General features: G+C 44.2%; 3 protein-coding genes across 3 annotated transcripts; 1 reads left to right on the top strand and 2 right to left on the bottom strand.

The window, feature by feature from the left end:
* Nucleotides 1–24945: 24945 nt before the first annotated feature.
* Nucleotides 24946–28860, bottom strand: LOC139571518 (G-protein coupled receptor 4). Its single transcript, XM_071394480.1, has 2 exons — nucleotides 28723–28860; nucleotides 24946–27405 (listed from the first exon to the last, which is right to left on the bottom strand). The coding sequence occupies exon 2, from the start codon at nucleotides 27397–27399 to the stop codon at nucleotides 26398–26400; it is 1002 nt and encodes a 333-aa protein (XP_071250581.1). The 5' UTR covers nucleotides 27400–27405; nucleotides 28723–28860; the 3' UTR covers nucleotides 24946–26397.
* Nucleotides 28861–38873: 10013 nt separating this feature from the next.
* On the bottom strand, nucleotides 38874–40493 carry LOC139569875 (keratin-associated protein 10-6-like). The gene has a single exon (XM_071391196.1). It carries the CDS (start codon nucleotides 40491–40493, stop codon nucleotides 38874–38876), a length of 1620 nt encoding a protein of 539 aa, XP_071247297.1.
* A 691-nt stretch (nucleotides 40494–41184) lies between these two features.
* On the top strand, nucleotides 41185–48625 carry LOC139569876 (fap1 adhesin-like). Its single transcript, XM_071391197.1, has 14 exons — nucleotides 41185–41442; nucleotides 41530–41693; nucleotides 41868–42143; nucleotides 42270–42555; nucleotides 42886–43073; nucleotides 43686–43929; nucleotides 44113–44345; nucleotides 44751–44991; nucleotides 45175–45407; nucleotides 45897–46127; nucleotides 46296–46539; nucleotides 46723–46968; nucleotides 47191–47403; nucleotides 48470–48625. The coding sequence occupies exons 1-14, from the start codon at nucleotides 41185–41187 to the stop codon at nucleotides 48623–48625; spliced, it is 3213 nt and encodes a 1070-aa protein (XP_071247298.1).
* The last annotated feature ends 23464 nt before the right edge of the window (nucleotides 48626–72089 follow it).

A 72089-nucleotide genomic window follows, 5' to 3' on the forward strand; every position in this document is an offset into this window, starting at 1 on the left:
GCTCACGTCCTGACCAACACTAAAACAAGCAAAACACACAAGAACTATGGTCAGAACGTGACACTGTGACAAATAAAGGATGAACCATCACATTTTTCTCAAACATTTAAAATGATTATTAATACGCAATTATTTGAGATATAATATATTGGTCCCTGTTGCATTCTTCCAGACTTGTTTCAGCAAAAATGGGATAAACAAATGTCTCATTGATGGCAGAGCTATTCTGAAGGAGAGTTTGACCTGCAGACAGGGGCCAAGGTTGTATTTTTAAACAGAGAATAGACAGAGACAGAGAATAGAAATGCCAAGAGAACATCAGAGACAGTGTTTGTTTTACCCATGGCTGGAATGCTGAGGCTTTAGGTCTTTGCCAGCCTCCCCCCAGTGATTGAATGTGTGTATGTGTGTGTGTGTGTGTGTGTGTGTGTGTGTGTGTGTGTGTGTGTGTGTGTGTGTGTGTGTGTGTGTGTGTGTGTGTGTGTGTGTGTGTAAAAACCTCATGCCAATGTTGTTGTCAATACCCCTTGGTCCATCCTCTGGCCTGTAGTTTTGGGCTCTCCCAAGAGTGAGCTGAAAGAGACAGGAGGTGTTGTGTTCCTCAACCAACACTACTGACACATGGAACTAACATTTGGCAGGTTGGTTCCCACCATATCGCTGTTGCCTGCAGTTACGGCAAATATCTCAATTTTCTTTGTAGGCTGCGTTACTAAACCCCATTACAATGTTGATTAATCCTTTGAACTTGTTTTTGTAAAGAGGTCTTCTGAAGAAATGGGAAAGGTTCAGCAGCACTTTACATTCCAGCCCAGAATAGAGGGTAACAACCACAGAGATCCTATTCAATTATCCTAGTAAAAATGTACTTTTATGGTAATAACATAATAATAAAGTGAAATAAAGTGAAAACTAGTTTTAAAGACTTCCTGTTTTCTCATAATAACCATATAATTGATTGCTTGGTAATAATAATAATTTACATATATATATATATATAACTTTGTCTTTTTGTCTTCACTGCTTGGTCTGGGATCAGATCCCCTATGTCCATATAATCTTATTCATTATGGTCTATGAGGCAAAACTGATCCTAGATCAGCATTCAAACTTTAAGACACTTTATGAATACAGGCCCTGATTAAGATTTTTGGAGACATTTACTGTAGCATCATCTTCCATAGAGATGGAAAGAGGGCACACCTCTCTATCTATCTCTATGGGTCATTTCCCATGATGCCACGCTCCATTACTTAGACATAGCTAAGTCTAGCTGGGAGAAATACAATTCATCCTCGTGGATACATCCACATTATGTATCACTGTCCCTGGCTGTAGCAGCTTTCTCACTGTACAGCACCTACGTACCAGACCTGGGTTCAAATACTATTTGAGATCTTTCAAATCCTTTTGAGCATTTGCTCTAGCCTGGCTGGAGTGCCAGATGGGGCGGGGTTCGCACCCTATTCCCTATACAGTGCACTACTTTTGACTAGAGACTTTTGGGCCCTGGTGAAAAGTTGTGCACTAGATAGGGAATATGGTGGTATTTGTGACGCATCCTACATTTCAATGTGACGTTTGAGCTTTGGTTTAACCAGGAGGACAATTACACCCTACTGCATAACTCACAGCACCACTATCAGTCCACTGTGTCACATCACTATAATGGACGCCATGAATTAAACTGCCTGCTGAGTTGTGTTAGAGTCCGTCGGCGAACGGCAGAGAAACAGTAATTACTGGGTAGTACAATCCTATGTTTACAGTCCCAGATGTATATATATATAGCATGTAGTATAATTGCTGCTTGACAGCCATTACCTAGATGGAGTGTATTTCTGACCCAGCCTATGAGTGAGTAAGGGCAAGCTGTGATTACAGCCTTTCATACAGGGTTTAATAGTAGCTATAACCCATAGTTTATTTCAAAATGGGACAATAACGCTCTCACATGAAACAAATTGACAAACTTTATATTTCATAAGGTACTTATAAGATGATTAAATGTATATAAACTGGAATACAGTGGGCTAGACACAATCATTGCAATGAATGTTCAAACATGTCCGACCTTTCAGCATGTCAGCAAAATTCAGCAAAATTCTATCCGAACCTTTGTCTTACAACAACATTGTCAGGGGACTTACCAAGTAAAAATAAATCATTGTCAGAATGTCAAGATAGAATGAAAAATAAATTAAACTTTCACCGTGTGTGACGACTAGACACTTCAGAAAAGCCCATTCATCTATTCACATTTATGAGCCAAATTCATTTTGTTGGAGTATGAAGTTGACAGTTTGTCTCCTTATGGGATCTAAACTCTATCATTTAGGGATCTAAACTACAGTGTGACAGGGTCAAAGTACCTGAGAGGATCCCATTCAAATAATATCAGAATCTGATATTGGGATCTAAACTACAGTATGACAGGGTGAAAGTATTATGTGACCCTGCTGGTCATCTATGAAAGTTTGAACAACTTAATGGCCATGTACTGTTATAATATCCACCCGGCACAGTCAGAAGAGGACTGGCCACCCCTCAGAGCCTGGTTCCTCTCTAGGTTTCTTCCTAGGTTCATGCATTTCTAGGGAGTTTTTCCTAGACACGTGCTTTCTACATCTGCATTGCTTGCTGTTTGGGGTTATAGGCTGGGTTTCTGTATAAGCACTTTGTGACATGTGCTGATGTAAAATTGACTTTATAAAGACATTTGATTTGATTTGAAAGTACCTGAGAGGATCACATTGACATAATATCAGAACATTATATAGGTATACAGTGTCCTTGTGTGAACTCTGTGGACTAAATGCACAGGTCACTGACAAGTTTGGATCACATCTACAGTGTAATAGTCTTTAGGCATATAGCAGTTACAGGAGGGCAGCTCTATCATGTGACCACAAAGTACCTGTGGGTTTTTTTTGGGGGGGGGGGGGTTCATTAGCTGATAGGTCGTTCAAACCTGTCTTACTTTAGTTCCATTGAGTTTGATGAAGCTTCTCTGGCAGGAATCAGCCAAGACAATGAGTTGGTCAAACTAGTGGTTGTTCACTTTGTTTCTTATCTATTTCACGTGCTTTGGCCATGGAAACATAGGTTTCTCATGCCAATAAAGCCCATTGAGTAGAGTAGAGTAGAGTAGAGTAGAGTAGAGTAGAGTAGAGTAGAGTAGAGTAGAGTAGAGTAAGAGAGAGAGAGAGAGAGAGAGAGAGAGAGAGAGAGAGAGAGAGAGAGAGAGAGAGAGAGAGAGAGAGAGAGAGAGAGAGAGAGAGAGAGAGAGAGAGAGAGAGAGAGAAAGAATAGGGCAACAGACACTGCTCTTATTGAGCCAACTCTCCCCCTCCATTGAGCCAAGTCTGAAATTACAATCATTCATTTAAAATGTTTTACGAAACCAACTAGCCAGCCTGACCTCCGTTCCTAACAAATTGTCAGTGTTGAATATAGACATACTAGGCATATCTACAATGTCCTTTGCACTTGAGTCATATAATGCTTCATAGTGATCTATAATACGGATGTTATAAACTAATTAAATTCCACAAACAGGAAACATCATGAACCGGCCGACTAGCTGACAGACAAGTTAGTATTAAAGTCATTTTCAGCAACTGACACATAACTTGTTTGCCTCTTTCAAAATGGTCTCAGGCGGACTGAAATGAAAAATCCACATGAAAAGCATGTGTTCTGTGTTTTTTCTCTTTTGAGGGAAAATGAAGATAGCGGTGCCATTACGATTGCTCTGTGGGAGCCAGAAACGTACGACTGTGCCCCAAACGGCCTCCTATTCACTACTTTTGGTCAGGGCCCATAGGAAATCCCATAGGGCTCTGGTCAGAAGTAGTGCACTACACAGCGAATAGGGTGCCATTTGGGGCACATTGTATGATTTGGAGGGGATCTGCTGTTTGCTTCGATGAAAATGAGCCTTGATGAGATACACAGAAAGCTGTTCAAAGAAGACCAGGTAATTGCTATGCACCAGTCTCTATGAACCCTGAGTCTACATCCCAAATGGCACCCTATTCCCTAGGAAGTGCATTACTTTGGACTAGGGCCCATAGGTCTCTGGTCAAAAGTAGTGCACTTTGAGGAAATAGGGTTCCATTTGCGAGCCTTCCTGTGTCTATCTCAGAATGGGGAATTAATATGGAAAACAGTTGGAGAAAGTCTATCGCCAAACATGAAAACACACATCTTTGTTTGCTATATCTGAGAGTGCCTGTTGACGTGATTTAGGTAGTTAGTCATGTAACAATGCATGTTTTATTTTAGGGTATGAAATATTGTGCTTCATTGTAAAGCATACAGTATTTCTGATATACAGAATACTAAAAATCACAATATGAAAAGGGATTAATGTAAACCATTTAGAGGGAATGTTTGAGCCTGGAATGCAAATAACCGTTAGCGATGTGATGCAACACACTGAAACATCACCGCTTGGCCTAGATATATACTAATTCAATAAATCGCACTGGCATTTTTTCATATGCTAATGCCTTTAATGAAAAGAAGCAGAAATTAGATTTGTATGTATTAGGTCTTTGTTGTAAAATTGTTAGATATTACTTGTTAGATATTGTTGCAGTGTCGGAACTGGAAGCACAAACATTTCACTACACTCCCAATAACATCTGCTAAACATGTGTATTTGACTAATACAATTTGATTTGATTTGATAAGAAGCAGAAATTCTATGTTATTATGACTAATTTATAGTTTTCAGAAAATGTATTACCGTTTCAACAACACAACACTCCTTTCTGCAGATGCTAGACCATACACAGTGTAAAAGGTAAAGGATTGGTGACTATAGAGGCGGAAGGTAGCTTGGTGGTTAGAGCATCGGACCAGTAACCGGAAGGTTGCTGATCAAATCCCTAAGCTGACAAGGTAAAAAAATATCTGTCGTTCTGCCCCTGAACAAGGCAGTTAACACACTGTTCCCCAGGAGGCTGTCATTGTAAATAAGGGTTTGTTCCTAAATGACTTGCCTGGTTAAATAAAAAAATTAAGTAGTTATTGTACAAGAGAATAGCTTCTTAATAGTCACCAGGTTAAACAAAGTCTATAAATCAATTGGCATTACACAAGGGAAACATTACAGTAGATGTAGAAATGAGGATGTGGTATATACTCTTAGACACATAGCTATGTTTTATTATATCTATCTAATGCAGGTTATGGTCATGGTGTTGGTCAAATTGAAATATGTTCTTTTGTATAGCTAAATAATTTATTATTATTAGAATTATTATAGGCCCTACTGAACATTAAACAGACTATTAAACTGTGAACTAACTGTAAGACAGTTAGATGTAAGACAGTCAGATGGTAAGACAGTCAGATGGCCTATTGGACAGAATTTGTGTGTGTGTGCTTGTGTGCTTGTGTGTGTGTGTGCTTGCATGTTTGCATATCTCATTTCCTTGCAGTGTGCACTGCAGGCTCGAATAACCTGATATACACATTGCATGAAATGTAAGAAGGTAGAACATTTAAATATTTATAATTCCCCCATTGCAGTCAGGACTGCCTCTCTTGGGCACCCAGATTGGAAGGCTTACAGAAATTCAGAATTTGAATGCATCTCAAATGAATAGCTATATTTAGATGGTTCATGTTGAAACAGAAACCTATTGCTTCACGTCCACTGGTGGTGGTTTCAAAATGGAGGCACCAGTATGGGGAGACATAGGTAACACTTTAAGGGCATACAGATATAGGCGTATGCCTTATGATGCATTATAATGCCTTATGATACTCTTATATTGTATTATAGAACTAGCTTTATGGGTGTCTACTTAAAACTTTATGGGTGTCTACTTTCTAAAGGGGTTTATAAGTCGTTTATCAACTGTTATAGATAGTTTAAAAATATATAACAAATAGTTAACACAGTGGTTGAAATTGTGTGATTTGTTATTTTAATGCCAGTCGTTCGACTGGTTCTGTCATTTCTTGATTTGTTGTTTAGATTTTTGGTTATGTGTGTATTAGTATTGTATTTGTGAGACATTCTAGTGCCCTGTTGCAGGTGGTAACTTAAGACATTCTACTGCCTTGTTGGAGCTGGTAACATAAGACATTCTTCTGCCCTGTTGGAGCTGGTAACATAAGACATTCTACTGCCTTGTTGGAGCTGGTAACATAAGACATTCTACTGCCCTGTTGGAGCTAGTAACGTAATACATTCTACTGCCCTGTTGGAGCTGGTAACATAAGACATTCTACTGCCCTGTTGGAGCTGGTAACATAAGACATTCTACTGCCCTGTTGGAGCTGGTAACATAAGACATTCTACTGCCCTGTTGGAGCTAGTAACATAAGACCTTCTACTGCCCTGTTGGAGCTAGTAACATAAGACATTCTACTGCACTGTAGGAGCTAGTAACATAAGCATTTCACTGCACCTGATATAACACCTGCAAATCTGTGTACGCTACCAATACACTTTTTAAACTGTATCTGCAACTGTAACTGTATCTTTAAATACTGTATCTGCATGACCTCTGTCTAATCTTTGTACCCATGTTATCTAGTATGTCTGTAATGTCTGTAGGGGAACTGACACTCTCTTTCTCTGGCTCTCCTTTTCCCCTCTAACAGGACTTTGGTCCCCCAGGACGCCCTGGTGCATCCAAAATGGCACCCCTATTCCCTATATAGTGAACTACTTTTGACCAGGGCCAATAGGGACCAGGGCCAATAGGGCTCTGGTCAGAAGTAGTGCACTATATAGAGGATATGGAATCATTTGGGACGCAGCCCCTGTCTGCCTCTGGGAGATGGTGGCCCTTGATTTGTTATGTCTCCTCATGCAGAGAGGACTGCAGAAGCGAAGCACCTGGAAACTTTTCATGCTGGCCCTCAAAGGTTATAGTGGTTGTCATCTCTTTTCTCACAGCGTCAATTCTATTTTAAAACAGCATGTGAAAGTATATTCCAGATTCAGGGATTCAAGTAGGTGTACTAAAGGAACACAAGAGAGCGTTCCGTTTTTTTACATGGGGGAGTGGGCAATACAGGGTGGCTTGATGAATGCCCCCAGTCCGAGCCATGAAGGGTGGCTTGATGATTGCCCCCAGTCCAAGCCATGAAGGGTGGCTTGATGATTGCCCCCAGTCCAAGCCATGAAGGGTGGCTTGATGATTGCCCCCAGTCCGAGCCATGAAGGGTGGCTTGATGGTTGCCCCCAGTCCGAGCCATGAAGGGTGGCTTGATGGTTGCCCCCAGTCCGAGCCATGAAGGGTGGCTTGATGAATGCCCCCAGTCCGAGCCATGAAGGGTGGCTTGATGAATGCCCCCAGTCCGAGCCATGAAGGGTGGCTTGATGAATGCCCCCAGTCCGAGCCATGAAGGGTGGCTTGATGGTTGCCCCCAGTCCGAGCCATGAAGGGTGGCTTGATGAATGCCCCCAGTCCGAGCCATGAAGGGTGGCTTGATGAATGCCCCCAGTCCGAGCCATGAAGGGTGGCTTGATGATTGCCCCCAGTCCGAGCCATGAAGGGTGGCTTGATGAATGCCCCCAGTCCATGCCATGAAGGGTGGCTTGATGGTTGCCCCCAGTACAAGCCATGAAGGGTGGCTTGTTGATTGCCCCCAGTCCAAGTCATGAAGAGTAGCTTGTTGATTGCCCCCAGTCCAAGCCATGAAGGGTAGCTTGATGATTGCCCCCAGTCCAATGGGCCATGAAGGGCATTTTGATCAACTTCACATTAGTTTTATGTACAGTTTAAGGGCCTTACAAAATATATTACTCTCCCCAGGATACATATAAATCCCCGGGAACAAGAAAATGTTATGAACTTATGTGATTATCCTTCTATGCCCTTGACATTTTCACACTGGAAGCCAAACAGATGTAAAGATCAATCTGGACAGTAGTCACGTGCATTGGTGAGAGAAAATAATACATTCTACACTGTTAGAAAAAAGGGTTCCAAAAGTGTTCTTTGTGGAGGGATAAGGTTCTATCTAGAACCGTTTTCATCTGAAGAACCCTTTTTAAAATAGTATGTAGCCTCTCATTACTTCAAAAATAGAAACTTACTTTTCAGTAAGATTGCAACAGAAAACAAATGAAAATATTAATTCTGGTGTAATTTCATGGGCCAAAGAATCCCCTATGTTGATGGAATATTGACTTTGATATGACTTTATTGAAAGAGGTGAGAATTAATCAGATGTAATTGAATAAGAAGATTAGGTTGGTAATGCCATTCTGTAACGTCAGACTCTGTGAAAAAATGAGCATAACCTCATTTTACAAAAACGTAAAATCTGGAATAAAAACAAGATAAATCCATCAAATGTGATGTATTGATTGATTATAGCAAAAACATTTACATTCAAGTTTAACCACATCGGAATATATCGTTGTCACGGATTAGCAGAATCCCGTGCCATTAAGTCAATGCAGCTGTTTTTATCTCAATATCAAATCATTTCTGGGTAACAATTTAGTACCCTACTGTAATAGTGGTGTCCTAGGACTGTCTGGGAGTGGTCTGAATGAGGGGCATAGGACTGTCCGGAAGTGGTCTGAATGAGGGGCATCGGACTGTCCGGAAGTGGTCTGAATGAGGGGCATAGGACTGTCTGGAAGTGGTCTGAATGAGGGGCATAGGACTGTCTGGAAGTGGTCTGAATGAGGGGCATAGGACTGTCTGGAAGTGGTCTGAATGAGGGGCATAGGACTGTCTGGAAGTGGTCTGAATGAGGGGCATAGGACTGTCTGGAAGTGGTCTGAATGAGGGGCATAGGACTGTCTGGAAGTTGTCTGAATGAGGGGCATAGGACTGTCTGGAAGTGGTCTGAATGAGGGGCATAGGACTGTCTGTGAGTGGTCTGAATGTGGGGCATAGGACTGTCTGTGAGTGGTCTGAATGTGGGACATAGGACTGTCTGGAAGTGGTCTGAATGAGGGTCATAGGACTGTCTGTGAGTGGTCTGAATGTGGGGCATAGGACTGTCTGTGAGTGGTCTGAATGTGGGGCATAGGACTGTCTGGAAGTGGTCTGAATGAGGGGCATAGGACTGTCTGTGAGTGGTCTGAATGTGGGGCATAGGACTGTCTGTGAGTGGTCTGAATGTGGGGCATAGGACTGTCTGGAAGTGGTCTGAATGAGGGGCATAGGACTGTCTGGAAGTGTTCTGAGTGAGGGGCCTAGGACTGTCTGGAAGTGGTCTGAATGAGGGGCATAGGACTGTCTGTGAGTGGTCTGAATGTGGGGCATAGGACTGTCTGGAAGTGGTCTGAATGAGGGGCATAGGACTGTCTGGAAGTGGTCTGAATGAGGGGCATAGGACTGTCTGGAAGTGGTCTGAATGAGGGGCATAGGACTGTCCGGAAGTGGTCTGAATGAGGGGCATAGGACTGTCTGGAAGTGGTCTGAATGAGGGGCATAGGACTGTCTGGAAGTGGTCTGAATAAGGGGCATAGGACTGTCTGGAAGTGGTCTGAATGAGGGGCATAGGACTGTCTGGAAGTGGTCTGAATGAGGGGCATAGGACTGTCTGGAAGTTGTCTGAATGAGGGGCATAGGACTGTCTGGAAGTGGTCTGAATGAGGGGCATAGGACTGTCTGTGAGTGGTCTGAATGTGGGGCATAGGACTGTCTGTGAGTGGTCTGAATGTGGGACATAGGACTGTCTGGAAGTGGTCTGAATGAGGGTCATAGGACTGTCTGTGAGTGGTCTGAATGTGGGGCATAGGACTGTCTGTGAGTGGTCTGAATGTGGGGCATAGGACTGTCTGGAAGTGGTCTGAATGAGGGGCATAGGACTGTCTGTGAGTGGTCTGAATGTGGGGCATAGGACTGTCTGGAAGTGTTCTGAGTGAGGGGCCTAGGACTGTCTGGAAGTGGTCTGAATGAGGGGCATAGGACTGTCTGTGAGTGGTCTGAATGTGGTGCATAGGACTGTCTGGAAGTGGTCTGAATGAGGGGCATAGGACTGTCTGGAAGTGGTCTGAATGAGGGGCATAGGACTGTCTGGAAGTGGTCTGAATAAGGGGCATAGGACTGTCCGGAAGTGGTCTGAATGAGGGGCATAGGACTGTCTGGAAGTGGTCTGAATGAGGGGCATAGGACTGTCTGGAAGTGGTCTGAATGAGGGGCATAGGACTGTCTGGAAGTGGTCTGAATGAGGGGCATAGGACTGTCTGGAAGTGGTCTGAATGAGGGGCATAGGACTGTCTGGAAGTTGTCTGAATGAGGGGCATAGGACTGTCTGGAAGTGGTCTGAATGAGGGGCATAGGACTGTCTGTGAGAGGTCTGAATGTGGGGCATAGGACTGTCTGTGAGTGGTCTGAATGTGGGGCATAGGACTGTCTGGAAGTGGTCTGAATGAGGGGCATAGGACTGTCTGTGAGTTGTCTGAATGTGGGGCATAGGACTGTCTGTGAGTGGTCTGAATGTGGGGCATAGGACTGTCTGGAATTGGTCTGAATGAGGGGCATAGGACTGTCTGTGAGTGGTCTGAATGTGGGGCATAGGACTGTCTGTGAGTGGTCTGAATGTGGGGCATAGGACTGTCTGGAAGTGGTCTGAATGAGGGGCATAGGACTGTCTGGAAGTGGTCTGAATGAAGGGCATAGGACTGTCTGTGAGTGGTCTGAATGAGGGGCATAGGTCTGTCTGGAAGTGGTCTGAATGAGGGGCATAGGACTGTCTGGAAGTCGTCTGAATGAGGGGCATAGGACTGTCTGGAAGTGGTCTGAATGTGGGGCATAGGACTGTCTGGAAGTGGTCTGAATGAGGGGCATAGGACTGTCTGGAAGTGTTCTGAGTGAGGGGCCTAGGACTGTCTGGAAGTGGTCTGAATGAGGGGCATAGGACTGTCTGTGAGTGGTCTGAATGTGGGGCATAGGACTGTCTGTGAGTGGTCTGAATGTGGGACATAGGACTGTCTGGAAGTGGTCTGAATGAGGGTCATAGGACTGTCTGTGAGTGGTCTGAATGTGGGGCATAGGACTGTCTGTGAGTGGTCTGAATGTGGGGCATAGGACTGTCTGGAAGTGGTCTGAATGAGGGGCATAGGACTGTCTGTGAGTGGTCTGAATGTGGGGCATAGGACTGTCTGGAAGTGTTCTGAGTGAGGGGCCTAGGACTGTCTGGAAGTGGTCTGAATGAGGGGCATAGGACTGTCTGTGAGTGGTCTGAATGTGGGGCATAGGACTGTCTGGAAGTGGTCTGAATGAGGGGCATAGGACTGTCTGGAAGTGGTCTGAATGAGGGGCATAGGACTGTCTGGAAGTGGTCTGAATGAGGGGCATAGGACTGTCCGGAAGTGGTCTGAATGAGGGGCATAGGACTGTCTGGAAGTTGTCTGAATGAGGGGCATAGGACTGTCTGGAAGTGGTCTGAATGAGGGGCATAGGACTGTCTGTGAGAGGTCTGAATGTGGGGCATAGGACTGTCTGTGAGTGGTCTGAATGTGGGGCATAGGACTGTCTGGAAGTGGTCTGAATGAGGGGCATAGGACTGTCTGTGAGTTGTCTGAATGTGGGGCATAGGACTGTCTGTGAGTGGTCTGAATGTGGGGCATAGGACTGTCTGGAATTGGTCTGAATGAGGGGCATAGGACTGTCTGTGAGTGGTCTGAATGTGGGGCATAGGACTGTCTGTGAGTGGTCTGAATGTGGGGCATAGGACTGTCTGGAAGTGGTCTGAATGAGGGGCATAGGACTGTCTGGAAGTGGTCTGAATGAAGGGCATAGGACTGTCTGTGAGTGGTCTGAATGAGGGGCATAGGTCTGTCTGGAAGTGGTCTGAATGAGGGGCATAGGACTGTCTGGAAGTCGTCTGAATGAGGGGCATAGGACTGTCTGGAAGTGGTCTGAATGTGGGGCATAGGACTGTCTGGAAGTGGTCTGAATGAGGGGCATAGGACTGTCTGGAAGTGTTCTGAGTGAGGGGCCTAGGACTGTCTGGAAGTGGTCTGAATGAGGGGCATAGGACTGTCTGTGAGTGGTCTGAATGTGGGGCATAGGACTGTCTGGAAGTGGTCTGAATGAGGGGCATAGGACTGTCTGGAAGTGGTCTGAATGAGGGGCATAGGACTGTCTGGAAGTGGTCTGAATGAGGGGCATAGGACTGTCCGGAAGTGGTCTGAATGAGGGGCATAGGACTGTCTGGAAGTGGTCTGAATGAGGGGCATAGGACTGTCTGGAAGTGGTCTGAATAAGGGGCATAGGACTGTCTGGAAGTGGTCTGAATGAGGGGCATAGGACTGTCTGGAAGTGGTCTGAATGAGGGGCATAGGACTGTCTGGAAGTTGTCTGAATGAGGGGCATAGGACTGTCTGGAAGTGGTCTGAATGAGGGGCATAGGACTGTCTGTGAGTGGTCTGAATGTGGGGCATAGGACTGTCTGTGAGTGGTCTGAATGTGGGACATAGGACTGTCTGGAAGTGGTCTGAATGAGGGTCATAGGACTGTCTGTGAGTGGTCTGAATGTGGGGCATAGGACTGTCTGTGAGTGGTCTGAATGTGGGGCATAGGACTGTCTGGAAGTGGTCTGAATGAGGGGCATAGGACTGTCTGTGAGTGGTCTGAATGTGGGGCATAGGACTGTCTGGAAGTGTTCTGAGTGAGGGGCCTAGGACTGTCTGGAAGTGGTCTGAATGAGGGGCATAGGACTGTCTGTGAGTGGTCTGAATGTGGGGCATAGGACTGTCTGGAAGTGGTCTGAATGAGGGGCATAGGACTGTCTGGAAGTGGTCTGAATGAGGGGCATAGGACTGTCTGGAAGTGGTCTGAATGAGGGGCATAGGACTGTCCGGAAGTGGTCTGAATGAGGGGCATAGGACTGTCTGGAAGTGGTCTGAATGAGGGGCATAGGACTGTCTGGAAGTGGTCTGAATAAGGGGCATAGGACTGTCCGGAAGTGGTCTGAATGAGGGGCATAGGACTGTCTGGAAGTGGTCTGAATGAGGGGCATAGGACTGTCTGGAAGTGGTCTGAATGAGGGGCATAGGACTGTCTGGAAGTGGTCTGAATGAGGGGCATAGGACTGTCTGGAAGTGGTCTGAATGAGGGGCATAGGACTGTCTGGAAGTTGTCTGAATGAGGGGCATAGGACTGTCTGGAAGTGGTCTGAATGAGGGGCATAGGACTGTCTGTGAGAGGTCTGAATGTGGGGCATAGGACTGTCTGTGAGTGGTCTGAATGTGGGGCATAGGACTGTCTGGAAGTGGTCTGAATGAGGGGCATAGGACTGTCTGTGAGTTGTCTGAATGTGGGGCATAGGACTGTCTGTGAGTGGTCTGAATGTGGGGCATAGGACTGTCTGGAATTGGTCTGAATGAGGGGCATAGGACTGTCTGTGAGTGGTCTGAATGTGGGGCATAGGACTGTCTGTGAGTGGTCTGAATGTGGGGCATAGGACTGTCTGGAAGTGGTCTGAATGAGGGGCATAGGACTGTCTGGAAGTGGTCTGAATGAAGGGCATAGGACTGTCTGTGAGTGGTCTGAATGAGGGGCATAGGTCTGTCTGGAAGTGGTCTGAATGAGGGGCATAGGACTGTCTGGAAGTCGTCTGAATGAGGGGCATAGGACTGTCTGGAAGTGGTCTGAATGAGGGGCATAGGACTGTCTGGAAGTGGTCTGAATGAAGGGCATAGGACTGTCTGGAAGTGGTCTGAATGAGGGGCATAGGACTGTCTGGAAGTTGTCTGAATGAGGGGCATAGGACTGTCTGGAAGTGGTCTGAATGAAGGGCATAGGACTGTCTGGAAGTGGTCTGAATGAAGGGCATAGGACTGTCTGGAAGTTGTCTGAATGAGGGGCATAGGACTGTCTGGAAGTGGTCTGAATGAAGGGCATAGGACTGTCTGGAAGTGGTCTGAATGAGGGGCATAGGACTGTCTGGAAGTGGTCTGAATGAGGGGCATAGGACTGTCTGGAAGTGGTCTGAATGAAGGGCATAGGACTTTCTGTGAGTGGTCTGAATGAGGGGCATAGGTCTGTCTGGAAGTGGTCTGAATGAGGGGCATAGGACTGTCTGTGAGTGGTCTGAATGTGGGGCATAGGACTGTCTGGAAGTGTTCTGAGTGAGGGGCCTAGGACTGTCTGGAAGTGGTCTGAATGAGGGGCATAGGACTGTCTGTGAGTGGTCTGAATGTGGGGCATAGGACTGTCTGGAAGTGGTCTGAATGAGGGGCATAGGACTGTCTGGAAGTGGTCTGAATGAGGGGCATAGGACTGTCTGGAAGTGGTCTGAATGAGGGGCATAGGACTGTCCGGAAGTGGTCTGAATGAGGGGCATAGGACTGTCTGGAAGTGGTCTGAATGAGGGGCATAGGACTGTCTGGAAGTGGTCTGAATAAGGGGCATAGGACTGTCCGGAAGTGGTCTGAATGAGGGGCATAGGACTGTCTGGAAGTGGTCTGAATGAGGGGCATAGGACTGTCTGGAAGTGGTCTGAATGAGGGGCATAGGACTGTCTGGAAGTGGTCTGAATGAGGGGCATAGGACTGTCTGGAAGTGGTCTGAATGAGGGGCATAGGACTGTCTGGAAGTTGTCTGAATGAGGGGCATAGGACTGTCTGGAAGTGGTCTGAATGAGGGGCATAGGACTGTCTGTGAGAGGTCTGAATGTGGGGCATAGGACTGTCTGTGAGTGGTCTGAATGTGGGGCATAGGACTGTCTGGAAGTGGTCTGAATGAGGGGCATAGGACTGTCTGTGAGTTGTCTGAATGTGGGGCATAGGACTGTCTGTGAGTGGTCTGAATGTGGGGCATAGGACTGTCTGGAATTGGTCTGAATGAGGGGCATAGGACTGTCTGTGAGTGGTCTGAATGTGGGGCATAGGACTGTCTGTGAGTGGTCTGAATGTGGGGCATAGGACTGTCTGGAAGTGGTCTGAATGAGGGGCATAGGACTGTCTGGAAGTGGTCTGAATGAAGGGCATAGGACTGTCTGTGAGTGGTCTGAATGAGGGGCATAGGTCTGTCTGGAAGTGGTCTGAATGAGGGGCATAGGACTGTCTGGAAGTCGTCTGAATGAGGGGCATAGGACTGTCTGGAAGTGGTCTGAATGAGGGGCATAGGACTGTCTGGAAGTGGTCTGAATGAAGGGCATAGGACTGTCTGGAAGTGGTCTGAATGAGGGGCATAGGACTGTCTGGAAGTTGTCTGAATGAGGGGCATAGGACTGTCTGGAAGTGGTCTGAATGAAGGGCATAGGACTGTCTGGAAGTGGTCTGAATGAAGGGCATAGGACTGTCTGGAAGTTGTCTGAATGAGGGGCATAGGACTGTCTGGAAGTGGTCTGAATGAAGGGCATAGGACTGTCTGGAAGTGGTCTGAATGAGGGGCATAGGACTGTCTGGAAGTGGTCTGAATGAGGGGCATAGGACTGTCTGGAAGTGGTCTGAATGAAGGGCATAGGACTGTCTGTGAGTGGTCTGAATGAGGGGCATAGGTCTGTCTGGAAGTGGTCTGAATGAGGGGCATAGGACTGTCTGGAAGTCGTCTGAATGAGGGGCATAGGACTGTCTGGAAGTGGTCTGAATGAGGGGCATAGGACTGTCTGGAAGTGGTCTGAATGAAGGGCATAGGACTGTCTGGAAGTGGTCTGAATGAGGGGCATAGGACTGTCTGGAAGTTGTCTGAATGAGGGGCATAGGACTGTCTGGAAGTGGTCTGAATGAAGGGCATAGGACTGTCTGGAAGTGGTCTGAATGAAGGGCATAGGACTGTCTGGAAGTTGTCTGAATGAGGGGCATAGGACTGTCTGGAAGTGGTCTGAATGAAGGGCATAGGACTGTCTGGAAGTGGTCTGAATGAGGGGCATAGGACTGTCTGGAAGTGGTCTGAATGAGGGGCATAGGACTGTCTGGAAGTGGTCTGAATGAAGGGCATAGGACTGTCTGGAAGTGGTCTGAATGAAGGGCATAGGACTGTCTGGAAGTGGTCTGAATGAGGGGCATAGGACTGTCTGTGAGTGGTCTGAATGTGGGGCATAGGACTGTCTGGAAGTGGTCTGAATGTGGGGCATAGGACTGTCTGGAAGTGGTCTGAATGAAGGGCATAGGACTGTCTGGAAGTGGTCTGAATGAGGGGCATAGGACTGTCTGGAAGTGGTCTGAATGAGGGGCATAGGACTGTCTGGAAGTGGTCTGAATGAAGGGCATAGAACTGTCTGGAAGTGGTCTGAATGAAGGGCATAGGACTGTCTGGAAGTGGTCTGAATGTGGGGCATAGGACTGTCTGGAAGTGTTCTGAGTGAGGGGCCTAGGACTGTCTGGAAGTGGTCTGAATGAGGGGCATAGGACTGTCTGTGAGTGGTCTGAATGTGGGGCATAGGACTGTCTGGAAGTGGTCTGAATGAGGGGCATAGGACTGTCTGTGAGTGGTCTGAATGTGGGACATAGGACTGTCTGGAAGTGGTCTGAATGAGGGTCATAGGACTGTCTGTGAGTGGTCTGAATGTGGGGCATAGGACTGTCTGTGAGTGGTCTGAATGTGGGGCATAGGACTGTCTGGAAGTGGTCTGAATGAAGGGCATAGGACTGTCTGGAAGTGGTCTGAATGAAGGGCATAGGACTGTCTGGAAGTTGTCTGAATGAGGGGCATAGGACTGTCTGGAAGTGGTCTGAATGAAGGGCATAGGACTGTCTGGAAGTGGTCTGAATGAGGGGCATAGGACTGTCTGGAAGTGGTCTGAATGAGGGGCATAGGACTGTCTGGAAGTGGTCTGAATGAAGGGCATAGGACTGTCTGGAAGTGGTCTGAATGAAGGGCATAGGACTGTCTGGAAGTGGTCTGAATGAGGGGCATAGGACTGTCTGTGAGTGGTCTGAATGTGGGGCATAGGACTGTCTGGAAGTGGTCTGAATGTGGGGCATAGGACTGTCTGGAAGTGGTCTGAATGAAGGGCATAGGACTGTCTGGAAGTGGTCTGAATGAGGGGCATAGGACTGTCTGGAAGTGGTCTGAATGAGGGGCATAGGACTGTCTGGAAGTGGTCTGAATGAAGGGCATAGAACTGTCTGGAAGTGGTCTGAATGAAGGGCATAGGACTGTCTGGAAGTGGTCTGAATGTGGGGCATAGGACTGTCTGGAAGTGTTCTGAGTGAGGGGCCTAGGACTGTCTGGAAGTGGTCTGAATGAGGGGCATAGGACTGTCTGTGAGTGGTCTGAATGTGGGGCATAGGACTGTCTGGAAGTGGTCTGAATGAGGGGCATAGGACTGTCTGTGAGTGGTCTGAATGTGGGACATAGGACTGTCTGGAAGTGGTCTGAATGAGGGTCATAGGACTGTCTGTGAGTGGTCTGAATGTGGGGCATAGGACTGTCTGTGAGTGGTCTGAATGTGGGGCATAGGACTGTCTGGAAGTGGTCTGAATGAGGGGCATAGGACTGTCTGTGAGTGGTCTGAATGTGGGGCATAGGACTGTCTGGAAGTGTTCTGAGTGAGGGGCCTAGGACTGTCTGGAAGTGGTCTGAATGAGGGGCATAGGACTGTCTGTGAGTGGTCTGAATGTGGGGCATAGGACTGTCTGGAAGTGGTCTGAATGAGGGGCATAGGACTGTCTGGAAGTGGTCTGAATGAGGGGCATAGGACTGTCTGGAAGTGGTCTGAATGAGGGGCATAGGACTGTCCGGAAGTGGTCTGAATGAGGGGCATAGGACTGTCTGGAAGTGGTCTGAATGAGGGGCATAGGACTGTCTGGAAGTGGTCTGAATAAGGGGCATAGGACTGTCCGGAAGTGGTCTGAATGAGGGGCATAGGACTGTCTGGAAGTGGTCTGAATGAGGGGCATAGGACTGTCTGGAAGTGGTCTGAATGAGGGGCATAGGACTGTCTGGAAGTGGTCTGAATGAGGGGCATAGGACTGTCTGGAAGTGGTCTGAATGAGGGGCATAGGACTGTCTGGAAGTTGTCTGAATGAGGGGCATAGGACTGTCTGGAAGTGGTCTGAATGAGGGGCATAGGACTGTCTGTGAGAGGTCTGAATGTGGGGCATAGGACTGTCTGTGAGTGGTCTGAATGTGGGGCATAGGACTGTCTGGAAGTGGTCTGAATGAGGGGCATAGGACTGTCTGTGAGTTGTCTGAATGTGGGGCATAGGACTGTCTGTGAGTGGTCTGAATGTGGGGCATAGGACTGTCTGGAATTGGTCTGAATGAGGGGCATAGGACTGTCTGTGAGTGGTCTGAATGTGGGGCATAGGACTGTCTGTGAGTGGTCTGAATGTGGGGCATAGGACTGTCTGGAAGTGGTCTGAATGAGGGGCATAGGACTGTCTGGAAGTGGTCTGAATGAAGGGCATAGGACTGTCTGTGAGTGGTCTGAATGAGGGGCATAGGTCTGTCTGGAAGTGGTCTGAATGAGGGGCATAGGACTGTCTGGAAGTCGTCTGAATGAGGGGCATAGGACTGTCTGGAAGTGGTCTGAATGAGGGGCATAGGACTGTCTGGAAGTGGTCTGAATGAAGGGCATAGGACTGTCTGGAAGTGGTCTGAATGAGGGGCATAGGACTGTCTGGAAGTTGTCTGAATGAGGGGCATAGGACTGTCTGGAAGTGGTCTGAATGAAGGGCATAGGACTGTCTGGAAGTGGTCTGAATGAAGGGCATAGGACTGTCTGGAAGTTGTCTGAATGAGGGGCATAGGACTGTCTGGAAGTGGTCTGAATGAAGGGCATAGGACTGTCTGGAAGTGGTCTGAATGAGGGGCATAGGACTGTCTGGAAGTGGTCTGAATGAGGGGCATAGGACTGTCTGGAAGTGGTCTGAATGAAGGGCATAGGACTGTCTGTGAGTGGTCTGAATGAGGGGCATAGGTCTGTCTGGAAGTGGTCTGAATGAGGGGCATAGGACTGTCTGGAAGTCGTCTGAATGAGGGGCATAGGACTGTCTGGAAGTGGTCTGAATGAGGGGCATAGGACTGTCTGGAAGTGGTCTGAATGAAGGGCATAGGACTGTCTGGAAGTGGTCTGAATGAGGGGCATAGGACTGTCTGGAAGTTGTCTGAATGAGGGGCATAGGACTGTCTGGAAGTGGTCTGAATGAAGGGCATAGGACTGTCTGGAAGTGGTCTGAATGAAGGGCATAGGACTGTCTGGAAGTTGTCTGAATGAGGGGCATAGGACTGTCTGGAAGTGGTCTGAATGAAGGGCATAGGACTGTCTGGAAGTGGTCTGAATGAGGGGCATAGGACTGTCTGGAAGTGGTCTGAATGAGGGGCATAGGACTGTCTGGAAGTGGTCTGAATGAAGGGCATAGGACTGTCTGGAAGTGGTCTGAATGAAGGGCATAGGACTGTCTGGAAGTGGTCTGAATGAGGGGCATAGGACTGTCTGTGAGTGGTCTGAATGTGGGGCATAGGACTGTCTGGAAGTGGTCTGAATGTGGGGCATAGGACTGTCTGGAAGTGGTCTGAATGAAGGGCATAGGACTGTCTGGAAGTGGTCTGAATGAGGGGCATAGGACTGTCTGGAAGTGGTCTGAATGAGGGGCATAGGACTGTCTGGAAGTGGTCTGAATGAAGGGCATAGAACTGTCTGGAAGTGGTCTGAATGAAGGGCATAGGACTGTCTGGAAGTGGTCTGAATGTGGGGCATAGGACTGTCTGGAAGTGTTCTGAGTGAGGGGCCTAGGACTGTCTGGAAGTGGTCTGAATGAGGGGCATAGGACTGTCTGTGAGTGGTCTGAATGTGGGGCATAGGACTGTCTGGAAGTGGTCTGAATGAGGGGCATAGGACTGTCTGGAAGTGGTCTGAATGAGGGGCATAGGACTGTCTGGAAGTGGTCTGAATGAGGGGCATAGGACTGTCCGGAAGTGGTCTGAATGAGGGGCATAGGACTGTCTGGAAGTGGTCTGAATGAGGGGCATAGGACTGTCTGGAAGTGGTCTGAATGAGGGGCATAGGACTGTCTGGAAGTGGTCTGAATGAGGGGCATAGGACTGTCTGGAAGTGGTCTGAATGAGGGGCATAGGACTGTCTGGAAGTGGTCTGAATGAGGGGCATAGGACTGTCTGTGAGAGGTCTGAATGTGGGGCATAGGACTGTCTGTGAGTGGTCTGAATGTGGGGCATAGGACTGTCTGGAAGTGGTCTGAATGAGGGGCATAGGACTGTCTGTGAGTTGTCTGAATGTGGGGCATAGGACTGTCTGTGAGTGGTCTGAATGTGGGGCATAGGACTGTCTGGAATTGGTCTGAATGAGGGGCATAGGACTGTCTGTGAGTGGTCTGAATGTGGGGCATAGGACTGTCTGTGAGTGGTCTGAATGTGGGGCATAGGACTGTCTGGAAGTGGTCTGAATGAGGGGCATAGGACTGTCTGGAAGTGGTCTGAATGAAGGGCATAGGACTGTCTGTGAGTGGTCTGAATGAGGGGCATAGGTCTGTCTGGAAGTGGTCTGAATGAGGGGCATAGGACTGTCTGGAAGTGGTCTGAATGAGGGGCATAGGACTGTCTGGAAGTGGTCTGAATGAGGGGCATAGGACTGTCTGGAAGTGGTCTGAATGAAGGGCATAGGACTGTCTGGAAGTGGTCTGAATGAGGGGCATAGGACTGTCTGGAAGTTGTCTGAATGAGGGGCATAGGACTGTCTGGAAGTGGTCTGAATGAAGGGCATAGGACTGTCTGGAAGTGGTCTGAATGAGGGGCATAGGACTGTCTGTGAGTGGTCTGAATGTGGGGCATAGGACTGTCTGGAAGTGGTCTGAATGTGGGGCATAGGACTGTCTGTGAGTGGTCTGAATGTGGGGCATAGGACTGTCTCTGAGTGGTCTGAATGTGGGGCATAGGACTGTCTGTGAGTGGTCTGAATGTGGGGCATAGGTCTGTCTGGAAGTGGTCTGAATGAAGGGCATAGGACTGTCTGGAAGTGGTCTGAATGAGGGGCATAGGACTGTCTGGAAGTGGTCTGAATGAGGGGCATATGACTGTCTGGAAGTGGTCTGAATGAGGGGCATAGGACTGTCTGGAAGTGTCTGAGTGAGGGGCCTATTTGGACTAGCTTATTCTTGTCAATAGGGGGGCGCTGTTTTCACTTTGGAAGAAATCGTGCCCAAATTAAACGTCCTCGTACCCTGTTCTAGATCATACAATATGCATATTATTATTACTATTGGATAGAAAACACTCAGACGTTTCTAAAACTGTTTGAATTATATCTGTGAGTAAAACAGAACTCATTTGGCAGCAAACTTCCATACAGGAAGTGAAAAATCTGAAAACGAGGCTCTGTTTCAGGGCCTGCCTATTCAACTGGCTTTTATTTATCGATATGTATGCACTTCATACGCCTTCCAATAGATGTCAACAGGCAGTGGAAGGTTGAATGGGGTGTCTAGCTTGATCTAAGGCCGAATAAGAGCTTTTGGAGTGACAGGTCCGGTATTTTGTTTGTTTTCGACGACGCGCGGGGGACCTCGACATTGTCTTCTGAAAAGCGTTCGGTATACACGGCGAATATCTCCGGCTCTGATTTTATTTGATACATATGAGAAAAACATCATAAAGTAGGATTTTTCAACCGAGTTTTATCTGTTTTTTCAACGTTTATTGGGACTTTTGGAATTTTCCGTTCTTTGCGCCAAGAGTTGATGGGTATGTTCGCGCCACAATGCTAGCCAAGGTTGCTAATTCGACCGAAGAAACGGACATTCTAAAACCAAACAACGATTTATTCTGGAAATAGGACTCCTTGCACAACATTCTGATGGAAGCTCAGCAAAAGTAAGACAACATTTATGATGTTATTTCGTATTTCTGTGTAATTTGTTGACTCCTATTCTCTGCCGTGTTGGTGAGTGCTGTCTCACAATAACCCAAGCTGTATGTTGTGGTAAAGTTATTTTTAAAAATCTAACACAGCGGTTGCATTAAGAACCAGTGTGTCTTTCATTTGCCATACAACAAGTATTTTTATGTAAAGTTTATGATGAGTTCTTTGGTCAGATTAGGTGAGTGTCCAAAATATCTCCGGACATTCTGGCGAATTGTTGCTACGTATTCACAATGTATAACCACGATTTGTAGCTCTAAATATGCACATTTTCGAACAAAACATAAATGTATTGTATAACATGATGTTATAAGACTGTCATCTGATGAAGTTGTTCAAGGTTAGTGATTAATTTTATCTCTATTTCTGGATTTTGTGAAAGCTACCTATGCGGTGGAATCATGGTGAAAACATGCCGTTGTGTGTTTGGCTATTGTGGTTAGCTAATATAAATACATATTGTGTTTTCGCTGTAAAACATTTAAAAAATCGGAAATGATGGCTTGATTCACAAGATGTTTATCTTTCATTTGCTGTATTGGACTTGTGATTTCATGAAATTATATTATATGATATCCCTGTCGCGTTAGGCTAGGCTATGCTAGTCAGCTTTTTTGATGAGGATGCTCCCGGATCCGGGATGGGTATGAAGTAAAGGTTAATGCGAGGGATATGTACCTGAAAACTAGCTGTTATTGGCAGAGAGGTTTGATAATGTCTTTGTTATTGGTCTATTAACTCATACCGCCTGGTGATGTTCATTTCTCCACAGCCTCCAACGTCGTTTTCGAGAATTTGGCAGTACGTCCAAATGGCCTCACAACCTCAGAACAAGTGACAGGCGTCATGTGGGCGAGCGATTTGCTGATGTCAACTTTGTGAACAGTGTGGCCCGTGGTGGTAGTGGGGTTATGGTATGGGCACGCATATGCTACCAACAACAAACACAATTGTATTTTATCGATGGCAATTTGAATGCACAGAGATACTGTGACGAGATCCTGAGCCCCATTGTCATGCCATTCATCCGCCGCCATCACCTCATGTTTCAGCATAATTATGCACGGTCCCATGTCTTTAGGATCTGTACACAACTCCTGAAAGCTAAAAATGTCTCAGTTCTTCCATGACCTGCATACTCACCAGACATGTCACTTATTGAGCATATTTGGGATGCTCTGGATCTACGTTTATGACAGCGTGTCCCATTTCCCGCCAATATCCAGCAACTTCACACAGCCATTGAAGAGGAGTGGGACAACATTACACAAGCCACAATCAACAGCCTGATCAACTCTATGTGAAGGAGATGTGTTGCGCTGTATGAGGCAAATTGTGTTTTTTGTTCATTGTTCATTGGAGGATATCTACCCACCACCTTTAAAACAGATTACCATCATCACACCTATGGGGTGGCAGGTAGCCTAGTGGTTAGAGTGTTGGACTAGTAACCGGAAGGTTGCAAGATCGAATCCCCAAGGTAAAAATATGTTGTTCTGCCCCTGAACAAGGCAGTTAACCCACTGTTCCTAGGCCGTCATTGAAAATATGAATTTGTTCTTAACTGACTTGCCTAGTTAAATAAAGGTTTAAAATGTTAAAAAAAAACATGTGAGGGACAGTTATCTACCCACCACCTTTAAAACAGATTACCATTAACTTGTGAGGGCCAGTTATCTACCCACCACCTTTAAAACAGATTACCATCAACTTGTGAGGGCCAGTTATCTACCCACCACCTTTAAGACAGATTACCATCAACTTGTGAGGGCCAGTTATCTACCCACCACCTTTAAGACAGATTACCATCAACTTGTGAGGGCCAGTTATCTACCCACCACCTTTAAGACAGATTACCATCAACTTGTGAGGGCCAGTTATCTACCCACCACCTTTAAGACAGATTACCATTAACTTGTGAGGGCCAGTTATCTACCCACCACCTTTAAGACAGATTACCATCAACTTGTGAGGGCCAGTTATCTACCCACCACCTTTAAGACAGATTACCATCAACTTGTGAGGGCCAGTTATCTACCCACCACCTTTAAGACAGATTACCATCAACTTGTGAGGGCCAGTTATCTACCCACCACCTTTAAGACAGATTACCATCAACTTGTGAGGGCCAGTTATCTACCCACCACCTTTAAGACAGATTACCATTAACTTGTGAGGGCCAGTTATCTACCCACCACCTTTAAGACAGATTACCATTAACTTGTGAGGGCCAGTTATCTACCCACCACCTTTAAAACAGATTACCATCAACTTGTGAGGGCCAGTTATCTACCCACCGCCTTTAAAACAGATTACCATCAACTTGTGAGGGCCAGTTATCTACCCACCACCTTTAAGACAGATTACCATCAACTTGTGAGGGCCAGTTATCTACCCACCACCTTTAAAACAGATTACCATCAACTTGTGAGGGCCAGTTATCTACCCACCACCTTTAAAACAGATTACCATCAATTTGTGAGGGCCAGTTATCTACCCACCACCTTTAAAACAGATTACCATCAACTTGTGAGGGCCAGTTATCTACCCACCACCTTTAAAACAGATTACCATCAATTTGTGAGGGCCAGTTATCTACCCACCACCTTTAAACAGATTACCATCAACTTGTGAGGGCCAGTTATCTACCCACCACCTTTAAAACAGATTACCATCAACTTGTGAGGGCCAGTTATCTACCCACCACCTTTAAACAGATTACCATCAATTTGTGAGGGCCAGTTATCTACCCACCACCTTTAAACAGATTACCATCAACTTGTGAGGGCCAGTTATCTACCCACCACCTTTAAACAGATTACCATCAATTTGTGAGGGCCAGTTTATAATTGTGTGCTATACGATCCCCTGATAATGTAAATCACACACGACCATATTCTCACAGGCATTCACATGCATGGAACTTTATTGAAAATCTGAGCATGGCAAGCATCCCTGTGTGTCACTGATAAGCAGCGGAATGTGATATGGATCAGGGGGGGGGGGCATTACAGTCTATTGGATCAATAACTTCTGATGTGGGAGCCTGACTGCATTGAGCTGGAGCTACCCCTCTTTAAGAGCCAGGGTTATTACAATGCATCCATTGACTAATCAGGTCTGCAGGGACTAATGAACAAATGACAGAGCAGGATAAGAGTGACAGCAGAGTCTGCCGTCTATAATTAAAGCGCTCTTTAATGCATTGTACAACAATTAACTGGTATCAATCTGAATCAGTGCAATAATGCTTGGCTCAATCACAGAGGCAAAGCGTTGATTAAAAAAAAAATATATATCTATATATACATGTCTTCGCTATAATGTGTAATTAGATAAAATACACTTTTATTGATTATGCAGTTCTTTGAATCAAGAGCAATTTTACAGGAGTCTCTCTCCTTTCAAGTTAGTGCCGTGTGGAATGACTGCCTCAACCACAGAGCTAGAACTATGTGATTAGTCTCTGTGGGCAGATAAATTGGACATACAATGCACATATTGTCAAGTGGTACGTGTTACTATGTCAACGGCATCATCTTTAGCACCTTCAGTGTTGTAGCACAGATGGAAACATTAGGAACTCACTGTACATTTCATTAGTTTTGCCCCCCTATAGGCTATAGTAACATATGGGATATAATCTATATCATTTTTATGCAAACATGAAACTCTTTTATTCAACTGAATCTGAAAGGTGTCATGATATGTACAGTTATGTTTTAAATTAAATGTTTTAAATTAAATGGTACATAGGTTTGTGATATAGATTGATTTACATTTAGCATTGCAATGCTGACAGAAATACAATATTACACATTGCCCCACATTACAAAACCACTTCCAATTCTTGTGTACGTGTGGTCCTCAGTTGGGTACAATGCTATTTATAAACAGGTAGAACAGTCTGGTCGAACATCCCTTTCAGTTGCCAGGGGCAACTCTAAATCATCAAAGTACTAAATTATTTTTCTCCCCAGTGTCAAATATACACTATTGTGGACAACCAAGGATTAAAACTATGTTCAGTTCTTCAGCAGTGGATCTTATATGTTTCATGTCTAGTTTGTAAGTTTGTTTAAACAAAGTTGTAAAACAAGTTTGTAAAACAACTTCCAATTGATTTGGAACAAGATGTGTTTAGAGGCAAGTTCCTTTTTGTACAATTTTTTGTTGCTTGAAAGAGGAAATATGAATGTATTATGAGGACACCAGTCCTTCTGCGATACCAGCTGCCTGCCACATGAAATCACAATTTGGCAACTTCCTGGCTGTGGCAATATGAGGCAAACCACGTCTGTCTCAATCAAGAATGTACTTTCTAAAACCCACTGGCACTGTTTAAAGAAACAAACAGTTTTTGTAAAAAAAATAATTATACGAAATATATGTATATCTTAGAGATGTTCCTTTCCCACAGTATAACCTTTGTTCTGCAGCATTTATGAATAATGTTCAGTATTAATGTTTATCACAGGTTGAATCGGGGTCTCTCTGTGGGGTCTTAAAGGATAATAGTGGGCCTGGTGATGGTTCTTCGAAGGCTGGTTAATATATTATAAGAAAAGCAGATAGCATCTAGCTAGGTACTGTACATCATGTACAGGTATGTTACAAATGTCTGGTTTGGGTTTAGATAGAATCAGTGTGATCTGAAAGACTACTATGGGTCTTAGTGGTGGTCCTCCGACGAATCCTCAGGCAGGGCAGGTAATAGCCCGCAGCCTCCCTGAAGTCACTCCTCAGGAACGTATAAAGCACAGGATCCAGCACACTGTTGAGGCTCAGCAAACCCCTGCCCAGCTGGTAGGGCACAAACACAGCCTTCTCCCATTCACAGGCGTCCCTGTGGAAAAGCAATCCAATGTACTTCACGCATCCTGTGATGTGGTAGGGGCCAAGGACCAGGATGAAGATGACCACCAGCAGATTGAGAAGCCCCCTGATGCGGTGCTTCTCTTCCGTTCCTAAGGTACCAATGGCCGACAAAGACCTCAGGGTCTTCCGGTGGAGGAACACGATGAAGGCGAGAGGGATGATGAAGGACAGGGCTAAGGTGATCAATCGGTAGATGACGAACCCCTCCTTGGAAGGGTAGCTCTCGATACACAGGGTGTGATTGTCGTTGGGTTGCATTTTATGCAAGGCGATGGATGGAGGCACGGCTACCAAGACCCATATGCTAAGGGCTATCCATCGTGCAAACTTCAGCTTTCTCAATGCTTGGAATCTCAGAGGCTTGGCGATGGCCAAGTAGCGCTCCAAAGCGATGACGCACATGAAGGCAATGCCGGTGTAAATGCTGACGTAGAAACTGACCCCCAATAACTGGCAGGAAGTGGACCCGAATCGCCAGCTGTGACCCCTGCGATAGTAGTCAATCCATAGAGGTACAGTGAACAGTTGGAGGAGATCCGAAAGGAGCAGGTTGATCACGTACACCGGTAAGACGTTTTCAGACTTGATCAGACGATAGAGCCCGAACAGGGCCATCAGATTGAGGGGAGTGCCAATGATGAAGAAGATACTGTAGATTACAGGAAGGTAGATGGCATCTTGGTTGAGGTCCACTCCACAAGTGTTTGCTTCATTCAGGTTACTATTACCAGAGCTGGGGGTGGGAGGCATGTCCATGATGTCCTTAAGAATCAAGAGGATATGTTAAGTTCATATGATATAGATTGTATAGAAAGATTAACCCCATTACACATTCCCTTAGAGCCTGTAACTTGATGCTTTCACTCTTTAAATTATATTTTTGTAATCAACACCTTCAACTTGACACTAAGAGGGTATAAAGTATCATTAAAACTAGAGTGTATAAGGTATCATTAAAACTAGAGGGTGTAAAGTATCAGTAAAACTTTTTGGTATAAAGAGTCATTACAACTAGTGGGTATAAAGAGTCATTACAACTAGAGGGTATAAAGAGTCATTACAACTAGAGGGTATTAAGTATCATTACAACTAGTGGGTATAAAGTATCATTACAACTAGTGGGTATAAAGTATCATTACAACTAGTGGGTATAAAGAGTCAGTACAACTAGTGGGTATAAAGAGTCATTACAACTAGTGGGTATAAAGAGTCATTACAACTAGTGGGTATAAAGAGTCAGTACAACTAGTGGGTATAAAGAGTCAGTACAACTATTGGGTATACAGAGTCATTACAACTAGTGAGTATAAAGAGTCATTACAACTAGTGGGTATAAAGAGTCATTACAACTAGAGGGTATAAAGAGTCATTACAACTAGAGGGTATAAAGTATCATTACAACTAGTGGGTATAAAGAGTCATTACAACTAGTGGGTATAAAGGATCAGTAAAACGTTTTGGTATAAAGAGTCATTACAACTAGTGGGTATAAAGAGGCATTACAACTAGTGGGTATAAAGAGTCATTACAACTAGAGTGTATAAAGTATCATTACAACTAGAGGGTATAAAGAGTCATTACAACTAGTGGGTATAAAGAGTCATTACAACTAGTGGGTATAAAGAGTCATTACAACTAGTGGGTATAAAGAGTCATTACAACTAGTGGGTATAAAGAGTCATTACAACTAGTGGGTATAAAGAGTCATTACAACTAGTGGGTATAAAGGATCAGTAAAACTAGAGGGTATAAAGAGTCATTACAACTAGTGGGTATAAAGAGTCATTACAACTAGAGGGTATAAAGAGTCATTACAACTAGTGTATATAAAGTATCATTAAAACTAGAGTGTATAAAGTGTCATTACAACTAGTGGGTATAAAGTATCATTCAAACTATTAGGTATCAAGTATCATTAAAACTAGAGGGTGTAAAGTATCATTAAAACGAGAGGGTAAAAAAACATATAGATGACCACTAAATTACCATGAATTTCATAACACTGATGTGAATTCTCTCCCTGACTATGTCGTGTTATGTTATCAAAATATTAATATAACAGAACTAATCAAAACATACCTGCAGTCCTGTCTTAGCTGCACTTTTCCAACAAATTCAGAACGTCCTTTTGGGAAACCTCATTAGAGAGAGTGTGAGTTGAATAGTCAGTACCAAACGATATGCCAACAGTGTGTTTGAACAGGATGTGAAGTAATGCCATGGTGTGCTGGGAAAGCACAGACGCTCATAGAGATATTTATTTTGATGGTGGTGAAACAGAAGTCATGAAGTCATAAAATGAAACATGTTACATTAACCACAGCAGGAAGTTAAGAATGCTGATAATAAGAAGCTAAAATGTGCCCGTCACAGTGGCGTTAATTACTGGTCAACAGAGAAATAACTATATAAAATGTGTAAACCAGATCTGCCTCCGTAAGTCAGATCTGCCTCCGTAAGTCACTGTCACTTAATAACACATCATGTAATAATATCCCATGACGTTCTCAGTATTTCTGCTGTTTTTCTAATACCTTTTGTCTATAATATGATCATTCCGACTGACTCAGATTTGTTTTAATGGATCAACTGACTATTTTCTGTACAGATGTAGGATCTTAATTTGATTACATTTTTTGTGAGGGAAAATCAAGAGTAAAATTTCTAAATGGAAATTACAAACTTCAGAAGTCTTTTTATTAAACCTCAAATACACTACAAGTTCTCCTCCAACAGGCTGATCAGATTTAGATCCTACACCTGTATGTAGACGCCTGTTATCAAACTGTCAATAAAAATGATACCCAATACATAAACCTGCTGTTTTTTACCTTTTTACCTACATTTTGTGGCTGTAGCACCAAGTCCTTACTGAGCTACAGTACCATTCAATGGATCACGGGCCCCGGCAGGTCAGGGTATCATCCACACAGATGATCTATACGAGAGAGTGATGAGTTACTTATCTCAAGTCTTGTCTACAAGAGGTTACAAGAGGTGACATGCTGCTGGAGTATATCTCATCCCCCAAAGAACTATGGTTAGAAACAAGACGTCTCTTCTGTACACTAATTAATAGTTTGTTAATTATACATTATTTCCTCAGTGATTGTTGGGTCCAGTGATGCTTTTATTTGTCTATTATTCCACCTTTCATTACAGAGAGACAGAGAGATAAAACAATCAGCATCCTTGTTCACATCATCATCACCACCATCATCATCATCATCATCATCATCATCATCATCATCATCATCATCATCATCATCACCACCACCACCACCATCATCATCATCACCACCATCATCATCATCACCACCATCACCATCACCACCACCATCACCACCATTCATCATCACCATCATCATCATCATCATTGGGGCGGCAGGGTAGCCTAGTGGTTAGAGCGTTGGACTAGTAATTGAAAGGTTGAAAGTTCGAATCCCCGAGCTGACAAGTTACAAATCTGTGGTTAACCCACTGTTCCTAGGCCGTCATTGAAAATAAGAATGTGTTCTTAACTGACCTGCCTAGTTAAATAAAGGTTAAATAAAATCATCATCACTAACCATCATCATCAATACAATCCTCATCACCATCACTAACCATCACCCTCATCATCACTAACCATCATCACTAACCACCTCGACCACCATCATCATCATCACTAACCACCACCACCATCATCACTAACCATCACTAACCATCATCATCACTAACCACCACCACCACCATCATCACTAACCACCACCTCGACCACCATCATCATCATAACTAACCACAACCAACACTACCATCATCATCACAAACCACCACCATCACTAACAACCACCATCACCACCACCATCACCACTAACCACCACCATCATCACTAACCATCATCATCATCACTAACCATCACCACCACCACCATCATCATCACTAACCATCATCACTAACCACCACTAACCATCATCACTAACCACCACCATCATCACTAACCACCACCATCACCATCATCACTAACCACCATCATCACCACTAACCACCACCATCATCAGTTAAACATGTATTGTAAATGTTTATCAGCACAGCATTATGACAGCATTTTCTAAACTGCAGAGGGGGTTCTTGCTATTATTTTGTAGGTTTCCTATACCATTATCTTCTGTAGAATGCATTTATTTAACCACCACCACCTCCACCACCACCACCATCATCATCACTAACCACCACCACCACCATCACCATCATCATCACTAACCACCACCACCACCATCATCATCACTAACCACCACCCACCACCATCATCACTAACCATCACCATCATCGCTAACCACCACCACCATCATCACTAACCACCACCACCATCATCATCATCATTACTAACTACCACCACCAGCACCATCATCATCATCACTAACCACCACCATCATCATCATCACTAACCACCACCACCACCATCACTAACCACCACCACCATCATCATCATCACTAACCACCACCACCACCATCATCACTAACCGCCACCATCATCATCAACACTAACCACCACCATCATCATCATCACTAACCACCACCATCATCATCATCATTATCAATATAATCCTCATCATCATCATCATCATCATCACCATGTTGAGTTGTGCTAAGGGGTTGAATGGTGTTCAGTAGGTGTAGTTTTGTGAATCACCTATCACATGTTACGATCATCAACTTGTTCAACTGAGAGGAGATCTGGCAACGGTACATGTTATCAAGGTATAAGGATCAAAGAAACACTTCCCACTGGATGGTAAACTCCATATCTTCAATTCCTTCATATCTTGTGTTGAGGGAATTCAATGTGGATTTTTACAGTTTCTACAAGGCATTGATTTAAAATGCTTACAAGGTGTTCAAACACTTCTTGGCAGAAATCATCTAGTTTGGCTCACACAGCTGGCTGTAGATATGGAATGCCTCCCGAATGGCACCTTATTCCTTTAGTGTCCATAGTGCTCTGCTTAAAGTAGTGCACTATTTAGGGAATAGGGTGCCAGCTCTGCTTAAAGTAGTGCACTATTTAGGGAATAGGGTGCCATTTGGGATGCATCCATGCACACAATTCTAAAGCACTCATGACAGTTCCTACCAGGGGCACGAGTCCAACTTTTACAGAAAGTGTTCCTGTGCCCAAATTCAATCTAAGGATCATAGGCAAAGCACTCAGATGTGAGTGGAATTAAAGAAACACAACCTGTTAGTGAAGTGTTTTACAGTAACACAACCTGTTAGTGAAGTGTTTTACAGTAATACAACCTGTTAGTGAAGTGTTTAACAGTAACACAAACTGTTAGTGAAGCATTTTACAGTAACACAACCTGTTAGTGAAGTGTTTTACAGTAACACAACCTGTTAGTGAAGTGTTTTACACTAACACAACCTGTTAGTGAAGTGTTTTACACTAACACAACCTGTTAGTGAAGTGTTTTACACTAACACAACCTGTTAGTGAAGTGATTTACAGTAACAAAACCTGTTAGTGAAGTGTTTTACACTAACACAACCTGTTAGTGAAGTGATGTAACACATGGGACCAAACTAGGGAAATGTAACAATCTATGTCACTTTGTTGGAGATTAATGAGTCTTAGTCTTAAGAGAACATACAGAGGAGCATGAAACTAGACAACTACAACAATAGAGATATACTTCATTAAGGATTTATAAAGGGTTTATAAGTAGTTTATAAATGGTTCATTATTAGTTACTAGTAATACAATTGTAAGCTTGTCATCTAGCTGCTTATTGCATACTAATACTTTAAATAATTGTATAATTAATAATACAAATAATTAATATATTATTTAGTGCAATAATTAGTAGTAGTAATATAATAAACATACTTTGTATATTAATTTGTATAATTATTATTATGTTATTCTCATTCATCAATATGTCTGCTTTAGACACAAGAGTAGAAGATAAAGTACTTTCTAGAAATGCATATCAATGACTTCCTCCATTTATTGCCCCTTCTTTGACTAATAATACATGGTACCATGCTGTTCTTTCTGAGTGCCTTGCGACAATCTCAGAGGCCCTTAATAATTGAAAGAGACTGTAATCTAAGCACGGTTGAAAAGAGAAATACAATTATCTGCATGTGAACCCTTTTAAAACCCAAAGCAGGTGAACTTCAGGTTACCTGGCAGATAAGACCTTAACTGATTAATATAATGTAGTGGCAGTGTGTGGAAGAATCACGGGTATATTCTACAGAGGGCCAATCTGTAGGGAGTTATTTTCATTCTGAAGTTGTGTTTAACTTATGAGTCACTTGCCTACCATGGGGATTTGGTATGTAGTGTGTCAAGGATAAAGAATCCAACGGCACTGGAAATACTGGAGACGTATACTTATACTCTGAGCTATGCAAGAAAGTGCATCTCAACGAATACAGGGGAAGAGTCTAAGAAAAAAAAAAAAAATCAAATTTCCAAGAAAATGTATTGTTAGTCATTTTAAACATGTTTCTATTATGACATCACAAAGGTACCCGTTCCAATTACTGCATATTTAACATGGTTTGGCCATCTTGAAATCTCCTGTACTGCAGGTGGAATCTTTGAGAGTAAAAGTACATGTTTTCCACAGGGTTTAAAGGCAGGCTTGGTATACAATAGAGAACAGACCTCTTGGAAACAGAGAGAGCAATGCTGTCTCTTCTATTTAATTCTGGGAATGCGTTATCTGACATGGCACATCAAATGTGCCAGCAAAAAGACTGCAAAGAAACAAATCAAATCAAAGTTTACAGATCACAAGATGGGATAAAAGAGCCGTATGAAAGATGTCACGATAACAGAGTGAAAGAATTAAAAACGTCATAATCTCATGAAGATTACCTAAGCACATTATCAGGTCTATGCATTCAGGGGGGGGGGAAAACGCATTTCAATTTGTATACTAGTATGAACGCTTACTGAGGAGTAAGTCCAAGTAAAAAATATATTTCATGTAGGCCTATAGCAGTTCAATAGTTCCAGTAGCAAAACAAAACATTTCAAGAAAGTACACCTGTTGCTCTACACAGATACTGTAAACAATAAGCGAAAGCCACACGACATGACAATGGTTGAAAGCAGCAGCAGAACTTGACCAATCCATTTTGACCATCTAGATAAGGGGTGTCAAACTCATTTTGCTCACGGACCGCATTCGGTCTTTAACGGGGTCTGGAAGGCCGAACGGAAAATATGTTATATTTCCTCGCTGTTAAAATGATCAAAATGATGTCCTCTATCCATCGGTTTGGGAATGTTCTATGCTCCCTGACTATCCAGCTTTCAGGGAATCAAAATCCAGTCAATTGTTATTTGTCACATGCTTGGTAAACAACATGTGTAGGGTAACAGTGAAATACTTACTTACAGGCCCTTCCCAACAATACAGAGAGAAAATATTAAAAATAATAGAAAAATAATAACCCAAGGAATAAATCCACAATGAGTAACAATAACTTGTCTATTTACAAGGGGTACCAGTACTGAGTAATGATAACTTGGCTATATACAAGGGGTACCCGTACTGAGTCATGATAACTTGGCTATAAATATGGGGTACCAGTACAGAGCAATGATAACTTGGCTATATACAAGGAGTACCAGTACTGAGTAATGATAACTTGGCTATATACAAGGGGTACCAGTACTGAGTCATGATAACTTGGCTATAAATATGGGGTACCAGTACAGAGCAATGATAACTTGGCTATATACAAGGGGTACCAGTACTGAGTCATGATAACTTGGCTATAAACATGGGGTACCAGTACTGAGTAATGATAACTTGGCTATAAACATGGGGTACCAGTACTGAGTAATGATAACTTGGCTATAAACATGGGGTACCAGTACTGAGTAATTATAACTTGGCTATAAACATGGGGTACCAGTACTGAGTAATGGTAACTTGGCTATAAACATGGGGTACCAGTACTGAGTAATTATAACTTGGCTATAAACATGGGGTACCAGTACTGAGTAATGGTAACTTGGCTATAAACATGGGGTACCAGTACTGAGTAATGGTAACTTGGCTATAAACATGGGGTACCAGTACTGAGTAATGCTAACTTGTCTAAATACATGGGGTACCAGATAACTTGTCTATATACATGGGGTACCAGATAACTTGTCTATATACAAGGGGTACCAGATAACTTGTCTATATACAAGGGGTACCAGATAACTTGTCTATATACAAGGGGTACCAGATAACTTGTCTTAACTGCCTTGTTCAGGGGCAGAACAACACATTTTAACCTTGTCAGCTCAGGGATTTGATCTTACAACCTCTCGGTTATACAAGTCCAATGCTCTAACCACTACTCTAACCTGCTGGTTACTGGCCCAATGCTCTAACCACTAGGCTACCTGCTGGTTACTGACCCAATGCTCTAACCACTAGGCTACCTGCTGGTTACTGGCCCAATGCTCTAACCACTAGGCTACCTGCTGGTTACTGGCCCAATGCTCTAACCACTAGGTTACCTGCTGGTTACTGGCCCAATGCTCTCACCACTAGGCTACCTGCTGGTTACTGGCCCAATGCTCTAACCACTAGGCTACCTGCTGGTTACTGGCCCAATGCTCTAACCACTAGGCTACCTGCTTGTTACTGGCCCAATGCTCTAACCACTAAGCTACCTGCTGGTTACTGGCCCAATGCTCTAACCACTAGGCTACCTGCTGGTTACTGGCCCAATGTTCTAACCACTAGGCTACATGCTGGTTACTGGCCCAATGCTCTAACCACTAGGCTACCTGCTGGTTACTGACCCAATGCTCTAACCACTAGGCTACATGCTGGTTACTGGCCCAATGCTCTAACCACTAGGCTACCTGCTGGTTACTGACCCAATGCTCTAACCACTAGGCTACCTGCTGGTTACTGGCCCAATGCTCTAACCACTAGGCTACCTGCTGGTTACTGGCCCAATGCTCTAACCACTAGGCTACCTGCTGGTTACTGGCCCAATGCTCTAACCACTAGGCTACCTGCTGGTTACTGGCCCAATGTTCTAACCACTAGGCTACCTGCTGGTTACTGGCCCAATGCTCTAACCACTAGGCTACATGCTGGTTACTGGCCCAATGCTCTAACCACTAGGCTACATGCTGGTTACTGGCCCAATGCTCTAACCACTAGGCTACCTGCTGGGTACTGACCCAATGCTCTAACCACTAGGCTACATGCTGGTTACTGGCCCAATGCTCTAACCACTAGGCTACCTGCTGGTTACTGACCCAATGCTCTAACCACTAGGCTACCTGCTGGTTACTGGCCCAATGCTCTAACCACTAGGCTACCTGCTGGTTACTGGCCCAATGCTCTAACCACTAGGCTACCTGCTGGTTACTGGCCCAATGCTCTAACCACTAGGCTACCTGCTGGTTACTGGTCCAACGCTCTAACCACTAGGCTACCTGCCGCCACAAATATGGGTCTAATATTTAAAACCGTTTCTGGTTTGGCTTTAGTCATAGTTTGGCTTCAGTCATTCCAATGTAGACTGGATCTGGCCCGCAGGCCTTGAGTTTGACACGTGATCTAGTGCTTCATGTCTTAAGCATGACATCATGTCCTGTCGTAGATGAAATGTAGCCATCAAGTCTCAGAGGTAAAAGGAAATACACCTCCAACTTTAGCCATCTGGTGTTTCTGTACCACGGTCTGCAAAGAAAAACATGTGTGTGTGTGTTTGTGTGTGTGTTTGACCTACGTGAAGGATTCTGATCCGCAGGAGAACTGCTGAGTAGCATCTGCTGGCAGCGACAACGCCTTGGGTCCTTCACATGACATGACAAATTACACTGGGCAGTTTACATTTAATTATCCCCTTGAATAATCACCTCCAAGAGAGATGATTTGGGAAGGAGGGGAGAGTGAAAACTAACGGGGGGAAGAGACAATATTTAGAAACATATTTTTTCTATATCAGACGGTGAAGGGAGGTGAAGGACCATAAAATGCCCTCTAACCTCTATTGACAGTAGAAAGGATTAACTTACTGATGCCATCTAACCTCTACTAACCTGAAGAAGGGTTAACTTACTGATGCCATCTAACCTCTACTAACCTGAAGAAGGGTTAACTTACTGATGCCAGCTAACCTCTACTAACCCGAAGAAGGGTTAACTTACTGATGCCATCGAACCTCTACTAACCTGAAGGGTTAACTTACTGATGCCATCTAACCTCTACTAACCCGAAGAAGGGTTAACTTACTGATGCCATCTAACCTCTACTAACCCGAAGAAGGGTTAACTTACTGATGCCATCTAACCTGTCACGGTGCTGACTTTTGCCCGTCGCCTGCAGCAAAAGCCTCTATCCCGTCCTCTGGCTAGGCAGAGTACTTTAGGATTGTAGTTACTTCGGTGTAACGAGGGCCTAGTCGTGCGGCCCTACCAACCCTTCTATCTATTCGTACTGGCCCTTCGCGTGAGTTGGGTTTGTCCCTTCCTTAACGTTGTCACTCCCTTGTTTTCCGGTCTGGGGTGAGGCCTTGGATAGATGAGTACTTTATTACTTTATGTTTATAGATTCCTCCTATACTCCCTTAACTCGTCTCTTCCTCTCTTGTATACCAATACCTAATAACTAAACTTCTGTTAGTTATTATGCTCGTCAGCTAGTAGTCACTTGGAAACTAGTATTGTTATATGTTTGACTTTTCCAAAGATATATTATTGTCCACACAATGAATTATTCTTTAATGCTATCACTTTAACCTATAGCCAAGGTCACTTTCCGTTTAGCGAGAGTGTCAAAGGCGTTTTCTCTCCGGATATCTATCCTGGCCTAGTTGTCAAAGTTTCCAGCTTTTATTCAGTCACTCTGTTTTTTGTCTTACACATGATATTACAGTTAAATGGTTATACAGTTCTAATACATCAATAATGCTCAATCAATCATAAATGCGTTATGCTATGCCAGATAATATTGCAAATCTTTAAATGCGTTAACACTTCTAACAATATTTACTAAATAGTAAAATAGTTAAATTACCTTAAATACTCAGCCCCTTGGTCACTTTCCTGTAATTGGTATTCTCACAGCAATAATGCTAGATTCCGAATTCCAATATTTGAATACTATTCACTTCCAACCCTGTGTATAGACTCAATATATTGGAACTGGTAGTTGGCTGTTTCCTTGTATTGCTAATCACTTCTGTACCTGATGTCTCACTGTGTGGTTGCCGCTTTGTCTGTGATCAAGGGGTGTCTAGACCCCTGTGTTTCAGTGACGCAGTCTTGGCTTCACAAAGTTCAACCAGGCAGATAGTGACCCAATAAAGTACTTAGGCAAAATTATACAATTCTCAAATATTGTACTAGTCCAACAAAAGGAGTATAGTGCAATAGTAAATGTACCTATGATGATTCTCCATATGAAGTCTGTCTCATATGTCAGTGAGTAATCATAGTTCTCTCATGATCTCTGTTCTCTTTATATACCTTTTTTTTACAGGGGGGTTTCCAAGGTGCTGGGCCTCTGTCTAAACCTTAGACTATTTCGCTAAATTTTAGACCTCAGTTAGTGCTCCACAGCTATAACTCAAGCTTCCTGTTCCAAATCTAGGTCATGCAACACTGCTGCCCACATTGCTGCTTCTGTGTTGCTGCTGGCTGATTCTACTTGATGATACCAGCTGGTTGTTTCTTCCACTGGAGGTGGTGTGTCCAGAGTCAGCAGTGAGAAGTCTATGATGGGTATCTCTTCTGCTTCCCCCGTTGTCCAGTTTCTGCAGGTGTAGTCCATGGTTCCAAGAGGTCCCATGGATGCCCTGTGTTGTTGTCCTCACTTCTTGATGGAGTGGGCAGATCCTTTTTGGCTTTTGTCACAAACCTCTACTAACCTGAAGAAGGGTTAACTTACTGATGCCATCTAACCTCTACTAACCTGAAGAAGGGTTAACTTACTGATGCCATCTAACCTCTACTAACCTGAAGAAGGGTTAACTTACTGATGCCATCTAACCTCTACTAACCTGAAGAAGGGTTAACTTACTGATGCCATCTAACCTCTACTAACCTGAAGAAGGGTTAACTTACTGATGCCATCTAACCTCTACTAACCTGAAGGGTTAACTTACTGATGCCATCTAACCTCTACTAACCTGAAGAAGGGTTAACTTACTGATGCCATCTAACCTCTTCCAACACATACAGTAGTGTACATTAGCTTTACTAATGAAGATCACTGACGGTGTTGCTGAGATGTCAGTTTGCTGTGATTAGCAGCTCTCCAGATGGGGGGGCTGTATTTGGTTCTCAGAAGGACCCACAGCTGACAGCTCTGTAGTGAAGAACAGGCACTGTGACAGCTCTGTGGTGAGGAACAGGCACTGTGACAGCTGACAGCTCTGTGGTGAGGAACAGGCACTGTGACAGCTCTGTGGTGAGGAACAGGCACTGTGACAGCTGACAGCTCTGTGGAACAGGCACAGGCACTGTGACAGCTCTGTGGTGAGGAACAGGCACTGTGACAGCTGACAGCTCTGTGGTGAGGAACGGGCACTGTGACAGCTGACAGCTCTGTGGTGAGGAACAGGCACTGTGACAGCTGACAGCTCTGTGGTAAGGAACAGGCACTGTAACAGCTGACAGCTCTGTAGTGAGGAACAGGCACTGTGACAGCTCTGTGGTGAGGAACAGGCACTGTAACAGCTGACAGCTCTGTAGTGAGGAACAGGCACTGTGACAGCTCTGTGGTGAGGAACAGGCACTGTGACAGCTCTGTGGTGAGGAACAGGCACTGTGACAGCTCTGTGGTGAGGAACAGGCACTGTGACAGCTCTGTGGTGAGGAACAGGCACTGTGACAGCTCTGTGGTGAGGAACATGCACTGTAACAGCTGGCAGCTCTGTGGTGAGGAACAGGCACTGTGACAGCTCTGTGGTGAGGAACATGCACTGTGACAGCTCTGTGGTGAGGAACAGGCACTGTGACAGCTGACAGCTCTGTGGTGAGGAACAGGCACTGTGACAGCTGACAGCTCTGTGGTGAGGAACAGGCACTGTGACAGCTCTGTGGTGAGGAACATGCACAGTAACAGCTGACAGCTATGTCGTGAGGAACAGGCACTGTGACAGCTCTGTGGTAAGGAACAGGCACTGTGACAGCTCTGTGGTGAGGAACAGGCACTGTGACAGCTCTGTGGTGAGGAACAGGCACTGTGACAGCTGACAGCTCTGTGGTGAGGAACAGGCACTGTGACAGCTCTGTGGTGAGGAACATGCACTGTAACAGCTGACAGCTCTGTGGTGAGGAACAGGCACTGTGACAGCTCTGTGGTGAGGAACAGGCACTGTGACAGCTCTGTGGTGAGGAACATGCACTGTGACAGCTGACAGCTCTGTGGTGAGGAACATGCACTGTGACAGCTGACAGCTCTGTGGTGAGGAACAGGCACTGTAACAGCTGACAGCACTGTGGTGAGGAACAGGCACTGTGACAGCTCTGTGGTGAGGAACATGCACTGTGACAGCTGACAGCTCTGTGGTGAGGAACATGCACTGTGACAGCTGACAGCTCTGTGGTGAGGAACATGCACTGTGACAGCTGACAGCTCTGTGGTGAGGAACATGCACTGTAACAGCTGACAGCTATGTGGTGAGGAACAGGCACTGTGACAGCTCTGTGGTGAGGAACATGCACTGTAACAGCTGACAGCTCTGTGGTAAGGAACATGCACTGTGACAGCTCTGTGGTGAGGAACAGGCACTGTGACAGCTCTGTGGTGAGGAACAGGCACTGTGACAGCTGACAGCTCTGTGGTGAGGAACAGGCACTGTGACAGCTCTGTGGTGAGGAACATGCACTGTGACAGCTGACAGCTCTGTGGTGAGGAACATGCACTGTGACAGCTGACAGCTCTGTGGTGAGGAACAGGCACTGTCACAGCTCTGTGGTGAGGAACAGGCACTGTGACAGCTGACAGCTCTGTGGTGAGGAACAGGCACTGTAACAGCTGACAGCTCTGTGGTGAGGAACAGGCACTGATGGGGGAGTTCTCAAGATGTCCATGTGGAAACGTCTGTGTGATGTGATGTCTAAGAAATGCTGTGCTTGAGAACTACAGTTTAATAAGACAGGCTTTGGCATAACTCTGTTGATGTTGATTAAAATCAATTGATAAAAGAGGATGTATGTTATTTTAATGGATTATTGGTTTATTCTCTCCCCCCAACATGTCTCTTATGTATAAGCTATCCAGTATGACCCAGTGCTAAACTAATCATGTGGTAGTTACTGAGGAGTACAGTGAGGTGATGACTGAGGAGTACAGCGAGGTGGTTACTGAGGAGTATAGTGAGGTGATTACTGAGGAGTACAGTGAGGTGATTACTGAGGAGTACAGTGAGGTGATTACTGAGGAGTACAGTGATGTGATTACTGAGGAGTACAGTGAGGTGATTACTGAGGAGTACAGGCAGGTTACTGAGGAGTACAGCGAGGTGGTTACTGAGGAGTATAGTGAGGTGATTACTGAGGAGTACAGTGAGGTGATGACTGAGGAGTACAGCGAGGTGGTTACTGAGGAGTATAGTGAGGTGATTACTGAGGAGTACAGTGAGGTGATTACTGAGGAGTACAGTGAGGTGATTACTGAGGAGTACAGTGAGGTGATTACTGAGGAGTACAGTGAGGTGATTACTGAGGAGTACAGGCAGGTTACTGAGGAGTACAGTGAGGAGGTTGCTGAGGAGTATAGTGAGGTGATTACTGAGGAGTACAGTGAGGAGGTTACTGAGGAGTACAGTGAGGTGATTACTGAGGAGTACAGTGAGGTGATTACTGAGGAGTACAGTGAGGAGGTTACTGAGGAGTACAGTGAGGTGATTACTGAGGAGTACAGTCAGGTTACTGAGGAGTACAGTGAGGTGGTTACTGAGGAGTACCGTGAGGGGGTTACTGAGGAGTACAGTGGGGAGGTTACTGAGGAGTACAGTGAGGTGATTACTGAGGAGTACAGTGAGGAGGTTACTGATGAGTACAGTGACGAGGTTACTGAGGAGTAGAGTGCGGTGGTTACTGAGGAGTACAGTGAGGAGGTTACTGAGGAGTACAGTGAGGAGGTTACTGAGGAGTACAGTGAGGTGGTTACTGAGGAGTACAGTGATGTGATTACTGAGGAGTACAGTGAGGTGATTACTGAGGAGTACAGTGAGGAGGTTACTGAGGAGTACAGTGACGAGGTTACTGAGGAGTACAGTGAGGAGGTTACTGAGGAGTACAGTGAGGTGATTACTGAGGAGTACAGTCAGGTTACTGGGGAGTACAGTGAGGTGATTACTGAGGAGTACAGTGAGGTGATTACTGAGGAGTACAGTGAGGAGGTTACTGAGGAGTACAATGAGGTGATTACTGAGGAGTACAGTCAGGTTACTGGGGAGTACAGTGAGGTGATTACTGAGGAGTACAGTGAGGTGATTACTGAGGAGTACAGTGAGGAGGTTACTGAGGAGTACAGTGAGGAGATTACTGAGGAGTACAGTGAGGAGGTTACTGAGGAGTACAGTGAGGTGGTTACTGAGGAGTACAGTGAGGTGGTTACTGAGGAGTACAGTGAGGAGGTTACTGAGGAGTACAGTGACGAGGTTACTGAGGAGTACAGTGAGGAGGTTACTGAGGAGTACAGTGAGGTGATTACTGAGGAGTACAGTCAGGTTACTGGGGAGTACAGTGAGGTGATTACTGAGGAGTACAGTGAGGTGATTACTGAGGAGTACAGTGAGGAGGTTACTGAGGAGTACAATGAGGTGATTACTGAGGAGTACAGTCAGGTTACTGGGGAGTACAGTGAGGTGATTACTGAGGAGTACAGTGAGGTGATTACTGAGGAGTACAGTGAGGAGGTTACTGAGGAGTACAGTGAGGTGATTACTGAGGAGTACAGTGAGGAGGTTACTGAGGAGTACAGTGAGGTGGTTACTGAGGAGTACAGTGAGGAGGTTACTGAGGAGTACAGTGAGGTGGTTACTGAGGAGTACAGTGAGGAGGTTACTGAGGAGTACAGTGAGGTGGTTACTGAGGAGTACAGTGAGGAGGTTACTGAGGAGTACAGTGAGGTGATTACTGAGGAGTACAGTGAGGAGGTTACTGAGGAGTACAGTGAGGTGGTTACTGAGGAGTATAGTTAGGTGATTACTGAGGAGTACAGTGAGTTGATTACTGAGGAATACAGTGAGGAGGTTACTGAGGAGTAGAGTGAGGTGGTTACTGAGGAGTACAGTGAGGAGGTTGCTGAGGACTATAGTGAGGTGATTACTGAGGAGTACTGTGAGGTGGTTACTGAGGAGTACAGTGCGTATGTTACTGAGGAGTACAGTGAGGAGGTTACTGATGAGTATAGTGAGGTGAATACAGAGGAGTACAGTGAGGAGGTTACTGAGGAGTAGAGTGAGGTGGTTACTGAGGAGTACAGTGAGGAGGTTACTGAGGAGTACAGTGAGTGGTTTACTGAGGAGTACAGTCAGGTTACTGAGGAGTACAGTGAGGAGGTTACTGAGGAGTACAGTGAGGTGATTACTGAGGAGTACAGTCAGGTTACTGAGGAGTACAGTGACGAGGTTACTGAGGAGTACAGTGAGGAGGTTACTGAGTACAGTGAGGTGGTTACTGAGGAGTACAGTGAGGTGGTTACTGAGGAGTACAGTGAGGAGGTTACTGAGTACAGTGAGGTGATTACTGAGGAGTACAGTGAGGTGGTTACTGAGGAGTACAGTGAGGTGGTTACTGAGGAGTACAGTGAGGTGGTTACTGAGGAGTACAGTGAGGTGATTACTGAGGAGTACAGTGAGGTGATTACTGAGGAGTACATTGACGAGCTTACTGAGGAGTAGACTGCGGTGGTTACTGAGGAGTACAGTGAGGAGGTTACTGAGGAGTACAGTCAGGTTACTGAGGAGTACAGTGAGGTGGTTACTGAGGAGTACAGTGAGGTGGTTACTGAGGAGTACAGTGAGGAGGTTACTGAGGAGTACAGTGAGGAGGTTACTGAGTACAGTGAGGAGGTTACTGAGGAGTACAGTGAGGTTATTACTGAGGAGTACAGTCAGGTTACTGGGGAGTACAGTGAGGTGATTACTGAGGAGTACAGTGAGGTGGTTACTGAGGAGTACAGTCAGGAGGTTACTGAGGAGTACAGTGAGGTGATTACTGAGGAGTACAGTGAGGAGGTTACTGAGGAGTACAGTGAGGAGGTTACTGAGGAGTACAGTGAGGTGGTTACTGAGGAGTATAGTGAGGAGGTTACTGAGGAGTAGAGTGAGTTGGTTACTGAGGAGTACAGTGAGGTGGTTACTGAGGAGTACAGTGAGGAGGTTACTGAGGAGTATAGTAAGGTGATTACTGAGGAGTACAGTGAGGAGGTTACTGAGGAGTAGAGTGAGGTGGTTACTGAGGAGTACAGTGAGGAGGTTACTGAGGAGTAGAGTGAGGTGATTACTGAGGAGTACCGTGAGGGGGTTACTGAGGAGTACAGTGGGGAGGTTACTGAGGAGTATAGTGAGGTGATTACTGAGGAGTACAGTGAGGTGGTTACTGAGGAGTACAGTGAGGAGCTTACTGATGAGTACAGTGACAAGGTTACTGAAGAGTACAGTGAGGTGATTACTGAGGAGTACAGTCAGGTTACTGAGGAGTACAGTGACGAGGTTACTGAGGAGTACAGTGAGGAGGTTACTGAGTACAGTGAGGTGATTACTGGGGAGTACAGTGAGGTGGTTACTGAGGAGTACAGTGAGGAGGTTACTGAGTACAGTGAGGTGATTACTGAGGAGTACAGTGAGGTGGTTACTGAGGAGTACAGTGAGGTGGTTACTGAGGAGTACAGTGAGGTGATTACTGAGGAGTACAGTGAGGTGATTACTGAGGAGTACAGTGAGGTGATTACTGAGGAGTACATTGACGAGCTTACTGAGGAGTAGACTGCGGTGGTTACTGAGGAGTACAGTGAGGAGGTTACTGAGGAGTACAGTCAGGTTACTGAGGAGTACAGTGAGGTGGTTACTGAGGAGTACAGTGAGGTGGTTACTGAGGAGTACAGTGAGGAGGTTACTGAGGAGTACAGTGAGGAGGTTACTGAGTACAGTGAGGAGGTTACTGAGGAGTACAGTGAGGTTATTACTGAGGAGTACAGTCAGGTTACTGGGGAGTACAGTGAGGTGATTACTGAGGAGTACAGTGAGGTGGTTACTGAGGAGTACAGTCAGGAGGTTACTGAGGAGTACAGTGAGGTGATTACTGAGGAGTACAGTGAGGAGGTTACTGAGGAGTACAGTGAGGTGGTTACTGAGGAGTATAGTGAGGAGGTTACTGAGGAGTAGAGTGAGTTGGTTACTGAGGAGTACAGTGAGGTGGTTACTGAGGAGTACAGTGAGGAGGTTACTGAGGAGTATAGTAAGGTGATTACTGAGGAGTACAGTGAGGAGGTTACTGAGGAGTAGAGTGAGGTGGTTACTGAGGAGTACAGTGAGGAGGTTACTGAGGAGTAGAGTGAGGTGATTACTGAGGAGTACCGTGAGGGGGTTACTGAGGAGTACAGTGGGGAGGTTACTGAGGAGTATAGTGAGGTGATTACTGAGGAGTACAGTGAGGTGGTTACTGAGGAGTACAGTGAGGAGCTTACTGATGAGTACAGTGACAAGGTTACTGAAGAGTACAGTGAGGTGATTACTGAGGAGTACAGTCAGGTTACTGAGGAGTACAGTGACGAGGTTACTGAGGAGTACAGTGAGGAGGTTACTGAGTACAGTGAGGTGATTACTGGGGAGTACAGTGAGGTGGTTACTGAGGAGTACAGTGAGGAGGTTACTGAGTACAGTGAGGTGATTACTGAGGAGTACAGTGAGGTGGTTACTGAGGAGTACAGTGAGGTGGTTACTGAGGAGTACAGTGAGGTGATTACTGAGGAGTACAGTGAGGTGATTACTGAGGAGTACAGTGAGGTGATTACTGAGGAGTACAGTGAGGAGGTTACTGAGGAGTACAGTCAGGTTACTGAGGAGTACAGTGAGGTGATTACTGAGGAGTACAGTGAGGTTACTGTGTACAGTGAGGAGGTTACTGAGGAGTACAGTGACGAGGTTACTGAGGAGTACAGTGAGGTGATTACTGAGGAGTACAGTCAGGTTACTGAGGAGTACAGTGACGAGGTTACTGAGGAGTACAGTGAGGAGGTTACTGAGTACAGTGAGGTGATTACTGGGGAGTACAGTGAGGTGGTTACTGAGGAGTACAGTGAGGTGGTTACTGAGGAGTACAGTGAGGAAGTTACTGAGTACAGTGAGGTGATTACTGAGGAGTACAGTGAGGTGGTTACTGAGGAGTACAGTGAGGTGGTTACTGAGGAGTACAGTGAGGTGGTTACTGAGGAGTACAGTGAGGTGATTACTGAGGAGTACAGTGAGGTGATTACTGAGGAGTACATTGACGAGCTTACTGAGGAGTAGAGTGCGGTGGTTACTGAGGAGTACAGTGAGGAGGTTACTGAGGAGTACAGTCAGGTTACTGAGGAGTACAGTGAGGTGGTTACTGAGGAGTACAGTGAGGTGGTTACTGAGGAGTACAGTGAGGAGGTTACTGAGGAGTACAGTGAGGAGGTTACTGAGTACAGTGAGGAGGTTACTGAGGAGTACAGTGAGGTGATTACTGAGGAGTACAGTCAGGTTACTGGGGAGTACAGTGAGGTGATTACTGAGGAGTACAGTGAGGTGGTTACTGAGGAGTACAGTCAGGAGGTTACTGAGGAGTACAGTGAGGTGATTACTGAGGAGTACAGTGAGGTGATTACTGAGGAGTACAGTGAGGAGGTTACTGAGGAGTACAGTGAGGTGGTTACTGAGGAGTATAGTGAGGAGGTTACTGAGGAGTAGAGTGAGTTGGTTACTGAGGAGTACAGTGAGGTGGTTACTGAGGAGTACAGTGAGGAGGTTACTGAGGAGTATAGTGAGGTGATTACTGAGGAGTACAGTGAGGAGGTTACTGAGGAGTAGAGTGAGGTGGTTACTGAGGAGTACAGTGAGGAGGTTACTGAGGAGTAGAGTGAGGTGATTACTGAGGAGTACCGTGAGGGGGTTACTGAGGAGTACAGTGGGGAGGTTACTGAGGAGTATAGTGAGGTGATTACTGAGGAGTACAGTGAGGTGGTTACTGAGGAGTACAGTGAGGAGGTTACTGATGAGTACAGTGACAAGGTTACTGAAGAGTACAGTGAGGTGATTACTGAGGAGTACAGTCAGGTTACTGAGGAGTACAGTGACGAGGTTACTGAGGAGTACAGTGAGGAGGTTACTGAGTACAGTGAGGTGATTACTGGGGAGTACAGTGAGGTGGTTACTGAGGAGTACAGTGAGGAGGTTACTGAGTACAGTGAGGTGATTACTGAGGAGTACAGTGAGGTGGTTACTGAGGAGTACAGTGAGGTGGTTACTGAGGAGTACAGTGAGGTGATTACTGAGGAGTACAGTGAGGTGATTACTGAGGAGTACAGTGAGGTGATTACTGAGGAGTACAGTCAGGTTACTGAGGAGTACAGTGAGGTGATTACTGAGGAGTACAGTGAGGTTACTGTGTACAGTGAGGAGGTTACTGAGGAGTACAGTGAGGTGATTACTGAGGAGTACAGTGAGGTTACTGAGGAGTACAGTGAGGTGATTACTGAGGAGTACAGTCAGGTTACTGAGGAGTACAGTGAGGTGATTACTGAGGAGTACAGTGAGGAGGTTACTGTTTCATTCCATTTGAAAAATGCAGAATTTCCATGTAATTTCTCATATTTGAAGTCCTTTATAAGTCCTTTACATGTAAAATACCCCACACTATGGCTGAAATCTATAAATACAATATATAAATCCCCAAAACACGTGTGTAAAGCCATCGTGGAGGATTGAACACAGGGCTGCAGTATGCATTATGACTCCATCACTCACAATACAATGACTCACAAGTATGTCATGTTTAGCCTGGGTTCCTCCTAATGTCTGTACATTACTCTGTATATTTCCTCCTCTGCTGGGATCCTGCCTTTATTGACAGCTGTGTTACATGTCCCAGGGTGATCACCTTTGGTGTGGCGCTGATTTTCTAAAATAACAGATGTCTTGTCATGCTGCTGCATGGGACTGCCATACCTTAGAGTGGGAACACTTGGCAGGACTGTGCTCGTATTCCTTTGATGTAAAAAGGCACTTTATGATACAGTTTTGGTGCCAAAACACAGGCTAGATAAATAATGGATGAAACATAAAAGCAGATTGAACCAGGATGATGAATCCTCGTCAACTGGCCGGTTAAGAGGAGAAGGGTCGGATCGGTGTGTCATTCAACTGATGGATAACTTTCAGAGGACAAAATCTACACAGCTATGTTACACACTATTTACACAGTGTGGCGGTTTCGGCGCCAAGATCTCTGTAAGGCCTGGTTTACACATACAAACACACACCACCAGTCCAAGGGAAGGGTTAAAGTGGTTTAGTATTATCAGAGGTCGGCAGCGTTCCATTTCTACAAAACTCTGAACAAACAGACTAAACACTTCGTCACCAGTGGAAGGTCCTCCAATCTTGCTCTTTGGGGGTTCAATCATTGCTGAACTCATCAGTTCCTTTCTTCCGGTAAATCTCCTTCTCCACCGTACTTCCTCTCTCCCCAATAACCTCCTACTCATTCACCTGTCGGGGTCAAAGAAAAGACAGGGCACGGTTAAGTAGAGGCCCTGATTGGTTTCACCTGTCTGCAGTTTGGCTCTGATCACAACGGGAGACAGGTGTGGCTGTTCTGCTGCAGTCTAGAAGTTTCCCCTGCGCTGTCCGTGGTTCTGCCTCTGGGGACTACTTCACATTGCTGTCCGTGGTCCTGGCATCCAGAAAACAAAGCAACCTCGCAGGCACCATACCGTCCATCCACCACACAACCCCTGAAACCGCTACAATAGTTAAGTGACACACTATTTACACAGCTAAGTGACACTATTTACACAGCTAAATGACACTATTTACACACCTAAGTGACACTATTTACACAGCTAAGTGACACTATTGACACAGTTGAGGGACACTATTGACACAGTTGAGTGATACTATTTACACAGTTAAGTGACACTATTTACACAGTTGAGTGATACTATTTACACAGTTAAGTGACACTATTTACACAGCTAAGTGACACTATTTACACAGCTAAGTGACACTATTTACACAGCTAAATTACACGATTTACACAGCTAAGTGAAACTATTTACACAGCTAAGTGACACTATTTACACAGTTGAGTGATACTATTTACACAGTTAAGTGACACTATTTACACAGTTAAGTAACACTATTTACACAGGTAAGTGATAACAACATGGATAAATGCTGTAAATATATTCAAACTATTCTTTACAACAACAACAACATGTCACATTTGCAGTTTCACATGTTGACCTTAAATTTAAATGTCACATCTGAAACCATATTTTCACATGTATTGAATTTAGAGTTCACATGTTAAAGCCAGATTCAGTAAGTGCAAAATAAATCAAATGAATGTTCGATTTTGGTTTATATCTCTCAAATAAGAGATATTGAGTCTTAATTTGACTTATTTAGTGCTTTGACGCCACAACACTGGAAATACTGGAGCTTTTTTCCGTTTGCCACCTTCAGGTTTGTTTACATTTTGCAGCTAATTTCTCAGCCAGACGACGTGAAGTGTATGATCGAGAGTAGCCAAAATGTAATCTCGCTCATGCGCTGAGTGATGTTTACAACTTACCTGTCACTCAGCCATAGTGCAGAGTGACAGTTAACCTCGCAGTCAGTCCAGTCGGACTGTAACCAAAGATACTGATAAGAGTACTTTTTGGAATAAAATATTCAATTATTTTATGTAATTAGCCATCCATTATATTGTATACTTTGTTCTGTTCTGGAAAATAGCTAGTTTCTGCCAACCTGGTCTCAGATTCACAAAACCTTCTTAATAAGACATTTCTTCTTCCATTGTTTCCTTAACTATAGACTTAAGAAGAAAGTTAAAAAGGTTATTGGACATTTCCTTGCGCTATTTCTTATGTTTCAAAAGTTAAGAAAAAATGTGATTATTGAAAATAAAGTTATTGGAAATGTTCTTTAAATTCCAAGATAGTTCATTCTTAGTGATCCCTTCGCGCGCCAATTAACGAGATTGACTTGACAACACCCAGTGAAATAGCAGCGCGCCAAATTCAAAAACAGAAATACTCATAATAATAATTCATAAATCATACAAGTGTCATACATTGGTTTAAATATGAATTTCTTGTTAATCCAGCCACAGTGTCAGATTTCAAAAAGGCTTTGCGGCGAAAGCAAACCATGCTATTATCTGAGGACAGCACCGCTTACCAACACATGAAAATCAGATTTCAACCCGCCAGGCGCGACACATTTGTCAGAAATAACGATATAATTAATTCCTTACCTTTGAAGATCTTCTTCTGTTGGCACTCCAATATGTCCATTAAACATCACAAATGGTCCTTTTGTTCGATAAATTTATATCTCCAAAATGTCTATTTATTTGGCACGTTTGATTCAGAAAATACACCGGTTCCAACTCGCGCAACATGACAACAAAGTATCTAATATAGTTACCTGTAAACTTGATCCAAACATTTCAAACAACTTTCCTAGTCCAACTTTAGGTATTTTTAAACGTAAATAATCGATAACATTTAAGACGGAATAAACTTCATATGAAAGTTTCAGTATTGATTATTAAAACCCAAGAACATGTTGTAGAACAGTAATCTTAGTAAGAAATACGCTAACATGATTGCCATTGGTAGCTAGATAGCTAGCTAAAATAGTTGCCTAGCAACAAACATCTTAAGAAGATTTGTAAGAAGATATTTGAGAATTTCATAAGAAAATCATAAAATCTTAAGATATTGTTGAGGAATTGCACTTATGAACTATCTTATGAACTTCTTAAAAAGCTTCTTAATTTTTTGTGTAAGAAGTGTTTTGTGAATCTGGGCCCTGTTCTGCATGTTCTGTAGTGTTCTGCCTGTTGGCTAGACTAGGCAGCTACTGTAGCTAGCTAACTGCCTATATTAGTTAGCTCACTAGCTCGCTAGCAAACTAACAGTTAGCTACCGTTAGGCTCATCGTAAATCAAAAATGCTTGTTTTCTGTGTTAGCTAATTAGTCACGTTTGTCTCCCTTCCTCAACATAAACATCTAAAAAGCTAGCATTACTATATCAGAGATGTCAAGGTAATATAGCTAATATCTAATGACCTTGTGAATGTATCAATAGTTGTAGCTAAGTTAGCTGTCAGTCATAGCTAGGTCTATGAAATATTTACAGCAAATAATATCGACATCTACTAATTGCTATTCTTACATTGAGCATATTTTCTGTCAATTGCTGGCAGCACCTTTTCACCAGGTCAAATTTCTAGTACAGGTAAACGTACTTGGTGGACTTGGTGATTCTGATTCATCAATGATTGCTTTTAGGAGAATCTGCTGCCTGAATATGGCACATATAGGTCTAAAAAGAGAAGGAGAGCCAGGGACAGAGGTCCAAGGGCCTGTGGAGGATTGCTGAGGGCCAGTGGAGGATTGCTGAGGGCCAGTGGAGGATTGCTGAGGGCCAGTGTAGAAACAGGGTCCATGTAGAGGGTAAGAGGATCACACAGGGCCAGGGGAGGGAACAGGGGAGGAGGTAGAAGCAGCAGAGGCAGAATCTGGGAAATATCCCTGCTGACAGGGAGAGAGTTGATCATCAGCAAGATAGACGTGCACAGCTTTGTAAGCCACACAACACCATGTCTGATTAGTCTAAACCAAATTTTGACCAGATTGTCAACTCTGGTACTCATGTCAACCAGGAAGAATAGCTGGTTTTTTTTACTCATTAACTTTAGGCGTATCTTGAACAGCTGTCGGAGAGAGAGAGAGACACACATGGTGATTTGACGATGATGCTGGAGAGGACACCAGGAGCCCTTTTTGATGTGGTCCATCTCATCCAGGCCAACCAGGGAGGTGCAGGGGGAGGCCCTTTTTGGTGCACCTGTGGCAGGTGTCATGAAATGCCAACTGACTGAGGAGAAGTGTTGTGGTGGGGGGCTAACCACCTGCATCAGTACAGCGCTACACATGTACACTTCCTGCCTGGAGCCTGGAAACCGTGAGCAACATCAGGGTCTACAGGAATGATCTGTTAGCCCTGGATGAGAGCGAGGAACAGGGAGAAGACCATGCGGAGTACAGGCGTGCTGCCTACCGGCAGTTTATCTGTCGGCAGCATGGCATGCTTCGGCAGGGTCACAGAATTGTTATTCCAAGCTGCTGCGTGTGGCACATCAGAGACGCTTTCCCTGACACTAATGGCCTGTATAAAGGATTCACTCCTGGCAGACTAAAAGAATTCTGTCCATGTATTTGTTTGTTTATTTGTGTATGTGTTCGCCAACTCTAATCCACAGTTTATTATTAAAAACTGATGTTACAGACAAAGGTTGAATATAGTGCAAAATGTTTTATTTGTTCAACAAATATATATATTTTTTATATGAAACAGAATCATAGAACACAGAATTTGACGGTGTATAAATTACATTTATTTAGACATAAGACAACATTCATGAGTGACAATGTACTCATAAGGTTTATTTATAGGTAGATTAGTAGAGTGGACTGTACAATACATTATCAATAACATGAGGTTATTTACAATTGCTATTTATTGGCAAATTAGGTTTATTTAATTGAGTAGAGGGGACTGTACAATAACACAATGTACAATAACATAATGGTGGTTATTTGTTATTGTTATTTACAATAAACTATAGGAACGAATTGTTAGCTATTGGTATTCAGTGTGCATGTGTGCTTGTGTGTGCATGTGTGTGCGTGCGTGCGCGTGCGTGCATGTGTGTGTGTGTGTGTGTGTGTGTGTGTGTGTGTGTGTGTGCGCGTGTGTGCGTGTGCGCGTGTGTGCGTGTGCGCGTGCGTGCGTGCGTGTGTGTGTGTGCGTGCGTGCGTGCGCGTGTGTGTGTGTGCGTGTGTGCGTGTGTGTGTGTGCGTGTGTGTGCGCACGCGCGCATGTGGGCATGGGGTTTCTGTCAAAAATCAGGAAGAGACCCAGATGCAGACATTTTCTAAGTAACAAAAGTTTATTACAAAAACAGGGGGGCAGGCAAATGACAAGTCAAGGGCAGGCAGAGGTCAGTAGTCCAGAGCAGAGTCCGAAAGGTACAGAACGGCAGGCGGGCTCAGGGTCAGGCCAGGCAGAGGTCAGTAATCCAGGGTGGTTGACAAGGTACAGAACGGCAGGCAGGCTGAGGGCAGGCAGAATGGTCAAAACCGAAAACTAGAAAACAGGAACTAGAGAAAGACAGAAGCACGGGGAAAACGCCGGTAGGCTTGACGAAACAAAACAAACTGGCAACTGACAAACAGAGAACACAGGTATGTATACACTGGGGATAATGGGGAAGATGGGCGACACCTGAAGGGGGGTGGAAACAAGCACAAAGACAGGTGAACCAGAACAGGGTAGGGAGAGGGAGGAAAATATACACCTAGAAACATTCTGTTTGACCCTACTTTTAAAAACCAATCTTATCACTCATACCTAACTAAATTTAATCTTATCACTCATACCTAACCCTCGGCTGACATAAGCCTGAACCAGCACCTGGATGGGTGGTGGTGGAACCTCAGGGAGAAGGCCAAGATTCCTAGGGTCACTGGCTACACGAGGAATGATCCTTGGCATTCCCACGTTGGATGCCAACCTCTGTCTGACCACACCTGCTTGCAGCTCAGGGATGTAACTGTAGGGTTTTGGGGTCTTCTTCGCAAGCACTGTCCATCACTTTATACTGGTAGTTAACAACTTTTTAACCATTTACAACTACTTTCTTGTTAAATAGTTTGCTTAATTTGGTTATTTTGCCGGCTAGTCATTGAACGAACACATCATCAGCTAATGTTAGTTACAATGAAGAAAGTGGTTGTATCTGTCAGTCAAGTATACCTGTTCAGCAGAAACAATGACATTTCCCCAGCTCGTGGAGTTGACTCCGGAGCTCCCGCCCCCTTTCAAAACTGTCACCAATATTTATTCTTCTTTGAGGTTTATTGGCAGACTACACTCATAAGGTGTATTGTTGTCACCTACTGTACAGGGTAGTACAAAATAAGTAACAACGTGCTTCATCTGACTCTTCAACTACTAACTTACATATTTATTCCTTTAACAAACACTTCACGTCACGTGACCAAACACTGCAGCTGCTTCTGTACATACGGTCTTAACTCATATCTCACATACCCAAGTTTTACATAAGTCAGGAGAACCACTTCATCAAAGGACAGTAAAACCGATGGACTTTGCTCCTTCTTTCCATCTATCATTCAATTCAAGTGACATGCACCTACCACTCCTGTCACCCCAAAAAACATCCTTGCTCGTGAATTACCCTCCAGCCATAAACTGCTGTACATTTACAACTTTAGCCCTTTCTACTCCACTCTTCTCCACCGTTGTCGACTCATTCTCACCAACTATACTCGCGCCAAGATCATCGCACAACACTTCCGCTTTCGTCATTGCTCCTCCAGTCATCCCCCGGACTCCCTCACTCTTTGCTGTGAATGAGGCAAGAGTTTGGGTTCTCGAAGTAGAACCCCTATTGTCCTCATTCCAGCACAGCTGTTGCTTCACCAACTTTCTCTCCATTTCCTCCATTTTGTCCACACTAGTCGCCGCCATTTACGACTCCCCGCTGTTTGTTCCTCCTTCCAGGGCACGATGACTTATTCTTCTTTTCGTGTCCGTGGCCTTGACTCCCTGTCCAATGTCGGTCATCTCTGCCCCCTTCCGGACATGATCCGAAACGATACCTTCACCAATATTTACTCTTCACCTCCTAATATCTTGTTGTTTTCGGTTAAGTTTTTTTTCCTCGTCGGTTGATAGTAACACTTAAAATCTTGCGTTTGCAAGATTTTGCAAGAACACGAGAACAATGATTCTTGTTGTGTATGTCTGATGCAAACACATTCCATTGATTTGTTTTGTCGCCCTAACATAAAAAATCATTAATATAAACAAACTGACATAGCAGAATTCGAACTTACACTTACTGAGTCTGGCTTTAACACCACCTTTACACATGTGAGGAGAAAAAACTATATCACCTCACATGTGAATTGCAGTTTGTGAAAGCAAAACATAAGCCCCAAAGTATTAATAGCAAAACAAATATTGCAAGGAGACAAACCCCAAAAATTGGCAGATTTTTTATTTATTTTTCTCCTGCTATTGTCCCTCTCTTTGGTTATGTTACCCTGGTCCTTTGGTTATGTTACCCTGGTCCTTTGGTTATGTTACCCTGGTCCTTTGGTTATGTTACCCTGGTCCTTTGGTTATGTTACCCTGGTCCTTTGGTTATGTTACCCTGGTCCTTTGGTTATGTTACCCTGGTCCTTTGGTTATGTTACCCTGGTCCTTTGGTTATGTTACCCTGGTCCTTTGGTTATGTTACCCTGGTCCTTTGGTTATGTTACCCTGGTCCTTTGGTTATGTACCCTGGTCCTTTGGTTATGTTACCCCGGTCCTTTGGTTATGTTACCCTGGTCCTTTGGTCATGTTACCCCGGTCCTTTGGTTATGTTACCCTGGTCCTTTGGTTATGTTACCCTGGTCCTTTGGTTATGTTACCCCGGTCCTTTGGTTATGTTACCCTGGTCCTTTGGTTATGTTACCCCGGTCCTTTGGTTATGTTACCCCGGTCCTTTGGTTATGTTACCCTGGTCCTTTGGTTATGTTACCCTGGTCCTTTGGTTATGTTACCCCGGTCCTTTGGTTATGTTACCCTGGTCCTTTGGTTATGTTACCCCGGTCCTTTGGTTATGTTACCCCGGTCCTTTGGTTATGTTACCCCGGTCCTTTGGTTATGTTACCCTGGTCCTTTGGTTATGTTACCCTGGTCCTTTGGTTATGTTACCCCGGTCCTTTGGTTATGTTACCCCGGTCCTTTGGTTATGTTACCCCGGTCCTTTGGTTATGTTACCCTGGTCCTTTGGTTATGTTACCCTGGTCTTTTGGTTATGTTACCCTGGTCCTTTGGTTATGTTACCCTGGTCCTTTGGTTATGTTACCCCGGTCCTTTGGTTATGTTACCCCGGTCCTTTGGTTATGTTACCCTGGTCCTTTGGTTATGTTACCCCGGTCCTTTGGTTATGTTACCCTGGTCCTTTGGTTATGTTACCCCGGTCCTTTGGTTATGTTACCGCGTTCCTTTGGTTATGTTACCCCGGTCCTTTGGTTATGTTACCCTGGTCCTTTGGTTATGTTACCCTGGTCCTTTGGTTATGTTACCCTGGTCCTTTGGTTATGTTACCCTGGTCTTTTGGTTATGTTACCCTGGTCCTTTGGTTATGTTACCCTGGTCCTTTGGTTATGTTACCCTGGTCCTTTGGTTATGTTACCCTGGTCCTTTGGTTATGTTACCCTGGTCCTTTGGTTATGTTACCCTGGTCCTTTGGTTATGTTACCCTGGTCCTTTGGTTATGTCACCCTGGTCCTTTGGTTATGTTACCCTGGTCCTTTGGTTATGTTACCCTGGTCCTTTGGTCATGTTACCCTGGTCCTTTGGTTATGTTACCCTGGTCCTTTGGTTATGTTACCCTGGTCCTTTGGTTATGTTACCCTGGTCCTTTGGTTATGTTACCCCGGTCCTTTGGTTATGTTACCCTGGTCCTTTGGTTATGTTACCCCGGTCCTTTGGTTATGTTACCCCGGTCCTTTGGTTATGTTACCCCGGTCCTTTGGTTATGTTACCCTGGTCCTTTGGTTATGTTACCCCGGTACTTTGGTTATGTTACGCCGGTCCTTTGGTTATGTTACCCTGGTCCTTTGGTTATGTTACCCTGGTCCTTTGGTTATGTTACCCTGGTCCTTTGGTTATGTTACCCCGGTCCTTTGGTTATGTTACCCTGGTCCTTTGGTTATGTTACCCTGGTCCTTTGGTTATGTTACCCTGGTCCTTTGGTTATGTTACCCCGGTCCTTTGGTTATGTTACCCCGGTCCTTTGATTATGTTACCCTGGTCCTTTGGTTATGTTACCCTGGTCCTTTGGTTATGTTACCCCGGCCCTTTGGTTATGTTACCCCGGTCCTTTGGTTATGTTACCCCGGTCCTTTGGTTATGTTACCCTGGTCCTTTGGTTATGTTACCCCGGTCCTTTGGTTATGTTACCCTGGTCCTTTGGTTATGTTACCCTGGTCCTTTGGTTATGTCACCCTGGTCCTTTGGTTATGTTACCCTGGTCCTTTGGTTATGTTACCCTGGTCCTTTGGTTATGTTACCCTGGTCCTTTGGTTATGTTACCCTGGTCCTTTGGTTATGTTACCCTGGTCCTTTGGTTATGTTACCCTGGTCCTTTGGTTATGTTACCCTGGTCCTTTGGTTATGTTACCCTGGTCCTTTGGTTATGTTACCCTGGTCCTTTGGTTATGTTACCCCGGTCCTTTGGTTATGTTACCCTGGTCCTTTGGTTATGTTACCCTGGTCCTTTGGTTATGTTACCCTGGTCCTTTGGTTATGTTACCCTGGTCCTTTGGTTATGTTACCCTGGTCCTTTGGTTATGTTACCCTGGTCCTTTGGTTATGTTACCCTGGTCCTTTGGTTATGTTACCCTGGTCCTTTGGTTATGTTGCCCTGGTCCTTTGGTTATGTTGCCCTGGTCCTTTGGTTATGTTACCCTGGTCCTTTGGTTATGTTACCCCGGTCCTTTGGTTATGTTACCCTGGTCCTTTGGTTATGTTACCCCGGTCCTTTGGTTATGTTACCCTGGCCTTTGGTTATGTTACCCTGGTCCTTTGGTTATGTTACCCTGGTCCTTTGGTTATGTTACCCCGGTCCTTTGGTTATGTTACCCCGGTCCTTTGGTTATGTTACCCTGGTCCTTTGGTTATGTTACCCTGGTCCTTTGGTTATGTTACCCCGGTCCTTTGGTTATGTTACCCCGGTCCTTTGGTTATGTTACCCTGGTCCTTTGGTTATGTTACCCTGGTCCTTTGTTATGTTACCCTGGTCCTTTGGTTATGTTGCCCTGGTCCTTTGGTTATGTTGCCCTGGTCCTTTGGTTATGTTACCCTGGCCTTTGGTTATGTTAACCTGGTCCTTTGGTTATGTTAACCTGGTCCTTTGGTTATGTTACCCCGGTCCTTTGGTTATGTTACCCTGGCCTTTGGTTATGTTACCCTGGTCCTTTGGTTATGTTACCCCGGTCCTTTGGTTATGTTACCCTGGTCCTTTGGTTATGTTACCCTGGTCCTTTGGTTATGTTACCCTGGTCCTTTGGTTATGTTACCCTGGTCCTTTGGTTATGTTGCCCTGGTCATTTGGTTATGTACCCTGGTCCTTTGGTTATGTTACCCCGGTCTTTTGGTTATGTTACCCTGGCCTTTGCTTTGGCTGCCTTTTTTCCAGTTGCAAGTCTTTCAACATTCCTTCCAGCAACATAGCACCCTGCATCCCACTGCTGGTTTACTTCTGAAGCTAAGCAGGGTTGGTCCTGGTCAGTCCCTGTATGGTAGACCAGATGTAGCTGGAAGAGGTGAAAATAAATGTGTGGGCAACATTTTTTTCACGTGGGAAAAACACGTGAAAAATGTACATGTGAAACTTCACACGTATCTGAAAACCACGTCTGACTCTGGAAAAATTCTGACCACTTCTGACTCAGGACATTTTTCATGTGATTTGTTCAAACGTGTTTTTTTTGTAAGGTGACCATCACACAATATATTCAATCAACTCCTACCACTGCCTACAATACATATGCATGACAACTACTGTACTTCAGAGGAGGTCAAACGAGCAATCAGATAACACGTCCAATCATGCAATCACCTTAACTACATGATACCAGGCACTCTGCCGTCTGTATCAATCAGTATTCAAGGTGGCAATACCAAACATCCGTTTTATTCATTGTATCCGTGCTAATCAACCTCAGTCGGGAGCCGGCCACTGTGTTGATGGCAGGTGGTGACAGTCATTAACTAGCAGTACCAGGTGGGATAGCAGCTATTGTCACTCAAGATGTTGTTTTGGCATTTGTTTCTGACACAACCTTTATTTTATGGAAATGAAATTGACTGGTTCATGGCTGGGTCATGGCTGGTTCATGGCTGGCTCATGGCTGGCTCATGGCTGAGCCAGCAGGATAACATGCATGCATGTTATGCATGCAGGATAACTACACCTCCATACTCACCTCACCTCCCTTCACAATGTCACTGTGATCGTTGAGAAGTTTGGGAATCAATGCATGATGTTATGTCAGATAGTGCGAAGACTCTGCCTGCACTGATGTAGGTTGAGGAACGACTATTAACTATTAACTACTACTACTACTACTAACTACTACTACCACCATCACTACTACTACTACCACCAGTACCACTACCACTACCACTGCGACAGTATCTAGGATGGAGAGAAGTCTGTCCATAATAAAGCACTGCTCTACCTTCTTAACAGCACTATCAACAAGGCAGGTCCTACAGGCCCTAGTTTTGTCGCACCTAGACTACTGTTCAGTCGTGTGGTCAGGTGACACAAAGAGGAACTTAAGAAAATTACAATTGGCTCAGAACAGGGCAGCACGGCTGGCCTTTGGATGTACACAGAGAGCTAACATTAACAATATGCATGTCAATCTCTCCTGGCTCAAAGTGGAGGAGAGATTGACTTCATCACTACTTGTATTTATGAGAGGTATTGACATGTTGAATGCACCGAGCTGTCTGTTTGAACTACTGGCACACAGCTCGGACACCCATGCATATTCCACAAGACATGCCACAAGAGGTCTCTTCACAGTCCCCAAGTCCAGAACAGACTATGGGAGGCAGTACTACATAGAGCCATGACTACATTGAACTCCATTCCACATCAGGTAACTGATACAAGCAGTAGAATCAGATTTTAAAAAACAGATAAGAATACACGTTATGGAACAGCAGGGACTGTGAAGAGACACAAACATAGGCACTGACACATGCATACAGACACACGCTAACATACGCACTATACACACACGTACAGATTGATTTTGTGTTGTACATGTGTGGTAGGGGGCCTGAGGGCACACACTTAATATGTTGTGAAATCTGTTATGAAATCTATTGTAATGTTTAAAAAAATGTATAACTGCCTTAATATTGCAGGACCCCAGGAAGAGTATTTTTTGTATATTTTACTTAACTAGGCAAGTCAGTTAAGAACAAATTCTTATTTACAAGGACGGCCTACCGGGAAACAGTGGGTTAACTGCCTTGTTCATGGGCAGAATGACAGATTTTTACATTGTCAGCTCAGGGATTTGATCCAGCAACTGGTTACTGGCCCAACGTTCTAACCACTAGACTACCTGCCTTGGTTGCAGCTAATGGGGATCCATAAAAAATACAAATACTACCACTACTGCAAATACTGCTACTACTAGTAGTACTACTATTACTACTACTACTGCTGCTACAACTAGTACAACTACTGCTGCTGCTACTACTAGTACTACTATTACTACTACTACTCTGCTGCTGCAACTAGTACAACTACTGCCGCTGCTACTACTAGTACTACTATTACTACTACTACTAGTACTACTACTACTGCTGCTACAACTACTACAACTACTGCTGCTGCTACTACTAGTACTACTACTAGTCATACTACTACTACTACTGCTGCTACTACTAGTACTACTATTACTACTACTGCTGCTGCTACTACTAGTACTACTACTACTGCTGCTGCTACTAGTACAACTACTGCTGCTGCTATTACAGTACTACTATTACTACTACTACTACGTATGCTACAACTAGTACAACTACTGCTGCTGCTACTACTAGTACTACTACTACTACTGCTGCTGCAACTAGTACAACTACTGCCACTGCTACTACTAGTAGTACTAGTACTACTACTACTGCTGCTACAACTAGTACAACTACTGCCGCTGCTACTACTAGTACTACTAGTACTACTACTACTGCTGCTACAACTAGTACAACTACTGCCACTGCTACTACTAGTACTACTATTATTACTACTACTACTGCTGCTACAACTAGTACAACTACTGCCACTGCTACTACTAGTACTACTATTATTACTACTACTACTGCTGCTACAACTAGTACAACTACTGCTGCTGCTACTACTAGTACTACTATTATTACTACTACTACTGCTGCTGCAACTAGTACAACTACTGCCACTGCTACTACTAGTACTACTATTATTACTACTACTACTGCTGCTACAACTAGTACAACTACTGCTGCTGCTACTACTAGTACTACTATTATTTCTACTACTAGTCCTACTACTACTACTACTGCTGCTACTACTAGTACTACTATTACTACTACTGCTGCTGCTACTACTAGTACTACTACTACTGCTGCTGCTACTAGTACAACTACTGCTGCTGCTATTACAGTACTACTATTACTACTACTACTACGTATGCTACAACTAGTACAACTACTGCCACTGCTATTACAGTACTACTATTATTACTACTACTACTGCTGCTACAACTAGTACAACTACTGCTGCTGCTATTACAGTACTACTATTATTACTACTACTACTGCTGCTACAACTAGTACAACTACTGCTGCTGCTACTACTAGTACTACTATTATTTCTACTACTAGTACTACTACTACTGCTGCTACAACTAGTACAACTACTGCCGCTGCTACTACTAGTACTACTATTATTACTACTACTAGTACTACTACTACTGCTGCTACAACTAGTACAACTACTGCCGCTGCTACTACTAGTACTACTATTATTACTACTACCGCTGCTACAACTAGTACAACTACTGCCGCTGCTACTACTAGTACTATTATTACTACTACTACCGCTGCTACAACTAGTACAACTACTGCCGCTGCTACTACTAGTACTACTATTATTACTACTACTACTGCTGCTACAACTAGTACAACTACTGCCGCTGCTACTACTAGTACTACTAGTACTACTACTACTGCTGCTACAACTAGTACAACTACTGCTGCTGCTACTACTAGTACTACTATAATTACTACTACTACTGCTGCTACAACTAGTACAACTACTGCCGCTGCTACTACTAGTACTACTAGTACTACTACTACTGCTGCTACAACTAGTACAACTACTGCCGCTGCTACTACTAGTAGTACTACTATTACTACTACTACTACTACTGCTGCTTCATGATAATGACATTTTTAATATTGTGTAAGAAGGTAATTGGGAAAGTTGCATTTATCAAAAAGCTGACCTTAGCGAAAACGATATAGGCCTACTCTTGGCTTATGTATTCATCACATTCATACTACTGTGATATTATCATGCATAAATAAATGCAAACTTAAGACACATTTATAGTGGTTCATGCTGGTCAAGAATAGATTGAATGAGTGCTTTTCTTCTCCTGATGAGTCAGAGGCCAGACATAATACTTAGAATTTCTACAGTGTTTTAGAGGGCTCTCTATATGTGCTTTATATGTTAATGTATATGGATGTATAGGTTACAGACAAACAGGCGTATATTAGTGTATATGGTTACAGAAGCATGAAGGTACGATGACATTTACTTTGATTTGTTGATGATCATACAGTCAGTGGGTTGTTGTTGTGTGTTGTTGTTGTTGTTGTTGTTGTGTGTTGTTGTTGTTGTTGTTGTGTGTTGTTGTTGTGTGTTGTTGTTGTTGTTGTTGTGTGTTGTTGTTGTTGTGTTGTTACTATTGGATCAAGTCTACATCTTTCATACCCATCTGGTACTTCCTCTGATGTGCACATTCATTCATTTGCAATTCATATTCAAATGTATTTCCAGTTGTGTATTCTTTTAACAACAACTGCTAAGTACAGTACAGTAATGACAACGTAATTATTCTGACATTAACATATTTTATCCTCATGGTGACATCACTATACTGTATCTTATTGGAATTTGCATACCCCATTTCCTTGTATATTTACTCACCACATTTCCTTATATATTTACACACCCCATTTCCTGCTATTTGTACACCCCATTTCCTTATATATTTACACACCCCATTTCCTGCTATTTGTACACCCCATTTCCTTATATATTTACACACCCCATTTCCTTGTGTATTTACACACCCCATTTCCATGTATATTTACACACCCCGTTTCCTGCTATTTGCACACACCATTTCCTTGTATATTTACACCCCCCATTTCCTTGTATATTTACACACCCCGTTTCCTGCTATTTGTACACCCCATTTCCTTGTATATTTACACACCCTGTTTCCTTCTTTATTTACACACTACATTTCCTTCTATATTTACACACCCAGTTTCCTTCTATATAAGTGACCATAAACTGTGCACGGAGAACTGCGGACAGAGGAAACTCCCCACTGGAACAGTGGACTTCAACATGCTGTATATCCAGCCAGAGTGCAGCCAGTACAGATCTCTTGTCATCAGAGCAGCTCGATCTTCAACTAACACTCACACTACTAACACTCACACTTGTCTTTTCTTACTAGCCCTGACTTTGCTGAAAGCTACTTATTGAGGGAAAATGTGCTTACTATGACTGTAATATACGGTTGTCTCTGTTAGCTACCCTAAGATGAATGTATTAACTATAAGTCATTCTGGATAAGAGCGTCTGCTAAATGACTAAAATGTAACTGTAACAGGTGGTGAGTGCAGCCAGTGTTATTTTAGGGTTATATTGTGATCTCATCCAGTGCAGCCAGGATCATTCTAGGGTTGTATTGTGATCTCATCCAGTGCAGCCAGGATCATTCTAGGGTTATATTGTGATCTCATCCAGTGCAGCAAGGATCATTCTAGGGTTATATTGTGATCTCATCCAGTGCAGCCAGGATCATTCTAGGGTTATTGTCACGTTCGTTGTATTGAGGAGACCAAGGCGTGATATGAATACATTCTTCTTTAATTAAACGAAGAACCCTGAACAAACTAACAAAGTAACAAAACGAATGTGAAGCTATAATAACCACGTGCTGACATGCAACTACACATAGACAAGAACCCACAAAACCAAAATGGAAATGGCAACCTAAATAGGATCCCCAATCAGAGACAACGATAAACAGCTGCCTCTGATTGGGAACCAATTCAGGTCACCATAGACCTACAATTACCTAGACTAACAAACACCCCTAGGCATACAAAAAAACCTAGACAAGACAAACAAGCATACCCACCCTCGTCACACCCTGACCTGACCAAAATAATACAGAAAACCTAGATAACTAAGGTCAGTGCGTGACAGTTATATTGTGATCACATCCAGTGCAGTCAGGATCATTCTAGGGTTATATTGTGATCTCATCCAGTGCAGCCAGGATCATTCTAGGGTTATATTGTGATCTCATCCAGTGCAGCCAGGATCATTCTAGGGTTATATTGGGATCTCATCCAGTGCAGCCAGGATCATTCTAGGGTTATATTGTGATCACATCCAGTGCAGCCAGGATCATTCTAGGGTTATATTGTGATCACATCCAGTGCAGCCAGGATCATTCTAGAGTTATATTGTGATCACATCCAGTGCAGCCCTCTCTCTCGCTCCAGGGTTGCGGTGAAACCCAAGGACAGCAGGTGAGTCACAGCAGGTGCCGTGACAGTAGTCCAGGATCTAGGACAGCAGACTGCCTCCAGCTGGCACGAGCTAACCCCCCCACCCGTCTCCTTCCTCCCCCCTGCCAGGCAGAGCAGCACAGGCCAGGCCAGGCAGGCCACAGCCAGCATACCGGAGCTTGGCTAGGTTTCTGGACCAAGGTTAGGTTAGCAACAATGGCCTGAGAGGAGAGCAGAGCACCAGGGGAGACTGAGTCTTAATGTAAACCAACTCATCTATAAATGAGGCCAGGAGGTTGATGGATGGCAGAGGGGCATGAACTGGACTACTGTGTGTATATGAATGGGGTAGCGTCGTTGGTGAAAGAGCTGTCTTTGATTGAATGAACCACATTCTCCTTTACAATAGGTGAGTACATGTATGACCGCTACCATTTTCACATTGGTAGGGGGGATCGGCAGTTACTGTTTTGAAGGCACACATTCTATATTTTGTCAAATCTGAGAATGTATAGTAGCTCATGTGTACATAATGCATCAATACAAATTTACAGTCACAACTGTTACCCCATGGTAATATTTAGAGCATCACTGAAGATTGTTTTTACGGGCGTTTAACAACAGTCACCAAAAGAATATGATTCACACAGAGAGAGAGAGAGATAGAGAGAGAGGAGATGGAGAGAGGGAGGGGAGAGAGATGGAGAGAGGGAGGGGAGAGAGGGAGGGGAGAGAGAGAGAGAGAGAGAGAGAGAGAGAGAGAGAGAGAGAGAGAGAGAGAGAGAGAGAGAGAGAGAGAGAGAGAGAGAGAGAGAGAGAGAGAGAGAGAGAGAGAGAGAGAGAGAGAGAGAGAGAGAGAGAACACAAAGCCCAGAGAACAAGACACAGAGCAGAACTCTAATTTCCAAGTCAGTCTTAGCTATGACATAATAAAAATGTGACAATTCAGTGATCTAAATCATATTACAGTCAAAATATTGAGATCTCCCTCTTAGTTTTCTAAATGAAAATGCTTATCTTAGAGGGTAGTTTAGTATCTACTAAATGTAATCTTTATTTAATTACAAGTTGTTCTCAACCAACCTCAGATAACCAGACTGACCTTTGACCAGTTAATGTGACCTATTAGGAACACTGCAATCTATATTAATGTGTTCTTCTCCATTTCCAATCTATATTAATGCTGCCTGTTATTTTGGTAGGTAGGTATGTGGATTGGTATTTTCATCTACATTCTTCTTCTTGCACCAAATGGAGCTTTCTTGTTGAATTATTTATTGTCTCTTTCGCAATCGATTTGGAATCTGGAATGCTGACTCGGTATCCTCCTCGGATACCAGAACAACTGACAAGAGGAAAATAATAGATACCCTAGATAAATAAAGTTGTTTCATCACATCAGAATAGATACATTCATCAAAAGAGAAAGTCTCAGAGAATTGAGTTTGAAAACATTCCATAATTGTCACGTTCCTGACCTTATTTCCTTTATTTTGTCTTTGTTTAGTATGGTCAGGACGTGAGCTGGGTGGGCATTCTATGTTATGTCTTTCTATGTTGGGTTCTTTTCAATTAGCCTGATATGGTTCTCAATCAGGGGCAGGTGTTTTACGTTTCCTCTGATTGAGAACCATATTAAGGTAGGCTGTTCACACTGTTTGTTTGTGGGTGATTGTTCCTGTGTTAGTGTTTATGCCACATGGGACTGTTTCGTTTGTGAGTTTGTTCCTGTTCGCGCGTTCTTTGTTGTCTGTAAGTTCTCATGTTCAGGTCTGTTTACGTCGTTTATTGTTTTGTAGTTTGTTAATAGTTTTTCGTGTTCGTCTTTCGTTAAATAAATCATTATGTCTTCATACCTCGCTGTATATTGGTCCGATCCTTGCTCCTCCTCAGACGAGGAGGAGAACGAACGTTATAATAATAAATGACTGTAAAAAGAAAATATCCAAAATACTAAAGATGCTTCCAGAGAAAAGAGCTAATTAATGGTAATAGATGCTACATGAATGTTTTAAAATGGGAAAATAACAGACGCAGCTTTTCCAGAAATCAAGTAAACACAGTTATATTCTACACACCAGCAACACAGTAGCTTTGTGCTTTAAATATTTGTGCAGACTTTGAGCCTGCATTTTATAGATCGACATGATATGGTGTTGGTGGGTAGACACTGTGTACTTTGTCTACCCAGTATTCAGATCCCTTGACTTTTTCCACATTTTGCTACGTTACAGCCTTATCCTAAAATCGATTAAATAAATAAAAATTCCTCAGCAATCTACACACAATAACCCACAATGACATAGCGAAAACAGGTTTTGAGAAATGTTTGTACATTTATTTAAAAAAATCTAAATCTTATTTACGTAAGTATTCAGACCCTTTGCTATGAGAATGGAAATTGAGCTCAGGTGCATTCTGTTTCCATTGATCATGCTTGAAATGATTCTACAACTTGTTTGGAGTCCACCTGTTGTAAATTCAATTGATTGGACATGATTTGGAAAAGCACACCACAGTTGATAGTGTATGTCAGAATAAAAACCAAGCCATGAGGTCAAAGGAATTGTCCGTAGAGCTCTAAGACAGGATTTTGTCTAGGCTCAGATCTGGGGAAGGGTACCAAAATATTTCTGCAGAATTGAATGTCCACAAGAACACAGTGGCCTCAATCATTCTTCAATGGAAGAAGTTTGGAATCACCAAGACTCTTCCTAGAGCTGGCCGCCCAGCCAAACTGAGCATTTGGGGGAGAAGGGCCTTGGTCAGAGAGGTGACCAAGAACACGATAGTTACTCTGACAGGGCTCTAGAGTTCCTCTGTGGAGATGGGAGAACCTTCCAGAAGGACAATCATCTCTGCAGCACTCCACCAATCAGGCCTTTATGGTAGAGTGGCCAGATGGAAGCCACTCCTCAGTAAAAGGCAGCCCGCTTGGAGTTTGCCTAAAGACTCTCGGACCATGATAAACAAAATTAAACTCTTTGGCCTGAATGCCAAGCGTCACGTCTGGAGTAAACCTGGCACCATCCCTACAGTGAAGCATGGTGGTGGCAGCACCATGTGGGGATGTTTTTCAGCGGCAGGGACTGGGAGACTAGTCAGGATCAAGGCAAAGATGAACGGAGCAAAGTACAGAGAGATCCGTGATGAAAACCTGCTCCAGAGCGCTCAGGACCTTCCAACAGGAAAAAGAGCCTAAGCACACAGCCAAGACAACGCAGGAGTGGCTTCGGGACAAGTGTCTGAATATCCTTGAGTGGCCCAGCCAGAGCGAGGACTTGAACGCGATCGAACATCTCTGGAGAAACCTGAAAATAGCTGTACCATCCATCCAACCTGACATAGCTTGAGAGGATCTGCAGAGAAGAATGGGAGAAACTCTTCAAATAAAGGTGTACCAAGCTTGCAGTGTCATACCCAAGAAGACTCTAGGCTGTAATTGCTGCTTCAACAAAGTACTGAGTAAGGTGTCTGAATACTTATTTAAATGTGATATTTTAGTTGTTTTGTATTCTTACATTTGCAAAAATGACTAAAAACCTGTTTTTGCTTTGTCATTATGGGGTATTGTGCATAGACTGATGTAATCCATTTTAGAATAAGGCTGTAACCTAACAGAATATGGAAAAAGTCAAGGGGTCTGAATACTTTCTTAGGATACATCCCAAATAGCACCCTATTCCCTATATAGTGCACTTATTTTGACCAGGACCCACAGGGCTCTTGTCAATAGTGCACTGTATCGGGAATAGGGTGGCATTTGGGATGCAGTTAAAGGCCTCTTCCTGTGTTACTTACTCACTTACTCTCCTCTCTCTCTCCCCCTCTCCTTCTCCCCCTCTCTCTCTCCCCCCGTTTCCCTCTCCTCCCCTCTCCTCCTCTATGATGTCCTCCTCACCCAAACATTGATGGTAGTCTAGGCACCAGATGTTCAATTATATCAGGATTTACATTGTTTCTGTTAGAAATGTGCGCTGTTGACTCTAACTTATTACTTCAATATCGTATCAACAATGAAGCTTGAACTACCTGCGTATCTGCACAAAACTCTAGCTAACCAATTTCAGTATGGTGAAACAAACATCCTATTCCTAATCAAAAACTGCTTATACTGTATAGAGAGAGAGCTTGAAAATAATGCAAAAAGATTTAGAAAAGATAGACTATCTATCCTATATATGGTTACAACAACCCATTACATTGATGCCAGTGGTGTCTAGAGAAAGAGTAAAATGGCAGAGGAAAACATTTCCCTCAAAAAGCTCTTTAGCGGCTCAATGAAGCTGAATGATTCCTCTCAAGCACTGCTGGATCAAGTCAAATGTCTTGGTAGCAAACATCAATCCTGTTTATCGCAGCAGGGCCGGGGGATGTTTGTGCACTGCTGTTCAACAGCAACGTATCCACTCGCAGCCGAGGCCTAGAAAAGGACAACGTAGGAGCAGTTTGTTTCTGGCTTGGAGCAACACAGCTGCCTGCCTGCTCCAGTCACACATTCATCTATGATTGATGTGAGACAATTTACCCTCGCAACTTTTATGCTTTCGTCCAGTGAATAAATTATAGACTAGCGTTTAGGGAATGAATGATGATTGGATTATTAATATTGGTGTCTCGCCTAACTATTTATTTATTTCTATCGATATAGATATATATAAATCACAAACCGCCTCAAGTTAGCATCAACATTTTTGACACAAATTTTGGAAAACAACAGCTGCCAATGACCAGTTGCCTAAAGACTCAAATGAGTGTGTTATTTTAAAATCAGTCATTCCAATCTCCTTCCTATACCGTCACTAATTGTTAACATTGAATGATGCCTCATTGATAGAACTCATTATGGAATTTGGGGGCTTGACGATCAGTATACGTTGTTGGTGTCAAGAGCTGTTAGGTCAGACTGCATTCCCACAGATTACGGGTTGTTATGGCCCCAATTTACTTCCTGTTGTGAATGATGTCACAGGGGCCATGTGCGATTGTAAGATATGCCACTTACCAGTGTCATAGGGGTCATGGGGCGAGTGGAGAGTGTCCTGTAGATTTACCACAGTGAAACTGACAGGGGTTGGGATGTCACGTCTTTCATTATACCAGTCACGCAGACATTAGTACAACATTATGAACCAACCAAACCCTCCTCCAAGTCTATTTAAGAATTCCTCTGGAAAATAGAATTAGTCAGAGTCAGTAGGGAGCATTGCTTTGAATATGTTATGCATTTTCAAAATGTATTCAAGTGCTACAGTAGTTTGTTTTTTTCCCCTCTTTTTATAGACTTACAAGCTTCAGTGCCCTGTTGTAATTTAAATATCCTTCTACATACATTTGCAAATGTTTGTCCTCACAAATCATTATTACAATATGTAGATGCACTACATAAATATGTATGGCTTAAAAAGCTGTTGGTTTGTTTATCTGCTTTTCTAAGTGTTGATACCTTGTGAACATTTTCCTTTTTTTTTAAAAATGATAGCCAGATCATTCTTTACTTAAGGCAATGCACTGGACTCTTTGCCAACATGGAATCCTAGCGTTTTTGGTTACATCTCAGCGTCTGTGCATTGTCAAAAGGTTATCTCTTGTGTCTTAGATCTTGTTCCGTCTTTAATGGGTGTAACGTCGAGACAGTGGTTCATCATGACAGGCCATCATAACATCTGACAGAGATGATGACATTGTCCATTGGCTGCTTTGACAGCCATACAGCGTGATGTATGGTGGCTGCATCAAACAGTAAACTGTTTTGGCATGGATCACTACTGTAGCAACTCGGGCAACACCTGTTGACTGAACTGCATGTGGATGAAACACAAAGGCCCAAAATGGCATCGCCAGGCATAATGGGACACATTTCGTCCAAAAAAGTTAGACTTTTGACTCATCTGTCTATAGAATATTCTTCCAAGAGCCTTGATGATCATCCAGGTGCTTATACTTTGGGTTAATGGTGATCCCCTCTGTGCTTCTCAGACAATAAGCTTCTCCAGCTGATGCAAGCAACAAGCACAAATCCTATTCCCACGGAGCCTGCTCTGTCTGCCCTGCAGAACCTAAGGGTGATATCCTCACCTACCTTGACAGTTTGCTGTTGTGCTGCCAGTAAGTAACATGTCTGTCATGGTTTATGTAGCATTGTTTTAGAAAGACATACACAGAGAACTTGTTATAATGTCTGCTTTTTGGGTTACTTTCCATCACTATAGTAGGCCTTTTACCTGTGCCATACTTCCTGTGATTGTCTCCCTGTGATTGTCTCCCTGTGATTGTCGGGGATTACCTGAGTGTTATTCATTAGGCACCATACAGGAGAAAAGTGAATGAAACAGTAAGGGACTAGGAGAATTTAAGAAGTTTTCCGTTGCAAACCCCTTGGCTACGATTTGCTACGGTGGGCCCTAATGAACACGACCCAAATGTTTTGGTGAGATGGCCCAGGCACATGCAGTAAGACTTGGCTTACTGTGAAGCCTCTGGTAGGCCTAATCCTCCATCAAGGGGTAAGGGTTTCCCCCTCCAATCCCTATCCAGCTCTGTGGTTTAGGATATATCTCAGAGGTATTTGTCCCGGTGCTAGTCCAGCAGGATTAGGAGATATTTCAGAGGCCTTTGTTCCGGTGCTAGTCCAGCAGGATTAGGAGATATTTCAGAGGCCTTTGTCCCGGTGCTAGTCCAGCAGGTTTAGGAGATATTTCAGAGGCCTTTGTCCCGGTGCTAGTCCAGCAGGTTTAGGAGAAATTTCAGAGGCCTTTGTCCCGGTGCTAGTCCAGCAGGATTAGGAGAAATTTCAGAGGCCTTTGTCCCGGTGCTAGTCCAGCAGGATTAGGGGATGCTTAACATACAGCAGCTTCCTCTGGAGGGCTGATCTGAAGGTATGAAGGTTCATCTCTGGTCTCCTCTAGTATCCTTTTGGCCTTTAGCAATGACGGCATGTTTTCTTTCCATGCATTATATTGCTTAATCTGGTCATGTAGGTGTATGATTTAGTTGTATTCTATGTGGTTCTGTTGGTAAATCTTTACTTTAAGTCTATGCTTCGTCACAGTTTATTTAATTGCTGATCTAAATAACATCATTTTTTCTTACTATTTATAACAGAGTTGTCACGTTCCTGACCTGTTTTCTGTTAGTTTTTGTATGTGTTAGTTGGTCAGGACGTGAGTTTGGGTGGGCAGTCTATGTTTTCTGTTTCTATGTTGGTTAATGGGTACCTAATATGGTTCTCAATTAGAGGCAGGTGGTTTTCATCTCCTCTGATTGAGAATCATATTAAGGTAGGTGGGGTCACATTGTTTGGTGTGGGTGGTTGTCTCCTGTGTCAGTGTCTATGTATGTTACGCCACACGGGACTGTTTTCGGTTTTGTTTGTTTGTTCGTTTTATGTAGTCATTTTCCCTGTTCGTGCGTTCTTCGTGTTCCATGTAAGTTCGTAGTCCAGGTCTGTCTACTCCGTTTGTTGTTTTGTTAGTTTTTCAAGTGAAGTTCGTTTTCGTTCCTTGTTTAGTAAATAAATCATGTCAAATTACAACGCTGCGTCTTGGTTCAATCCCTGCTCCTCCTCTTCGGATGAAGAGGAAGAGGAACGCCGTTACAAGAGTTGTGAATTCAGTTGAATGACAATGGACGATCAATTAGCCATGTGTTATATAAAACAACTGAGACGAGCCAAAGTTAAGACTGAATTTAGAGTAGGCATTTTAGACTCATTACAAGAGAGGGGGACAGGGGATAT

This window comes from Salvelinus alpinus, chromosome 3 (genome assembly GCF_045679555.1).
Source record: "Salvelinus alpinus chromosome 3, SLU_Salpinus.1, whole genome shotgun sequence".
Classification (NCBI taxonomy): domain Eukaryota; kingdom Metazoa; phylum Chordata; class Actinopteri; order Salmoniformes; family Salmonidae; genus Salvelinus; species Salvelinus alpinus.

Bases quoted from the DNA above. Each gene is read 5' to 3' on its own strand.
- LOC139571518 (XM_071394480.1), bottom strand. From the start codon at position 27,399: ATGGACATGCCTCCCACCCCCAGCTCTGGTAATAGTAACCTGAATGAA.
- LOC139569875 (XM_071391196.1), bottom strand. From the start codon at position 40,493: ATGTTCCTCACCACAGAGCTGTCACAGTGCCTGTTCCTCACCACAGAG.
- LOC139569876 (XM_071391197.1), top strand. From the start codon at position 41,185: ATGACTGAGGAGTACAGCGAGGTGGTTACTGAGGAGTATAGTGAGGTG. The intron at 41,694-41,867 runs GTAGAGTGCGGT...TGAGGAGTACAG, and splicing joins AGTGACGAGGTTACTGAGGA to TGACGAGGTTACTGAGGAGT. The intron at 44,346-44,750 runs GTACAGTGAGGA...TGAGGAGTACAG, and splicing joins AGTGACGAGGTTACTGAGGA to TGAGGAGGTTACTGAGTACA.